The sequence below is a fragment of the Emys orbicularis genome, chromosome 5, assembly GCF_028017835.1.
Source record: "Emys orbicularis isolate rEmyOrb1 chromosome 5, rEmyOrb1.hap1, whole genome shotgun sequence".
Lineage (NCBI taxonomy): Eukaryota > Metazoa > Chordata > Testudines > Emydidae > Emys > Emys orbicularis.
The window spans coordinates 111495898-111567986 of record NC_088687.1 but is presented as its reverse complement, the minus strand read 5'-3'; positions in this window follow the sequence as shown (position 1 = coordinate 111567986).

Genomic DNA, 72089 nt, shown 5'->3' with positions numbered 1-72089 from the left:
CCTTTTTTTTTGTTATTGGCCAAAGCCCTACGTTTTTCATACATAGACAAAAGCTTTCTTCTTCATTACGGAGCTTTTTCATTTAATTAGCTCCAACTCCTGCTGCATCACTTTTCCTCTCATTGAGAGGGTGGAATTTACCATCTCTGCTGAGCCAGCAGGAGAATGAAGAGCTGGACCAGCTTCCTCTCTCATCCAAATACCTAGCATCTGATTTTCAGAAGTGCTAAGCCCCCACAGCTCCCACTGCCTCCAACTGTGCTTATGGGTGCTCAGCATCTGTGACGATCAAGCCCCGAGGGCATCCCCTCTCCACAGTGCAGCCCACGCGGTGAGGGTCTTGAAGCTGCTTCCACACTTGCCTTACATGCATAACAGCACCACTGGGGGAGCCACTGGTTTTTCTCTTACATTACTATTCTTTTCCGTGGGCATGAAGGATCACAAGAGCAAAATGAATACCCCCATGAATCCTTTTCCAAACTGGGGATTGTTTGTAAAGCAATAGTGTACGTTCTGTTCCTTATAAAAGAGTCTCTGGCCCCTCCCCACCTTTGTTGTTGTTGTATCATTGATAACATTACTTTCTATTCTGAGGTGAATTTGTTATGTGACTTTCATCTATTAGGTTTTTTACTTTTCTTGACATCCCAGTCCCTTCCTGCAGACCCTTACCTATTTAGATTCTTTTGGTCTGCAGGTTTAAAAAGAAATTCACTGGTCATGACAGGCTGCAATGCCTCTTCAGGTTTCTCTCAGAAAAAAAAAAAACCACAAAGCCGGTGTCAACTGCAGGTCTCAATAGCATATGTTGATTCCACAGTACAAAGTCACTTTAAATCCCCTAGTCCCTCATTTCCCCTCCCCAGGAGGAATCAAACCAAACAGCAAACAGCTTACATTGTCAAGATCTGGAAGCTTGTTGTAAGAATAACTAGTTCTTGACATTTGAAATTACTCTGGTTCAAACATTTTTTGATCTTTCATATTAGCCCTGTGTCTTGAGAAATAAAAATATGATAATCAGAAAGTACATAATTGGGTTCAGGGTATTCTGTGGTCACCCTCACTGGCTCTAGAGATAAAGGTACTTTGAAAGATTACGCACAGATATCTGGAATTTATTCTGCACTGACTGTGAAATGACAGATCTTTTTTCTTAATTATACCGGCTATCAGTCTAACACCTGTTGTTAACCATTCTGTCTTGAAGAATCTTTTCTGATATGTTTTATTGTTCTACGAGACACTTGGCAGCAAAATGGCACATGGATGTTAAGACTGCAGACCTAGAGTCTGATTTTAATCTCACTGATGCTTATTTTACATAATTGATTTAAGGCGTTGAGGGACTGGCCACACAAGGGACAACCACACTTTTGCAAGCATTAGGGACTGGAAGCTGCTTGTTTTCAAGGTGTTTGGCCAGAAATGCGTATTTCTGTTAGCCAACCAATGCAACTTCCAATGAGATGTTTTAGGGAGTAATGTATATTATTATGTAGCCTGGCCAACCCCCTGTGAATTCATATAGCAGTGCTGGCAACAGTCCCCAGTGTTGTCTTTTGACAGCAATTCCAGTTCCCTGCTGACCAGCCCAAGACCATCTCTCGTTAAACCTCCATGAGTACCCTTGCTGCAGCAATGAATCATACACAGAGGGCTTCACACAAGCTGGGTTTATTGAGCTGTATTATAGGAAAATATATCTCAGATGGCCCCACTGCAGCCAAAACAATCTGTCATTTTTAATTCTTTCTGTCACCTCATTAGGTATACAGCAATAGTGACAGTAAAAAACAAAAACAAAAGCACAAACAAAAACCTGCAACATTTCCACCACTCTTATTGAGACTTTAGCATAAATACAAAGTCACGAAATGATTCATTGACCAAACATACGTGCCTTGGTACTGTATATTACAAAATGAGACACTGAATGGTCTCAGAAGGCATATAAAGCAATTACAAATAATGGTGCTTCAAAGTATCATACTATAACATAAAAGGTCATCCCTATAAACATGAAAAAGCTGATTGTAATTTTTTTCTACAGACGCACACCCAAACACTTAGAGGTTCCCACCTCGCAAGATAATCTTTACAAATCTCTGAGGATATGCCATAGCCTTGTCTCCTCCTAAGTCTGACTGTGTCTTTTCATCAACAGTTATTATTTTATGTGAATAAGTGGAAAATTTTTACCAAGGCCAAGTATGTCATAAGACAATATTGTACTCAAGACAAAATATTTATCCTGTATGTATATATGATAGTGAAGGAAACCTTGGCTAATCTTCTGTGAAAATGAAAAGCCTATTTTTTCCTCCTAAAGCTTGCTTGTTTTCACATTAATGCATTAAAGTTGTATTCCACTGGAAGCTGCAGAGAGTACATTTTGAGGACTCTGATAATTTTTGCAGTAACACACTGAGTGTGTGATAATAATGTTTATGCACAGATGTAAAGAATGTGCTGACAGATTAAAAAGGAGTCAGCCGGTGTTTGCATAGTGTTCATTTTTATTTAAAAAAAAAACCCCTCATCCTACACCCGACTATGAACAAACAGCTTTTTCAGGAATGGAACTAGCTCATGGTATATTGCAATTCCCCAACCCCTCCTGCCCCCCGGACTAATTCAAAAATTCAGGTGATGGGCACATCAGAGAATTGCAAGCTTTTATTTTCATTGCAATTAGAGATTTATCTTTAAATGATTGTCCATCTAATACTGAAAAAGAATCTCAACCCAGTCAGCAGTATAAAATTGAGAATGTATGCAGGATTATAGAAGGCAATGTAAAATTATTGCAAACCCTCTGATGAACACAGCGATAGAGACCTTCTTTATACATATTCAGTGAAATTCCAACTGTACTAGGGAATTCAGTACTGTTCCCAGGGGTGTGCTAAATGGCAGTCTTGGTATTAATGTGGCATATGGCAATTGGTATCAGCTGTTTCTCAATATGATCTTATGGTATTTTAAAGCTAATTGGTGTGCTGGAACCTCATATTGCATTGCATCATGCCCTAGCATGGGAAGAGACTACAGGTAATGCCACTTGCTCTGATTTATCAAAGAAACTACCCTGACCAATACTAGTAGCAAGCTGCTGCATCCCTAAAATCCAAGGAACTATACTGATTTGGATGGAAAAGCAAAAATGAAGAGCAGTGAGGAGAAAAGCAGGAAAGGGATTTGGGAGGGCATCATTTGGAAAGTTGAAGCACAGAAAAAGATACTTTCCAGACTCCACCTTTGGAAAATGGAGAGCAACAGAATGCAACCATTATCTGACCTGCGGGATCCTACTTTCAGCAGTAGTAGATATTGTACATTTGTTGCTTCTTTTTTGGGAAGTGACCAGGAAACAAATAAATGGGAGGTATTTATGACTTTCTGTATTTTTTTTATTCATCTGTTCCCTTTCAGAATACTTGATGCTAGATTGATCTGAAAAGTATGTTTCATTTTGTCTAATTGTGGGTCTCTTTGTTACAGGCAGTCAATGTTGATGGCATTTGATTTTCCTTGTGGAAATACAGCTTTTCTTAGTTTCAAAAGTGGCTTCTGAATTTTTACCAGTTTTTTTAGCGTGTGTGTTAGATTTCCACATGCAAACCAAGTAGTTAGACATCTAATCTAATAATTTACACATTTTAAATCTGAGATTTAGGTGTATAATTTCCCAGTATAACAATTCACATAGATGTCTCACCACAAGTATGTGCAAAAGCCCTTTGTGAGTTTAAAAATGGAGCTTTTGAGCATATGATAATTTACATAGGCAAAACTGCATTCCCAAGAAATTGCATCCATAAACATAGAGGCCAGGCTAAAACCATTTTGAGAATCTGTCCCTAACTGCTGGAAGAGCTGGGGAGGGAAGGAATAGGAAGGAAGTGCAAGGAAACCAAGAACATAACTGTCCTGCCACAATAGTTTCATAAATCCAAATGAGAGACTAAAATCAGGTGTGCTTTGTCAGAAGGTGGGAGCAAAGGAAACCGAATGTTTATCTTAAAAACATGCCAAAATAGAATTAGCAGTGAATTTGACAATGAAACCTTCATGAATGCACTGTCAAGGAAAGTATAGTCATTCCTTACAGACATCTGTCCGATTTCCAGAGGTGCTCTGAATCCACAATATGTATTAAACACAATGGGAATTTTGGGTGCTGAGCACCTTTGAAAATCAGGCCAGGAAACAACCAGTCTATTTGAATTGCACCCCATACGTTGTGTAACACGATCACAAAAGCTGCTGCAGTAGCTGGTAATTGACAGAGTTAATGAATTATGTTAAGCAGGTATAGTACAGAAGAAGCTGTCCCCTACAGAGTGATTGGCCACTTGGGAAATACTGTGACAGTTGTCTTTGTGGGAAAATAATGTGGTACTCTTTCTTTGCCAACTCCTATCTATGATGAGATACTCTCCACTAGCACACACACACACACATAGACTTTCACATGGACAAATATGTACTTGCAGCTGGTGTTTGAGGGTAGAGGATAAGATAAGGAAAGGAAAAGAGGTGTAGTGGCTAAATATAGAGCAGCTAAGCTTTTTCCCATGGTCCACATGTACATTATTGATTACCAAAAACTAATATGTTGGCTAAATTCTGCTCTCACACACTGAAGTCAGTGAGGTTGCAAGCGAATAAATGAAAGCAGAATTTGGCCTGCTGACTTTTTTTGTAAGTTGCACAATTTACCTCACAGTTACTTTTAGAAATTTTTAATAATCAACTGTCTAGCCAGCCCCTCCTCAAACAGAACAATGAATTTAAATCACAAAGGGTATTTTAGAGTAATACTGTTTTCATATTATCTTAGTATATGGAACGTGAACATTAACTTTGAAATGACAGGGTTGAGGCTTTGAAATATATAGACCAAGCTTAATGGTCACCAGAAAGATGCCTATATAATATTGAGTAATGAAAAAATATTGGTTGTGTCAGTTTGGTTTTGTTTTGAAATATTCCATAATTCGATTAGACTATCTCAGTGTCTTATTAAAAACGTCTCCATGGAATAGTTGGATTTTCTTGACTATCTGGCTCAAAATGTAGAGAATCTCAGATTGTGTCCTGAATCTTTTACAAGCTGACAGTGTTTTACTTGGATATAATATCACTGGCGAAAAAGCAGATGAGACTGAAGCCTTTTTAAAGTTTTGCAGCTTATGGCTCTTGAATTTTTCTTAGTTATTTAGACAAAGTTGAGAGAGTTGTACCAAGGAAATAACTTATTGGACCTTTGAGTTTTTAGATGTAGAGTTATCACCATCAGCTTAGTATAAACTCAGAATAAACACATAGGGAGTACTAAAAAGTACTATTTCAAAAGGTATTCTGCAAACAAAGCCACCAAAAGAAGCTAATTGAGAGGACCATACTATTGTTTAAGAAAGTAACAATATTTTGAGAGAGAATCAATACTTAGTAAAGATCTCAGGATGTAAACAAGGCAAATAATAATAAGCATTGCACTACAAGCAATCTATTAGTAACCAAAAGACAGTAAGTGGAAAAGAGAATGAATGGAAACACTTGTTGATTGTACTAAAGATTTAGGCACACAGAGATCATGATCTCTTGGCCCAATCTTTCTCAGGGATGTAAGTTTCGTATAGCCATTTGTTATGATGTTATTAAGAACAGCAGTCTGGACATTAAAATATTTTCAGCATAGCTAGTTACTATTGGGATTTGAAAATCGCTTCCTTACAATTTATTAGGGACCACAGTTTAAAACGTTTTTGTACCCAGAGAATCTCAGATGATGCCATTAAGACTGCATAAAATACCACAAAATACCAAGAGATCAAGCCAAGTAGCAATTATCTAAAGCATTTTTCTGGTATCTACCCAGATTTTTCTTTGGGGAGTGCTAACTCAGTAAATAATCACAATACATAAACAAAGCATTGGCTATAACTCTGGAAAGAACCTAAAATCTTCTCTAAAGTGTTTTGCTTTGTTTGATAAAATAGTCTTTGGGGAGGAACTAATGGACAAAAGCTAAAGATCCAAAGAAAGGGAACTTGATCCATTTGAAAGAGGAGAAAAGGCTGAAGAAAGCAAGTGCAAAATTTTGCTGGTGCTCACTCAAAAAATGCTGACTTCCTCTTGTAGGTCATCTCACAGGTCCATCTTATACCACATAATAGTGTAATTAAAAAGTGCTGATGTTTTATGCTAGCAGGAATTTTGCCTCTTCAACCCACCAATGAGCCAAAGATAAATAATATTCAGAGTCTGAATGTTGTGTAAAAATTACAAGGTGCTGTACTGTCACACAAAACCAGCCACAGAATAGGGCTTCTAAGCTATTAGCAATCATGATAAGAATTCATAAATACTGAAATGGTATATTATGTTTTCAAGGCACTGTACAAACATACTTATGGTAAAGCTGGGATGTAGGTATAATAATGCTGCATTTAATATGTTTGTCAGAGGGTGGAGATGGATGGCAGGAGAGAGATCACTTGGTCATTACCTGTTAGGTTCACTCCCTCTGGGGCACCTGGCATTGATCACTGTCGGTAGACAGGATACTGGGCTGGATGGACCTTTGATCTGACCCAGTATGGCCATTCTTATGTTCTAATATGTAGCTGCAAATTGTGTGTGTCTGAGAGAGAGAAAATATATGGTATTGTATAATTATTAACAACGTTGGGTATTTTTAACCAATCCTCTTGGTTACAAATTGGTCAGTATGATGGGTATATCACAGAGGCTGGCAGCGAGGAGGTCAATGTATTTTTTTGATTAGAAGGACCACAGTTTCCTGCCCTATGTGCAGGTATTTGAAGGGCAGCAAGGCTGGGCCAGTTTTGAATATGTAATTAATTCTTTCCAGTACATAAAAGAGTACTGTGTGCATTCTCTGCACTGGCTTATTTGTTAAATGGGGGATGATACTTAACTGCCTTCTAAGGTAGAGTATAAGGGCTTTGAAGTTCACAGAAATAGAACAGCAGGTCAGTGAAGGTTAGACCTTAATTCATGGTCTTCTTGTTCCCAGATGAGTGCACTTCCCCTAGGCTACAGGGTGATTGGATGGCAAGAGTCTCACTTTCTCATTGCCTGACTTGGCAGTACAATGGAACAGGCAGGCCAATGCAAATTCAATTCTGCAAAACCTGGTTCACTTGCAAATTTTAGTAGTGGTTTCCTCTCCTTCTCTGGAACTTGGCTGAAGTGTATTTTAGACATTTTCTCTGGCCTTGGTGGGAGCAAGCTAGGCCCCATAGCTGTGCTTCAGATTTTGGCTGAGAAAAGCTGCTATGGGCAACTATGCCTGAACATATAAGTTAGAATTTTCTCAGATATACATCCTCAAGAAATGTGCTAGAATGCTGCACTAGAGAGATGCTACAGGCATTTTATACAGGAATATTATTCCTTGGAGGCCTGGAGTTGGGAAAAGAAATGTATAGTGGAGATAGTACACTGAGAGACACCAACACATCAGGATGCCTGCAGAAAGGACAAAATTATTAATGACACAACATTAATTAGTATAATATTATTGGCCAACCCCATATAATTCTGCCCTGAAAACAATGACATAGACTTTCTGAAAACATCTGTCCCTGGTCAATCTGTTGTGGACTTTGGAGGAGTTAGAAAGAAGATGATAAAAAGCACTAATAAAAATTATTACTGCTTACAACCTTTAACCTTTCTAACAAGGATGTCTAACTCATCCTAATGAGGCTCAAGACAAGGATAGAACTGATGCTTTAAATTTATTTCTCAAAACAGTAAATAACAGGCAACAATTGGAAAGTAGTTCCCAAGTAAGGGGGTGTTTGTTTTGTCCTTCCCTTCCAATAGAGTTCCCTCTCATCATGAGACCAGCTTCCTTAACTCAAGGACTGGGGCAGCCTCTTTTGATGTACGCCTGCTCTATGTCCCTGTATGTTGTCTCCATCTTCATCTGCTCCTCCATTTCAGCAATCTGGCCTCAAGATGAGACAAAGGGAGAGGAAATGGTGCTACTCCAGTTGAAGAGTTGATATAGGCTCCCTGGCTCTCATGCACCTGTTTTGTTGTGGATGAAGGACCAAAGAATCAGCATATAAAGTATTGGGGTTGGTTTCAGACAATTTTTGCTTTTCTTTCACTAGAAAATACCTTTCTAATAATGGATGGCTGCAGTCTCAAAAACCCATCTTGCCATTTTGAGCAGCTGACACTTGAGCAAAAAAGCCTCAATCCTGCATGTATTTCAACTGAAGTCAATGCAGCCCCACAATGGAACAGGAATTTTCCTGCACAAATCAGACTGCACGATCAGGGCCCTATACAAGAGCACAGAAACAAGTGTCTGGGCTTGGGGCTGTGGCCTTTTATACAGCAGGACAGGGGTATATCTGGCAGAGCTGTGTGTGTTTTGTGGCCATCTTTTAAATTTGTTTTATGTGGCTTTAATGCAAAAGAGATGAAAAATAAAGCCTGTCCCTCAGCTTGCAGTGCTTGGCTCTCCATTTCTTTCTAACACAGTGTGTTTCAATAAATCATAATTACACATATAAATTCATCAACTAAATTTGGGCATACAATTAGTGGTCTAATTATATTTTGATTGTAATTGAGTACTTAAACAGATGACCACGTGTCAGCCCCAATCTCACCCAGTTGTTTTTGTGTTCTCTTTCTAATGTATGCAATTGTTTCTTCACTCTTGAGTACCTCCTGTTGAAATATTTACATACTATACTTGCAAATGCCACTCTGTGCCCATTGAAGCACCCAGTTCTACCCATGCAGCACACTTGCATCTTTGTAAACACCTACTATTATTAGTAGTTTTATAGTAGTGCCAAAAAGCCCCATCTGAGATTGGGCCCCATTGTTCTGGGTGCTGTACAAACACATAGTAAGAGACAGTCCCTATCCCAAAAAGCTTAGGTAACCCACGTGCCTATTAGGGAGATATCTTTTTAAGAGCTCTAGAGAGAAGCGGGAGAGAGAAGTGAGTTGTCTGGGTCATTGCAACTAGGCAGATGCACAATTAGCATTCCATGCCCAGAAGTTTCTGGAATTGAAGTGTGGTAGTTTTGGGTATATGCGATAGGTTCCATGTAGGTGGACTCGGACTCCATTGAGGGCAATTAGTCAGGGAAGCTGCTGTACAAAAGGGACATGTGACTTTCCTGGGTTGGGAGACACTTAGCCACAGGATCAGAAAGCAGGTGGTTTCCCCCTAACTCTGAAGTGCTTTTCAGCAGGTTGGTCCTATTGTTAACTTTCTAACATAGGGAAGCATGGCACCGTTAGTTATAGAAAGAGGAAATTGGGAGGGAAAACTAATTTCTTTCATTTTAGTTGTACATCTTGAATGTTATTTGGTTTTAACCAGCATGGTTCACCAACTCCTTTCTTATTTAACTGTGATTATGGCAAAAGAGCCACTTATATTTTGCTTTTCCCAGTTTTGTATATTTCTTGTAACAGGGTTTTTCATGTATATACTTAGTACTGGTTAGTTGGTTAATTAGTTAGCTGACTGGCTAACAGTGATTCCACAGTCCTGCAGAGGAGGAGAGTCTGCCTGGGTTCCAACTGGACAGTTCTGCAAGCAAAAGGAGGGCAGATACTACTGCAGTGCTTTTGACTCAGCAGACTCTGCAGAGTTGATGAACCATGACTCTAACTGAGACACAGCCCAGGTCAACACTAGCGGGGGGGGGGGAATATCTTAGGGAATCGACCCTAAGATACGCAACTTCAGCTTCGCAAATAGCGTAGCTGAAGTCGGCGTATCTTCGGTCGACTTACCTGGCCGTGAGGACGGCGGCGAGTTGACCGCTGCCGCTCCCCCGTCGACTCCGCTTTCGCCTCTTGCGAGCTGGAGTTCCGGAGTCGACGGGGAGCGCGATCGGGGATCGATTTTATCGCGTCTACACCAAATGAGATAAATTGACCCCCGATAGATCGATCACTACCCACCGATCCGGCGGGTAGCGAAGACCTGCCCTCAGAACTCAACGTAAGCTTTTGGAACTTTGAGTTACTTCTCACTGTGTGTTTGTGGGGACTAATCTGTTTAGATTTAATTTGTTTCTTTGGTTTATATTTATGTAAAACTGTGAAGATAATGTATATGGATAATGCAGTAGCTTTGTTATGTAGTAGAAATTAATCTATTACATTTCTTTGTCATTATAAGATTTTATAAAGATAGTACTTAATTCTTAAGTTCATTCTTTTTGTTCTTTTTGGACTTGATTGACGGAAGATTGACCCTGTGCAATCCTTGCTGAAAATCCTCAGTGACTGAATTCTGGGTCTCCATGTGCTCTCCTATAGGAGTTGTGTTTAAGCAAGAGGCGAGGGGTGGTGAAGTAAACTCTTGCCTGCCTAATGGTTATACTTACACTTTAAGATAAGACTGATAAAGGGAGTACAATAATCCCCCCTTTACAAATGAGGGACTGAGACATAGGATACATCTACATTGCAGCTGGCAATGTGCTTCTCAGCTTGGGTAGACACACACATGCTCGTCCCGCTCAAGCTAACATGCTGAAAAGAGCAGTGTAGATAGGGGTAGCACAGGCATCAGCACTGTCTAACTGCCTGAATACAAAACTGCCTGGACCTCTGGGTATGTACTCAGGCTGGTAGCCCGAGCCAGCACCCCCGGCTACACTGCTATTTTTAGTGCACTTTTTAGTGCTATTTTGAGCAGAGCTAGCGCATTTGTCTATCTGAGCTGGGAAGTCCCAGCTGCAATGTAGACATACCCATAGACAGACTTGTCCAAGGTTACACAAGGAGTCTGTGGCAGAGACAAGAACCGACCCCAGGTCTCCTTGGTTCCAGACCAGTGTCTTAATCTTCCTCTCTACAAATTAACCTCTTATATTATTTTGAGATACATATACAAATAAGCTTTGCCTATCATTTTCTAAATGTATTGATATCACCAATATTGGGCCTCAGAATCAGTACTTTGATTACTGTTAGTATTCACATGTTTCAATAAAAATGAATTTAGCTAAGACTAAAAATACTCTTTACACAAAATATAGCAAAATTTAGATATGTATTGATTTAATGTACTTAGCTTAAACCAACAGATTTTTTCACTGAACTAATTGCCATTAATTTCAATTAAAATGTATTGATCTTGGTAAATGTTGGTTAGATTGAATGTTGCCTGACTTTGAAAAAAATATTTGCTTAAGCAAAAATTGTATGACTATTTAGATATATGCATAGTTTGGGTTGGGGAGGGACTCTACTGGCATCAGCAAAAACATTTGGGCATTAATAAAAATCACTAGATATAAAGGAAATAATTTGCTTCAGTGAAATGTGTTGGTTCCAGTAATATTGAGTATTCTGTATATTAATTTTCATTTACTATTTTGTTTGAAAATATTAAACGCTCTTCAGAAAGTTACATTTGATTTCAAAATATCAGAAAATTAAGTACACTGAAGAGGAACTCAGGTTTCAGTATAAAGGCATTTCTTAACCACAAAACTCAGATTCCTTAGTGCCCTCTGAAATGAAATTGCTCTATTTTGGATTGCAGAACTACACTGATGCGGTGTATAGTATGTGGCCTATATTAAAGTACAATGTGCATATTAGGGATGGAATTAGTCTTAGTTCATATGATCAAAATATATAAATGGAAATAAAAGATATGCAAAGAATAAGGCTGATCTATCAGTTCTTTATTAGCCTGGAGTCCTGAAGACTGGAAGCCCTTGGGACTTTAAATCCAATCCTGCAAGGTACTGAGCATCCTCATTTTCCAATGAAGACATGCAGTTGCCTGCATGATTCTGCCTTCAGTTACATTCCCTCAGCCTCTCTGGGTGTAAATGTCTTCATCTTTAAAATATGGATAACAACTCCATTGGCATTGCAGGAAAGAATGAGGATAAAATTTATCCTATAGTGATTTGCCTACAACCACACAGCAAATCAGCTGCAGGTTTCAGGTTAGCACTCGGGAGATCTTGACAGTCCTACGTTCCTTCTTCGGAAATGCACTTCCGGTACATTTGTGTAATTTAAATTGGGAAACCAAAAAGGAGCTGAAGAAAAGGAGAGTGCACATTGCCTGTATAGAAAATAGAAGGGGTTGAAGTCCATGAACATCAGGGAGGGCTACAAGATAATGTGTCATGGCTTGGTAGCAAAGAGGCATGGAGTAGGAATAATCATCACAGAAACTTTACAGGGTATGGTAGGGGACATCCAAAGGAAGAGTGACAAGCTGATGAAAATTAGAACAGTACTGAGCAGAGACCAAATACTTAATGTGATATGCAGATATGCACCCCAAACTGGCTGTATGACAGAACAGACAGGACAGCGCTCGACCAAGTGATTAAAGAAGTACCACAAGCTGTGAGTGCCTGATTATCAGAGCAGATCTCAGTGGTCATGTAGGAAAACACAGTGAGGGCTACAAGGACTGTCATGGAGGAGAAGGCTTTGGAAGCAGACATGAAGCTGGTGAGGATATCTTACAGATAGCCAACCCCACCGGAACCAGGGGGGCCAGGGAGCCATACCCCCCCACTTTTTAACAAAAGAATCATATGCATTCTCTGCAAGATATTTAAGTATTAATTCCTCCTTCTACAAAGGTTCTGGTGCCTGAAGAGCCATTGTCCTGTCTCCCCTCCCCTTTAAAACTGGCTGGGAGGAAGCGCACTGTGGCCTGGCCCAGTTGCCTGGCACCCGGGTCCTACTATGCATTGAGTCACATGCCAGCAGCTGGGCTCTCACCAGTCAGCTACCAAAACTGCAGTGGAGGCTCCTTTTGCTGTCGGGGACCCACCAGATCTGGGAAGCAGGAAGCACCTGTCACCCAAGTGCGTTGGTCTGGTCAGCAGGTAAGAAGGGAAGGGCAGGGGCTCCAGGATGGTGGGGCTGGTGGTGGTGGGGCTTGGGCCCCCCTACTCTTGCAGTCCTTCTGGTGCACATGGCCATCACCCTTGCCTGCTTGTTGCCAATATATACCTTGTAAAGAGGGAGGAACATTTAATTACATACAACAAAGGAGCCAACAGGTCCCAGGTTCTTGATAAGAAGAAGAGATCTAAAAAATGTGTGAGACTGCAGAGTGATTCCAGGAGAGTAGACTGCAGAGCAACATAGATTGCTTGTAATGGATTTCCGGGTGAAAAGGCCAGCTGGGGACAAAAGATAAAGTGGTGAAGGCTTGTGAATAGGGAATGTAGTCTGAGATTTAAGGATTAGGTTCTACAGAGGTTGGACAATGACCAAACTGACCATGATTACACCAATGAGGCCTGGGGAGAAATAACCAAATATATCACAGAAAGTGCAAAAGCTGTCTGTGGCTGAACAAAAGGAAAGCAATTTCAAGGCAAGGAGACATGGTGATGGTCCATCGATGTGCAAGAGACAGTAAAATAGAAGGAAAAGTTTACATGATGGCAGAAAGTAAGAAAGGTGAAAAAGTTATGAGGAACACAAGCTAGTAAAGGAAAAGGCCAAACGATTGTTTGCAGAAGCTAAGGGTCAGGCACTTAAGGCCTTATGTGCAGGACTCCTTACTAAGGAAGGGGGAGAAAGAATATACAGATTAACCAGGACTAGGTAAAGAAGCACTGAGGACATGAGTGTCATGAAGTGTGTTAAAGATGCAAGTGAAACAACAGTGGTGGAAGACAGAGAAATCATTAGGAGATAGCACTTGTTTTATAAGAAACAGCTCAGTGAAGAAAATCTGAGGAAACCATTGAGGAAAGTATGCAAAAGCAACAACCTCACAAGACCAATCACTGTGATAGAGACTCAGATAGCGCTAAAGATGATAAAATATGAAAAGGCAGTGGGACTGGATGGTGTTCTAATCGAGGCATTTAAAGCATTAGGCCATGAGGGAGTAATGACAAACTTCTTCCACTTAATCCTCTGAACTGGAAAAATGCCTGACAAGTGGAGGAAGAGCACACTGGTCTCTATTTTCAAGCATAAAGCAGATGTACAAGAATATAGCAATTACAGACCCATCAAGCAATTACAAGACCCATCATGAAATGATTGAAAATAATTATTGAGAAAAGACTTCAACAGGAACTAGAACACGAAGTAAGTGACAACCGATTTGGGTTTATACTAGGAAGATCAACAATGGATGCAATGTTTGCAGCCCAAATATTGCAGGAGAGGTACAGGAAGAAAAGCAAGGAATTGCATTTAGTGTTTGTGGATTTATGACAGTTTTTAGAAAATTGATATAGTGGTGCCTGTGGTCTGATGGAGATGTATTTTCTAGCCTATTGTGAACATGTATGAAGGTGGCACAACGGTAGTGAGAAGCAGCTGCGGCTACAGCATGTCATTGACTGTGAAGGTGGGTCTACATCAAGGATCAGTCTTAAGTTCATTCCTATTTGTGATTGTAATGGACATATTGATGCAGGGAGTTAGAGGAGAGGCTCCAGGAAGCATACTTTTCACCAATAAATACAAACTGGAAAGGGATCTAGAAATATGGGGAGTGCTGCATTAAAAGAAAATGGTTTATGAATCAGCTGACAAAAGACAGAATACTTGTGTGCAACAATTCAAATATTGGTTCAGTGTTGAGTTATGATGGAAAGGTGGATGCCAATGTTAGGAGTCACATGAAGAGCAGTTGGTGCAAATGGAGGGAGATGATGGAAATTCTCTGCAATAACAATATGCTAAGTAAGCTAGAGATCAAAGCGTATAAAACCATAATTAGGCTAGCTATGATGTACAGTTTAGAATGCTGCTTGATGAGGAAGAGAAAACAACTACTTCTCACTGCCAAAATGAAAATGCTCAAGTGGCTGCTGGTAAGATGCGCACTGATAGGCTACACAATGAGATGGTACGAGCCATGCTGCAGATAGGCCCCATCATGGAAAAGCTTAGGGAGTATTGACTGAGATGGTTAAATCATGTGAGGCAACAAGATGTGGCATATGTTGGTCAGAGTACACTATTTAATAGTCATGGGACAAAGATCATGAGGAAGATCCAGTAAAAGGTGGTTCAAGATGTTGAAGGATGACATGAAGGTCGGTGTCAGCTTGCAAGACACACTTGACAGGAACACCTGGAGATAAAGAACAACAGCTGCCAACCCTGATTAAAGGATAAGGTGAAAGTGAAGAAAAAAATTGGGACCATTTTTTATAATCAGACATATAGTGTGTTTTCCTTTGGTGTGCATTATATTTAGTTAAAAATATTAAACCTGGATGAATTTATCTTCACATGGTTGTTTAGAAAAAATGTGCTGTTCAGTCTCTGTCTCATATAGATCTATATATATAAGAGGGTATCCAGTATTCATCAGTTTTGTACCTGCCACCTATATCTTCAATAGGATATTATCTGTTAGATCTGCATTAACTATGACACTGTACCTGTACATACTGTAAGGACAGGCAGTAGGAGAGGGAACATTAAAAACAGCAGCACAGCAGTAAAGCAGGATGCAAAAGGTAGAGTCAGTGGCATCATGCAAGGTGTAGTAGGACACAACTGCTGCACACGATTCAGCGGGATAACAGAAATCAGGGAGCATGCTCCACGTGATGATGAGCACAACACAAGAGAACACGTACACTAAGGACATTTGGGGGTAAATTTTCAGCATGATGCATTGAGATGTAACTGCATGACCTCCATTAACTTTAATAGGATTCACAAAGCTAAATCCCTATGTGCTGCATTGGAACCGTCCCCCAAAGTATTAAGAACACACAACAATTAAAATAACTATAAATAGACAGATATTGAATTCTGAATTAAAGGAGCAACAAGTAATAACTGAAGATGCAATGTAGTGGCTGGTGTATACGTTCTTGCCAAACCCAAGAATTCAGAAATCATGAGTCAGGCCCAAAAATGTTGTGCTTACTTTTCTTTGATTTCTGGTTATCTAAGCTTTTAGGCGAGCTTTTCTCTGTTTTCCAGCTCTTCTCTGCAACCATGAGGGCTAGATACTTCCTTTTTAAAAAAAAAAAGCAGAGTTCTTCATGATTCCAAGAGGTGGGGCTTTAAGAAGAATATCAAATATCAAAGTCCTGTGATACATTTCCTGAGGATTAACAGTGCTGCATATAGATATTTATGCTCCCTTGGTGCCCTCATATTCATGTGAAGCAAGAATATAAGGTCACAGAATTGGAAATGTTATGTGTATAAACTGTAGCATCAGGCAGATTGGGATCTGTATGTCACATCTATAGTAACAGCTATTGCCATCCAAAAGAGAAAACTACACAAGTTTAAAAACACAAGAGTGAATCCAGGTATACCAACCCACAGGACACATGGGAAAGTGCATGGGACATGGCAGGAAAAGTGTCCATAGCAGAGAAGTGTCAACATTACACTTAGTATTTTATTATTAGCGATTTATAATTTTTTACTACCCAGTAGTGTGCTAGGTGCTTTATAAAAAGCACATAGAGGATGGGTCTGTTTCCCAAAAGTCTTATAATCTAACTAATAAGCAAGGGGGGAATTTTCAAGAGCATTCAGCATGAACCTAACTTGACTCCTATTCAGGGCAATGGGAGACATTTTGTTGATTTCAGTGGATTTTGGATCAGGCCCCTAATTTGGAGAAATCAGAACTGAGAGGAGGAAAGAAGGGAGAATCAATTCTTTGCTCCTTGACTTTCATTTCATATTTACATTTATTTATTTATTTACATATTGCCAGACTTGCAAAACTGGGTTGGTAATTTACAACCTAAGCACAAAATCTCTCTGCCTGCATGTTAGCATGACAACGATAGTAATGAACAAATTTAAAAGATTTTACTTACCTCTCCAAGACAATTACTCAGCCAGGGTGAGTAGAATTTTGCAAAACTGGAAAAGTACTTAGGAGATGGAAAATAATAATTAAAATAATTGTAAAAGCCTGATTTTGCTCTTACCTCAATGGGAGTTCCTCACTGGATTATGGAAGGCAGAATAGGCCTTAGAGAGCACAGACTAACTCATATGTAGCCCTGCCCTTCATAAAATTCACTTGGCCTAAGACATCCAACTAACTGTAGCCAAAAACAAAATAGAATCAACCAAACTATGTGCAACCTGAAGAGTGATTGAAAACATGTTTGCAACATGATGGGGACCAAGTCTCAAAGGTAATGGCTTGGCACTGAGAATGCCCTGTCACCACCCCTACAAAATCTAATTTCAGCCATCAACAGCCAAGGCCCTCAGCAAACCTCAGTTATCATGGCAGGACATACTGAAGGTAGTGGTATTTACATTACTGAGTCCTAGAAGCAGTGACATAAAACCAGCTCAGGTGATTGTCCAAGCAGGTAGGAGTTAAATGAAGAAGAGGATGGGAGACAGTCGATAAAGAGGGATGAAACTAATACAGGACAAAGAAGGTAGAATAAGGCAAACACAAAATATCAGTATGCGGCACAAGTAATAAAGCAAAGTTGCCCCGATGTTAATTTGTGCCAATAGATAAACAACAGAAGCTCTTCTACTGTCAGGTGAGAGCAGTTTTTTGGTGGGATTGTTGTTATTTAGCTATAAATAAGAATGATGCCATCTTCTCCTTGCCTAGGTAGAATATTAGTGCAAGACCTTGTCAACTAAACCCTTCTCAAAATCACAGTTTTCTATTGATCTCTCAGACACAAAAGCCATCACAAAATTTTTGCAGAAATCTTAGGACAGGACAAAAAAACAATAGAAGAGAATGGGAATATGATATCTTCTGATATTTTAAGTGTTCTCTTCTGGCCAGTCAGCTATGATCATGTAAAATACTCCATTGGTACATTCTCTGACCTAAAGTAAGGCGAATTAAGTTATATGAAGTTAGACAAGGTGAAGCTACGTTGGTAGCATTTTCTCTTTGTGCAAAAAGAACAGGAGTACTTGTGGCACCTTAGAGACTAACAAATTTATTAGAGCATAAGCTTTCGTGGGCTACAACCCACTTCTTCGGATGCATATAGAGTGAAACATATATTGAGGAGATATATATACACACATACAGAGAGCATGAACAGGTAGGAGTTGTCTTACCAACTCTGAGAGGCCAATTAAGTAAGAGGGGAAAAAAAAAAAAGCTTTTGAAGTGATAATCAAGATAGCGCAGTACAGACAGTTTGATAAGAAGCAAGTGTGAAAATACTTACAAGGGAGATAGATTCAATGTTTGTAATGGCTCAGCCATTCCCAATCTTTATTTAATCCTGAGTTGATTGTGTCTAGTTTGCATATCAATTCCAGCTCAGCAGTCTCTCGTTGGAGTCTGTTTTTGAAGTTTTTCTGTTTTAAGATAGCCACCCGCAGGTCTGTCATAGAATGGCCAGACAGGTTAAAGTGTTCTCCCACTGGTTTTTGAGTATTATGATTCCTGATGTCAGATTTGTGTCCATTAATTCTTTTGCGTAGAGACTGTCCGGTTTGGCCAATGTACATGGCAGAGGGGCATTGCTGGCACATGATGGCATATATCACATTGGTAGATGTGCAGGTGAACGAGCCCCTGATGGTATGGCTGATGTGATTAGGCCCTATGATGATGTCACTTGAATAGATATGTGGACAGAGTTGGCATCGGGCTTTGTTACAAGGAAAGGTTCCTGGGTCAGTGTTTTTGTTCAGTGATGTGTGGTTGCTGGTGAGTATTTGCTTTAGGTTGGGGGGTTGTCTGTAAGCGAGGACAGGTCTGTCTCCCAAGATCTGAAACCTCTCTTTGTGCAGTTATACATAGTCTAAAATACTGGGAAATCAGAGTTTCCTCACTTGGACTCCTTCCCATTTTCTGCTTCTGAAGCTCCTCATTCCAAAAGAGATTTTTCCAGCGGTAAGGAGACTGGAAAGTGGGCAAACAACGTGGGAAAGGGGGAAAGCTATTTACAGAGAAGCTGGAATCAGTCAGATAAGTGACTACTCTAATAAATGTTTGACTTTTCTCCTTCACTTTCTAGAGAGATTCAAGGCTTAAGAAATAAAATGACTACATTAAGAAGCTTAATAATTTCTGCATTTAAGCTGACTTGGTTGCTTGTGGGAACGCTTAAGGTTTATGCTAGCAATTCCCTTGCATCCTAGGGATCAAGAGTGGAAGCTGATAAGATAACTTGAGGAGCAGGAGAGGCATGTCTCACTCCAGTAGCTCTGTCTTCAGAGAATATTAGTATCTGGCATGAGGATGAGTCTAGGTCTGTTTCAGATACACAAAGTAAGCAAAGGAAGATAGCTACAGTATACTGACTTCAGTTGCTACTGAACACTCCCCTGAGAGTGAGAGCTAATTTCCATTGCTCTAGTGGGGTTTTTCACATTTTCCCTCTCATAGTAGAAGTGATACCAGGAACAAGAGGGGAAAACAACAAAGTGATATCAGAATCGTATCGAAACATATGTCCAGAAGTCTGAAAAATTGTGCTGTGGTCAGAGAAACCAGTGAGAAAAAATGTTTCCAGCTGATCTGCAAGCAGAGCCAAAAGAGAAAGAAACTGTAGAGATGTAATTCAGGGCAAACCCAGACTACTCAGGTGTTTAAAATGGTAGTTATTACAGGCTGTCTGAAAGCTTGGAAACTAAGGAGTTGCTGAACACTAATATAGTTCTCTTCTGAGAGGCTACAGAATATCACTGCTGTGGATTCTCCTGAAGAGAATTATACCTGGAATCGTGATCAGAGGATGAAGGAGTGCATTTTCTTCAGTGCGAACTAAAGCAGCAATTGAACAGATTTCATAAAGTTGTTTCCGCCTGCTGAACAGGAAACAACTGATTTATCCAGGGCACCATTCTTTCTATACATCTGGGGAAACTATCACCTAACAATCAGCAGGGAGGACATGTAACTCATGCTGCTGGACTTGTATAAGGGAACAAGAGATTAAAAGCCTACACACTGTCAAATAGTTCAGCCTAGTAATTATGCCTTCCCATTCCAAAATTTCTACTGCTCTTGGTTTTATTTTTTTTGCAGTGGTTTTCAGGAGGTCATGACAACTGATGAACCACAGTATATTGCTCCATTGAAACACCTTTTCACCCAAAGACCCATTTCACATGTATGACAGCACGTAGTAAGTACAAAGCTGTATTATGTATTGGGAACTCACTTTACAAGACAGTGCTTTTAGCTACAGACATTCAGTTCATTAATTAAATTAAAAATAAATTAAATTATGTGAGAGTTTCACCTAGAACTGGCTGAATACTGCAAAATATTTCTGCGACTATTCATTTCAATCTGTAATCAAATTTGGTTTGCCTGCATTCACACTCCTTTTACCTTCACTTTCCACAAATATTCTACCTAATTAGGTTAATGTCAGGAATGTTTGCTGAAACTAGAGCAGTCAGAAAAGTTCTAATTCATCAAAAATGGAGAGCAGAAGTGGAAATTGTGAACATTTATAGTCACAGTTTTTTTTTAATTAAGTGAATGTCCCAAAATATTAATGGAGAGCGAATTCTGAATTTGTAATCCTGAGTATTTGCAACTGTGACACATTTTTAAGAGATATGTGCATCCAATCAGGGAACAGGAATATACTATGTGTCCATTTGGAGTAACACAATTATTGAATGTTTTCAACAAATTGCTCACTAATAAACTGCTGACCAGTAACTGGGTCCACCTCTACATATCCAATTGCAGGGTCAGAGCCTAAATGAAGGCATGATATGAAAAGGTGAACTGCAGGGCCACCCAGAGGGGGGGGGGCAAGTGGGGTAATTTGCCCCGGGCCCCAGAGGGGCCCCCACAAGAGTTTTTTGGGGCCCCTGGAGCGGGGTCCTTCACTCGCTCCAGGGGCCCCGGAAAACTCTCGCGGGTCCCGGGCCCCCAGAGCTTCTTCCGCTCTGGGTCTTCGGCGGCAATTCGGCGGCGGGGGCTCCTTCCTCCCTGGGACCCGCCGCCGAAGACCCCAGGCCCCCTGAATCTTCTGGGTGGCCCTGGTGAACTGGAATATATGCAGTTAAGTGAAGCTTAAATAAACTTTAACAAAAGGGAAAGGAAAGTGAAAGAAAGAAGGAAAAACATTGTTGTGTTCCATCCCTCTCACCATCATTTCTCTGTGTAGATTGTAAGCACCTCAGGGCAGGGCCCTATCTTGAGTGCATATCCGTGAGACACTCCACATGCACTTTGGTGCTAGATAAACAATAAAAGCAAGGGAAGACAAAAGCAGAAGGGAGAGGATGAGAGAACTCAGCAAAGAGATTACATACACTAGAGTCTGAGTTTACTTGAAGGTTCAGATTTTGTCTTAAAATGGTTGGGGGAGGGCTCCGTGTGTTTAAAAAAAATTATTTGAATATTTTGACAGTGTGTGTCTGGGAGGGAATGAAACTATATGAGGGAAAGAGTGGGAGGGAAGGAAGGGGAGATGACTATTGAAGGAAGAAGGAGGGAAATAATTGGGGGGAGGGGAAGGAAGGGGAATGATGGGCAGGGAGAGTGAGGCAAGCAGCAGGACGAGCTGGCAGTTGGAGAAGAGCAACCAGCAGGAGGAGGATAGAACAGCAAACACATTGTAGTTTGAGGACAAACACAAAGAGCCTTGCGTTAAGCACCAACTAGAGAACTCCCTGACCAGGAAATTCCTACATTTATTAAGCTCCCTGTTGTAACACATTCTGGTCCTCTCTGGCAACTGTGGAGGACCAGGAACTCTATAAGCACACCACACATAAAGTGTCAAACACCAACATTCAAGCTGAGGAACATAGTTGGAGATGTTACTAAAGTCAAGAGGCTGCAAAGCCTCTGATATTGCCTGCATCTCTGTGTCTCCTCTTCCCTGAGCTTTGAGCCCACCTCTGAGGTGTACTTTCTCCTGCCCAAATGGCTGGAGTCCAGCTGATGGGAGGTTGTTCCCACTCTTCTGTGGGTCTGGTGAAGATGGAGTAGGCACAGAATGCTCTCCCCATACACTGCTTGCAGAGCTTCTGCTGCCTGTGTCAGCAAATAACTCTGAATAACAAATATGTACAGGAAAATCATGGTCTGTTCATGGACAATTTGCAAACACAAGGAGAGGCAAAATTCAATGAATAAATGACTTGTTATGAATTATTTGCCCTGCCTGCTCTGTTTGCAACTCAACAACCGTGCTTGGCTGGTGGAGATAACATCCTCTCCCTCCCAGTCCCCCATGCACAAGCCAAATCACTTGTGACCTTATTATTCTTGTGACTTTATAGCACTGGCTTGCAAAAGAAGCACACATATACAGTTATCTTGGCATAACTTCAAGAGCAGTTCAGTAAGCAGTTCACAACTGCTGACCATCTGGCTGTAAGATCTAAGAAAGATCTGTTAATGCTAGAGCTAGAATGTGTCCAAACTGCAGCAGAGACTTTAAGAGAGAAGTGTATACATATTCTCTTTTAAAAACCCAAGTGGAAATTATTACAGTTGTTTGATCAATTCATTTGCTCAAACAACAACTTATTTATTAGTATTATTATTTAATTATTAATTATTCTGAGGCATCAATCAAGATGGGACTCTCATTGTTCTAGGTGCTGTACAAACAAAGGAAGATGTGGTCTTTGCCCTGAAGAGCTTCAAATCTAAGACAAGCAATACATGAAGGGTATGAGAGAGGGGTGCATTCAAGATATGTACAATTTTAGTACGAAATGGACACACACATATGTACCGCTTCTATAACCTAATGCCCCTCAATCTATCCTTTCTTGTCAGTGTCATAGAAGAAGTATTCTTCAGGAGGAATTTGGAGGAAAAGGTAGTTGACTTGTAAATGAATATAGGGAGGGCATTACAGGTATGGGGGCAACAAGGAAGAAGGCAAAAAATGGCTGTTGGTGAAGCAGACATGGGTTACGAGTTGACATTAGCCTTCTTGCTTTACAAAATGTTGTTTTGAAAGCCATAAGAGATGGTAAACCAGCATGTGTTTGTAGTTGTCCCAGAGTAAGGATTTTGGAAAAAAAATCTGAATACTGTCACTTAACTGTGTAACTTTGTTGCATTTATTTGGTATCTGTACTGACTCCCAGCAATGTTACCCAGACCTGGGTTCTCATCTCTTTCTGAAATAGACGCTCAAAGGAAAAGCAGATATGGTATTCCACTCTTAATGCTTGAACCCCCAGAGATCAGACAGGCCTTGTCTTTCACTACAGAAGAATTAGAATTTATTTACAGACCCCTTTCTCCTTGAGCTAATGGTTTTCTAATATAAAATATTAGCTCAAAATTGCTTTGTTCTCCTATATAAGCCCCTAAAGATCAGCTAAGCATCTGAACATTAGGGAGCTTATCTGAATTGAACCCAGTCCCTAACCCTTTTGAGGTTTGTCCGTCACTGCTTACATTGCCGTTTAGAAAAATATCCTCCAGGCTATTTAATTAGTTGTTCTTGTTTTCCATTTTCCAACCAACATAGATTAATACCTATGCTGGCCACAGATCAGTGAGTTCTGGAGTCTCCTACAGATTAGCACATCTGCAGTTTAAAGCCATTTTGCATTAGAAATGTGTGTGTGCGCATGTGTGTGTATAAATTCCCATGCGGAATACTCCAGGGGTCAATTCATAGGGAAAAGAAAACATGCTATTCTCAGCAAGGAGACAATGTATTTTATATCATTACAGTGATTACTAATATGCGACAACTGGAGCATATTTAAAGGGTCACAATTAATCTATTTAGGAAAAAAATGACCCCCTTTAAATTCTTAAAATGTGATGGTAAATACCTTTATAATTCTGTGACTTTTTGAAAATAATAATCTAGAGTATTACTTATGGCACGAAACATATAGGGCTCCATAAAATTTCTTAGGGTCCTAGAAAAACTATTCTAAAAACCTACAGAGATCAGTAGAGAAAAGGGAGGGTCAAGGGGTCCTGCTGATGATTATTTGTCAGTACAACAATTCAGAAGTAGAGCAGGATGTGGGATTATTTTCCCCAACCCAAATCAGATTCTTGAAAAGGGACTTGTCTTTCTCCTCCAATCCTTTGGAGCCTCGTTAGCCTGAGCCACTAACATGGCAGGACAAAAAGGGTGCGTATAATGAAATGGGTGTTTCTGTCTCATAGTGTTGATCTTAAATGTCATTGGAACCTGTTAGTTGCTAAGCATTTCTTGAGAGCTGCTGAGGTGAAGTCAATACAAGTTGAAGGCACTCATGGTACTCAGGCAGAGTCATAGACTTTAAAGCCTGAAGGAACCATCATGCTCATCTAGTCGGACCTCCTTCACATTTCAACCCACAGAACCTCACCCACCGACTCCTGTAATAGACCCCTAACTTCTGGCTGAGTTACTGAAGTCCTCACATCATGATTTAAAGACTTCAAGTTACAGAGAATCCACTATTTACACTGGTTTAAACCTGCAAGTGACTCGTGTCCCAGGCTCCAGAGGAAGGCACTTCCCCCCGCCAACTACCATTGGCTTCACTGAGAGTCAGGTGATTAAGTACCTTTGGAGGATTTGGGATTAGGAACCTTGTAAACCTGAGTTCCTGAGTTCATGAACCAACCATCAGAGAAAACCAACTCCCAAGATTGCCCCCACCTCTCCAAAATGAGCCAGAGATCAGTGCTTTGCTGATATTCTTAGGATCTGATCCTAGAGGTGCTGAACACTTGGATCTGGCTGCTGGAGTCAGGGGAAGTTGCAGATGCTCAGCATTTCTCGGGATCAGACCCTTGGGCCCCAACCCAGCAAAGTCTTTAAGCCCAGATCCACAAAGGTACTTACCAGGGCCGCCCAGAGGAGGGGGCAAGTGGGGCAATTTGCCCCAGGCCCCGCAGTGGCCCCCACGAGAATATAGTATTCTATAGTATTGCAACTTTTTTTTATGGAAGGGGCCCCCGAAATTGCTTTGCCCCAGGCCCCCTGAATCCTCTGGGCGGCCCTGGTACTTACACCCTAAAATACAAACTTAGGTGCCTAAGTCAGTTTTAGGTACCACTGCAATCCACAAAACTCCTGTCGCCTAATCCTGTAGGCACCTAAACACACCTAACTTTTTGCTGTAAAAATCCCTAAATGCCTTTGTTTCTTCCTCTCGGCATGTGCAGCACTGCCACCTCACTTTGGGCACCCAGACACCATCTCCCACCTAAGCCCAAATGCAATCCATGAACCAAGGGAAGATAGGCAGAGGAGCCGCCTATCTCACCTGTGGAGTTCAATCTGGCAGGTAAACTGAGCATGCTTACCAGAGTGGGGCCCATTCAAAATCCGCCCAGATTAGCAGGAGGTGCTGCTGCCACCCACTTTATATCTTTTAGCCCAGGGATTAAAGCATTCACCTGGGATGTGGGTTCAATTCCCCTGCCTGCTTGATGGGGAGAAAGGATTTGAACAGTGGGTCTCCTACCTCTCAGGAGAGTGCTCTAATCACTATTTGCAGTGTAATTGTAGACATGCTGGTCTCAGGATATTAGCTATTATTAATAGCTAATAAAAGATATTATGCTACCCACCTGGTCTCTCTAATCGTTGGGCATCGTCAGTGTTTTGTGTGGAGAGAGGCTGGTGCCTAACTCATTCTTTCCAGAAACAACTTAAGCACCTAAGCTCCCTGAATCCATGAGAGGGGTTCCCAGTTGTGGATCACAAACAGACACAGGTGCCTCCCTCCAGCCCAGATTTAAGCACCTAACTCTGTGAAAGGGGCAGGCCTTAAAACACAACCCTCTTATCAGAATTTCCCAGTGGCCAATTTAGGCTGCTACTTGCCTAGCATACTGAGTTTTTATGGATCACATCCTGAGGCATCTCTTTCTCACCAGGTTTGTATAAGGAGCCTAGATGCCTAATTCAGGCTTTATGGGTTGCACTGTTGTTCCTGTGAATTTCTAGGTGCATAAGTCCATTTGTGGATCTGGGCCTTCAGGACAGGCATAACTCTTATGTAGGTGAGTAGTCCCTGTGACTACTCATGTGCTTAAAGTAACACATCTGCTTAAGTGTTTTGCTGCACTGGGGCCTCAGTTGGGAATCTCTCTAAAGGTATGAAACCCCAAACCATAAAAAGACATTAGAAAAAAAAATGGTCAACATGTTTATTAAAATGGACAACACTGTTATTTTTTCTTATCAAGTGGAAAAATACTTTAAAGGGAAGGGCTCTAATCCTAATGAAGACAAAATCCAAATTATTAACATAAAACCAATAATCAAAATGGAGGATAAAGCATAAGCTAATCAAAGTGCTTAAAAAGGGATTTGAGATTCTAATTTAGCCTCCCATTAAAAAAAAAATCTTGGCTAAAGTGTTCAAAATCACATCAAATCCAGTGAGAGTGAAGCATGAGAGGCATAGAGAGGCATAGTGGCTTGAATATCAAACAGCCAGGCAAAAAAAGAGATGGTAGCTGTTGAGTTAGAGCAATATCTTTATCTATATCAATAAACCGATAACTACAGTAAGGCAGGTACAGCCAGCTGCCAACATCCATCGCTGATACAATACAGAACATGCCAGCCCTTCCAGTTAGCTGGGCTGATGGAGCAAATGTACTCACTAGGGAACATTACAAATAATGAGCACATACAAGATGCTGCGGGCCAAATCTTGGGAATTGGAACAAAAAGGCTTTGCTCCACATGAAAAGGTAATGGGACTGATAAACAGACATTTATAGCCCTAATAGGCCAAGGTGACTGTGCAGCTGGGCTGAAACCACAACTACGAGGCTCAGAGGTGGGGAGAATAGCGGCCAAAGCCTGTTGATACCTGCCCCACCTGCATGCAGTGTTTTGCTCCATTGGCTTCATGAAGTGCACAGATCCACATCCTACCCTCCCCACCCCCATGCATAGGGATGCCGCGGCTTTGCCCCCTTCCTACTGTGAAGCTAATGCATGGGGGAAGATCCTCAGCTGACTTCAGTGGAGCGATGACAGTTTTACAGCAGCTGAGGATCTGCCCCACATCCTTGAACCCACTTTGAGGCGGTAAGTGTGCATACAGTGCTACCCAGGATTTGGTCCTGCATTAGCAAAATGTAATGGGGTAGCATTATCTGGAAGTAGCACATAATGAAATTCCTACTTGAATGCCAAGTGCTTTTCTGTAGTATATTACCAATGTATTTTGTGACCCTGCTTATTACTTATTTCTAAAACCTTCATTACAGAAGCAGTTAAAAAAATAACTTTCTCCTTTTAAAATGTTGATTTTTTTTTTTATTTTTTTTTTGCAGAAAATGTGCTGTGAAATGTTGAGGTAAGCACTAGGTAAAGGGCTACTACAACATGCCAGCAGGAGCAATTTACTGCTTATGCATATATTCCTAAACATCATTTTTTCCCCCTTTTTTCTTTGTGAATGGGCATCACTTGGCTACAGAAGTTAGAATGACTCTTTTTTTCACAGCTACAGCCCCTTCTTGATCTGCAGGAGCATGGTTGAGGGCATGCACAGTAAAGGTACATATAGCAGATCTGTGGATTAGTAAATACAATTGCCCCAAATGCATGCTGTTTAGAGACATCAGTTCAAGCTGAAAATTCTACATTTTCTGCATGTTAAAATTGTGTTAAGCTGTTTAATTGTTTTGTGATTACCAGAGCACTTACCTTGTAAGGATATTAATTATCCAGACATAAAAAGACTTTAAGTTTCTCTGTGAAGAGAGAGCCATTCTGAATATTTTTTCTTTTCTTTTTAGTTATTCAAGTTTCTTTTAGTTATTCCGGTTAAATAGATCTTGCCTGGGAAAAAAAACAGGTCTAAATGCAAATTAACATTACTGTTTAAATATCACAGACCATTTTCTCTGAGCCCAGTTACAATAACTAGTAATTATAAAAATTGCTTGCCTTGGGCTTCTGGCTAAGCCAATGCTAAACTTGTCCTTTTATTAGATCTGTCAGACTGAGTTAATTATCTTTATGATAATAGATGTGCCTTACCTCAAACAAAACAAATACCCTTATAATTAGCTTCTTAGTTAGAATTTTAATTTATTTATAAAGACTGTTTGTTTTGTTTCTTTTTTCATTTTCAGAGAAGTTCAATTTTTAACAGGTTACTAGTCAACTTAGAACTTGTTAGGGAAAACAGATTAATTAAGTTGACCAATAGGTTCTGTGGTTAACGGTGTATCTCTCCTAGCTAGTGTGAAATGGATTCAGCTGCACGTGTGTGAGCAGGGGAAGCAGGCATTTGATTTTACTCCAGAAAATTCTCTTTGAGCTGTCTTTTTAAAACATTATATTAACAGAATCTAGTAGAGAAGTGGATTAGCAAGCACTAAGCCTAGCCGGATGGTTTCTTTGGAATCCTGGTTTTGAAGTCTGAGCTGAACTTTCCTGAACCATTGAAGATATATTAAAGTGGAGCCACATTTTCCATCTGTATCTGCCTCCACAAAGTCCCTTGCAATCTCTCTCTCCATCTTCTTCTTCTTCTTCTCTTTATAGTCTATTGACCCAATCCTGCAATCCACCCCCACTCCCCCACCATCCCACTGAACTCCCAATAAGAGTTGAAGCTTGCAGGATTGGGTCCCCCATTTAATTTCAGGTCATCACACAACTCTTTTCTCCTTCAAGGAAAAGTGTGCCTTATGCCTTGGGATCATCAAACAGCTACTAAAGTGAGTAGCATTAGCTATTCCAAAATTTCGTTAGGGAGCAAGTATTGTCTAGTAGTTAAAGCATATGATTGGGAAGCAGGATTCTATTCTAGCTCTGCCACAGAGTTAGAGCCTAATCCTAAAAATGGAACAGCCCTGGGAAGACCCCTGTGCCCACATGTAGTCCTGCTTAAATCATAAAACATGATGTTGGGCAGTTCACTTACCCTCTTTCTACCTAAGTTACCCCATCTGCTCAATGCTTACCTGCCCCAAAAGGGGATGTTGTAGGTTCTATTCATGTTTCTATCCCAATTTGTAGAAATCCATACATAAATATTACTAAGATTATCATATAATGTCTAGCTCCTTCTCATTGCAGTAACAAAGCAGGATTTATAGTCAACAAATGTTGATGGAAACGTGCAGCAAGAATGTGGTAGCAATTATTGTAAGTGAGGACATTAGCAATATTTACAATTTTTTCAATTAATAATGTAATTTCCAAAGTAAATAGCTTTTCAACCAAATGAAAAGAAAAGCAGGTGTTTGGTAATGAAAAAGAATACCTATGCCATCTACATCGTCAGAAAGAAAAAGGGACTTAAGTGAGAACAATTGAGCTATAACTCTATACTGTAAAGACACATAATATCAACAAAATTACTGAGTGCCACAGGAGTCAGGAATTAATATATAAAGTGAAGTAGGTAAGACTGAATAAAAAATAATAGTATCTTATTTCAAAAGCAGTCCATTGTAGTCAGACTTTCATATGAAATTAAAAATGTCTTCATTTATTTTTCATGAATTAAAGATTTTGGTGATTTTTTTTTCTATGGATGTTAATAAAGATGAATATGACATTCTGTTATAGTTTCATAACCAGGTGCAATCTATTCAACAGGAGTCTGATCTGAGTAAAAACTGAGGACTGGATGATCCCCTAAACTTATGTGGGCAGAGAGGAAAAAAAGAGTATGGAAATGCTGTAGGTCTGAGGGGAGAAGGAAAGGATAAATATGGTGACCTCACTTAATACATTGTTGGGGGTGGGAGAAGAGGAAATTAGAATATCAGTGTTGGAAGGGACCTCAGGAGGTCATCTAGTCCAACCCCCTGCTCAAAGCAGGAACAATCCCCAACCAAATCCCTAAATGGCCCTCTCAAGGATTTGAACACTCAACCCTGGGTTTAGCAGGCCAATGCTCAAACCACTGAGCTATCCCTCCTCCCCTGAATTGTTCTTCTGTGTTCCATATAGAGGTCCTTGAAGTGCTATGAGCAGTAATACTAAAACCTTACTGTTACGATTGTAAGATCATTGTTTTCCTTAGGTTTCTAGTTTAGATTGTAAAATCCTTGTGTATTGAGATCAAGAGATCTTGGCTTTTTATTGATTATTCTTTTATTTATTTATTTGTAATACTCTAATGCCAAGAAGCCAAGTCTAGCTGTGAACTGTACTATGCTTGATGCTATATGCACATACAGTAAAAGACAGTCCCTGTCCCAAGGGGCTTATATTCTAAATAGTGACAAGATAGAGCATACCTAGCACACTGGCATTATAGAAATCATAATACATATTATTAATAATCATAACTATCTGATTTAAGGTTTCTTAACAGCCCTTGTGGAAATCAGCAAAATAAAAAGTTGTATAAGGAACTCTATCTTGATCTATCCAAGTAATTGTGAGAATTTTCCCACGCATGATTCCAGGTTTCATACAGTGCGATGGCTGAAGTTCTATTCCTTTCTTATGGAACCTTATAGAGTTGTACACAAAAAGCCCTGAAACATGGCTATGTCAACAGCCATTTGATTGGTTATATAACATGTGATGGAAACTAAAATGGTTCTGTGTAAAACCGTCTTTCCTAAGAGTGAGTTTTCTTCCCTGGCAGCTGGGAGAAGCCCCTACATAAAACCAGTGTAGGATGGGGGCACTGTGGATATGTAGCTGGGAGTCTATGGTACTGGAAGGCAGCCATGCTGAGCAGCAAGCTCCTGTCCTAACTTGGGGCTTTCCCAAGTGGAAGTCTATATGTGAGTTAGCAGGAATGATTCTCTTCCACAACACCAACTTTCCATCAGAGAAGGAGGCAGCCAGACTACAAACACAGCCAATGGCAGTATGGCTCCTAATGGAGACAGCAGCATCGAGAGGACAGAATCTCCAGGAATGGGCAAGACTGTGTAGGACTATGCTCTGCTTTCCCACTGATCCTTTCGTTCCATGGTGCATGTAACCTGTGCACTTTCCCCTCTCTGCAAGGGAAAAATTCCTCCACTTGGAAGAGAGACTGTGGTGGCAGCTCCTCACTGTTTCTGGAGTAGCATGTTTCCCTTCACACAGGTTTTTCTGGGAGTGGGGGACTTCACTGCCTGATTAAGGACTGCAGAGATAGATCTTATATGTGTCATTGCTTGCACCTCTCTTCTATGCATATAGATCATCATCATGGCCAATCCCAAAGGGACGTGGTTTCCTTGCAGATGGAACATCACCTGAATCAGTCTCTGGCTAGGTGCTGCAGGTGGTCTGGCTGGATATTCAGTTTATGTTCATCACTGGCAATCTTACTGCAGCACCACACAATGTTTTGGTGCCCACGTGATCGCCAGCCGCATAGTGGCATTTTTAGATACACATGCTTTGTACACATACTTTGGAATTCATTGGTCTATGTGTGTAGAAATAAAACCTATGTAAAAGAGCATTAAGGTTGCAAAGTCAAGCACTAAAAGTTAGGAATGGCCTGAATTAAGGCTGCCCGTGCACCCCCTGTGCATATTCATTTTGACACAGTCTTTAATTATATGATTGATTTTTTTTCCACAGGAACCCTGCGTCATTCAGCACACATGAAGGATGCACAGTGCTGCTTCCTCTGCACATAATTTATGAATATGAAGCAGTTATTATACAAGGCTAAACACTATTTCTGAAATATGTAGGTGAAAGGTAGACTGGGGTATATAAATTCTTTGCATCTGTACTTGCTGTACATTATTGTGAGAGTTGTTCTCCTTGTGAAATTAATAGTGACAATTAGGCTGTCAGGGATGAGCGAGCCTGTCATGTGAGCTTTGACAGAATGCTTGGGCTGATTAGCTTCATGCAGCTATCATGGTTTAATATTTACATTTGAGTAACTAACATTTTACAAATGCTCTTAGCATTTTTCATGCTCAGATAACTGCATCCGTATATATAATTTATGCCTTACAAATAACAGCATCACGTGCCGTACATCACTTAAATATGTTAGTTTACATAGGTTGTAGCCATAATTATCAAATGAAGATTAAAATGCCATTTCCCATTACCATATCCCTTCCTATATCCAGACAGAATAAGAGTGAGCTGTACTTTGCCTAAATACAAATTAGGTCTGTTGAAGGCAAAGGCATGCTTCTTGTTCTCCTTGGTACGTTCTAGGGCCCAAATATGGGTTATGCAGTAATTAAAATAAGATCTTTTTCATGTGGAAGAGATGAGGCAGAAAGGGGACTTGTGTTTAGGACACCTGTCCTCCAGTCAGGTGGTGGGGGTTCTGCTCCCCCTAGTGAAAGGAAGGCTAGGAGCCATAAACGCCCTAGTCAGGCACCAACTCTTCCTGCTGCTCCCTCATCATACTTCCCTTCCTGGAGAGTCCTTGTTTCAGGACAGACGCTGTGCTCCCCCAAGTCTGGGAGAGGGAGAGTGGAGGAAGAGGAATGAGAAAGGGAGCTGTGTTTGCCTTTAACCCCTGGTGATATGTATTGAATGACATATGGTAATGCATGTTGTTGATGTGAGTTAACCAACTGGCTCATGAATGACACTGAAGTGCCTCCCACCCCTGCAAATGCTGTTATCTCTTTAATACCAGCAGGACCCCAGAGTATGTTTTCCTACTCATAAAAGAGATCTTAAATTTTTAAAATTCTAATACAGTGTATCAAAAGGCAGATTTCCTTCAAAATGTCACATATCCCTCTCAGCAGGGCTTTTACTTTTCAGTGATCTTGGTTATATACACCATCTGCTTTCACTGGTGTCCTGACCAAATCTCCTCCTTGATGCTGAATGTCTTAGACATTACAAGGTCAGAATACCTGAGAAGATATCCTCATTATTATTGTGCCAAAAGAAAAACACCTCCCTTAGCTTTTACTCAGGTAAAACTCCAATTAACATCAAATAAGGACTTCAGAATTTGGCCCATAATAATAGTGCTGCTAATTATAATAATATTTTTTAGAATGAAAAATAATTGCTATAGTAAAATGCACTTATAAATAAAACGATAAATGAATGTACACGGTCCTTTAAAACATGAATTAGGATGTGTTTGTCCTAAATATGCCTCCCAGAGGAGGAAGGATTGGCTGGTGGCTAAGACACAGCCCAGTGCTATAAACCGAGTTCTAGTTCCAGCTCCACCAGGGTTCCTGTATAGCCTTGAGTAAGACACCTGAGATTTCCAAAGGAGCCTTCGGAAAAGTTAGGAGCCCAGCTCCCCTTGGTTTTGATGAGGAGCTATGCACCTAATTTTCAGAGCCTCTGTGGAAACCCTAGCCTTAATCTTTCTCTGTCTCAGTTTCCTCTTCTGTGACATGAGAAGTATGTGTCCTCCCATCTCAGTGGGGTGTTATGATACTAAAATTAAAGGACTGGATCATTGGGTCTTGCTGAGCTATACTCAGTACAAAATCAGAAGAGCAAGGGAGAGATAATCTCTTAGCCACGATTCTGCTCCCCTAATCCTGGGGCTGGCCAGGGGCTAGTTCTGCCTCCAGCATAAATTAAACCAGCCAACAGACTACTCTAAATTACACTTGCAACGATGGTCCTTTCCGCCCCGCATCGTGCTCCTACTGTGGGGAAGGCCAGAAGAAGGAGGCATAGTGCCATTCATCCTGCCCGTATTCCACAGAATCCCCCTGTGTGAGGGGGTATTAGACAATTCTTATGGAAATTATTGACTATGAAAGGAAGGTAGGAAGAATTGCTTGGAGAAGTGAGTTTTCAAGAGGGATTTGAAGGAACAGAAGGAGGGTAGATGACTACAATGTGACAGAGGTAATAAGAGTGGGAAGAGACAAAGGGTGTACTAAGCCGATGAGACGGAGAAGGAGGAAATGAAGGGGAAATGAGAATGGGGACATAGATTGGAGCAAGATTATGTAGAACTTTAAGGATGAGAATGAATGTGAATCTCATAATGAATATGAATCTCATTATTGTTATTATTATTATTATTTATTATTTATTTATTTTATTTGCAGTGCAGTAGCAACCAGATCATGGATGCTATGTGTGTAGGGGCTGCATGGGAGAAGACATGACAATTAGAAATGGAGAAGCAAAGGGAATAGTGGGGCTGGCATGATTGAAAGAACAGACAAGGACTTTATCATACCAACATCCCTTCCTGAATGTTCCACCACCAATTTAAACTTATTATGGCCTCAAATGAATTCACTTTTCATTAAAAAAAAAGCGTCTTTACTCCCCAGATCCTCTCTCACTAAAGCGGTGTTTCAGTTAAGGAGTAAAAATGAAGAGCTCGGTTTTTGTCATGTTAAGCTTTAGTTGGTGGTGGGAACGCCACAAGATGTGTAAGAACAAGACGCAGTGCTAGAGACTCAAAGGGAGGGGACAAGTAGAATGGTAGGTTTGTGCATTGAGATGGCAGTTGAAAATGCTGAGAAAGAGTATTACAACTGCCATGACCAACATTCCTCCCCTTGCAAAGGATCAGTGACCATGGTAGGGCTGCGATGAACCCCACCTGTACTTGTGGCTAGGGGACAGGATTATTTTTTCCCTCATTCCTGCATGTTCCTCCCACCCAGTACCCTTTGTCTTGAGTTCCAGGATTTGACCCTGGATGAAGGAAAGCAGAAGAGAACTAGAAGAAGAGGACTGTTTGAAAGAATCCCTCTCATGATAAACTCCTCCATACCTTGTTAACATTTACAATCCAATCTATATCACCGATTAACAAAGGCGAGGGTGTATAAAGGCATTAAAATACAAGATATACCTTCCCAACATCCAATAATACCCAAGGAGCAGAATTACCTGTAATTTGCAAATTAGTTCAGCCCATCTTTACAGCCCAAAACGTCAGGGAAAAATGGGAAGTCACTGGATTATAGTTATTACCAAAACAGAGGGAAAAATTGCACAGTAAGCCAGTATATTTATATCTACAAAAACCGGGAGAGCAAACAAAAAGTAAAACCAAAAACAAAACAAAAAACACACTAAAAACCCCTATATTGGTTAAGACCAAAAAGAGTGTAGATTGCTTCACAAATAAAGCTTTATATTAAGGGATACATTTGCATACAAGATAAATTAGATGTAACTCATGCTAACCATGGGCCAAATCCTGAACAGCAAACTCTGACTGAGTGATGACTGAGAAAAAACTTAGTAACAACTTCCAGCTTTGGCCTAATAATAGGATTTGAATGTACAGGTTAAAAATTTAATCCCATGGGGTTGATATTCTTCTTGATGCACACACATACCTCTCACTAATGATAACGGGAGATGTGAACACATTACAGGTAGAATATAGTACTAGCACTTAACTGAGTTTAATTTAGATTAATGAGATATTAAATAGACACCTCTGGCTTATTAAGCATTTATATGAAGATTTGCCTACTGTACAGTACTTTTCTTGCATTCACATTTTTAAAAAGTGACCACTCCTGAATGTCTACACTGTAGTTTTATAGCCCCACAGCCTGAGCACTGTGAGCCCTAGTCAGCTGACACAGGCCAGCTGCAGGTGTTTTAAAGCAGTGTAAACATACCCTAAGTCACCTAGGTGCTTTTGAAAATTTTACTCAAAGTGTTTTTTAATAGGATTAGCTGACCATGAGGATTGTGTCATGTCCTGGGAAGAATGACAAGCAGTAATCGTACTGCCATGTCTTAATAAAAAAATCTGGAATTAAATACATAAATTGTTTTCATTTATTGTCAACTGTATTGACCCCGATGTGTGAAATGGTGCATCACAAAATCAGCAAGACATCATCCCTGCCCCAAGGACATTACAATCTAGGAACCAATCCCAATAGACAGTCATAAGTGATTAGTGATGGAAGGCCAGGGAAATAAATGTTTTTACTGAGGAGAGAAAATATGGAGAATGCTTAGCACTGGGGAAAGAGGGAAGAAAAGAAAGTGAAAGGTTTCGTATTTTGCTGTTTTTACAAAAACAAGATAAGGGTCAGAAAATGCATTGTTTTTACTATGATTGTGATTATGCCCGTTGGTCTCAATCAGATCCCACGGAAGTCACTAGAAAGACTCCCATTGACTTCAGTGGGATCTGAGTCAGGACTAAAATGAGGCAAAGGAGTGACTCTAAATTAGAGAATATAGACAACATGTCTTTCCGTCTGGGTACTTATATAGCTCCAATCTCTATATTATCTGAGCACCTCACAACCATAATTGGTCTATCCTCACTGTGCAGTCGTGCAGTTGGGCGGTATTATTATCAATTTACAAACAGGAAACTTAGGTTCAGAGAGATTAAGGACTGATTCAGCAAAGCACTTAAGTATGTGCTAAACTTCAAAGTCAATGGGATTTAAGATAAAAGATTAGCACATGTGTGATGATGTGTATAAATCCCATGCTGAAAAGGAAGGTGCCAGAGATGTCCTGGGGGGGCCTCATGTATGGTATGGAAGAGGTCTTTAAAAGGGGTAGTCAGCTGGAGGAGTGGGAGAGCAAGCCAACTCAAGCCGAGCCAGGACTGCCCTAAGCAAGAGACTTCTGGAGCCTACAAAGGAGCTCCCAGCTGGGAGGTCTTCACCCTGGCCCTATGGAAAGTGCAGCAAACTCCCAGGGAAAGCCAGAGGGACTTAAAAGGGCCTGCAAAGAATAGGTCTTCTTGCAAGTTGCAAGCTCTGCTGGAGACACACAGTGTAAAGTCAAATTCTCCCACCATCAGGGAGAGAAAATGCAGGGGACTTTTCTACATCATGGTTAAGAGCTTTGCTGAAGCTGGGCCATAATTCTCTATTATGTTCAATAGGTTGGTTTTAAAATGTTCTAGGATGGATATAATTCTCTATTTAATTCTGTACATTTTTATAGTATTTCCGTGGTACCATATAAATATGTGTGCGTGTAAATGTATGTATATATCTCCCTAATGATCACATCCTTAATAAATCTATAAGAGTGAACAGTTTTGAATGAAATAAGCACCAAATCAATTCTAAGCTTGAAATTCAAACCAAACCAAACTTGAACATTTTTTGAGGTTCATGAAACATTTGATAAACTTTTTTAAAAACACATTTTCTCAGTGATTTGCAGTTGCCTGTTTTCATTCTGGACAGGAAGTGTAAATAGAAAAAATAGCATAAGAAAGACTACTATCATGGTATCTCTAGCCAAAACCAGGAAGTCTCATAGGAGAGTCTCTTCTGGTAAGCTTTCCAGTCCTAGGCACACCATGGTTGAAACTTACTATGCTTGTGAAAGTTTGCTGGCAAGGTTCTAGCATGATTTCTTAGACCAGTGCAGCATTTTCTTTTAACCATGCTATAAAACCATAATATATGGTACCTATATCTGTATTAGTCTATAGACGTAGTTTATAGCAGTTGTTTCTTGTTTGTTTGTTTTTTAAAAACCCATCTTCACACTAGTCAGAGAAATATATAGGGCCTTCATAGCCACAACTGTGTTTAAACACCAAACTAGCAAATTCTAGTCAGTAACTCCTCACTTAAAGTCATTCCAGTTAATGTTGTTTCATTGTTACGTTGCTGATCAATTAGAGAACATGCTCGTTTAAAGTTGCGCAATGCTCCCTTATAACGTTGTTTGGCAGCCGCCTGCTTTGTCCACTGCTTGCAGGAAGAGCAGCCCGTTGGAGCTAGCTGGTGGGAGCTTGAAACCAGGGTGGACTGTCAGCCCACCTATCAGCTCCCCATTCCCCTAAGTTCCCTGTGCGGCAGCCGCCCAGAAGGCTATAAATTGCCGGGCAGTTCAACTGTCCCTCCCCCCACTGCCACGTGCTGCTCCTGCCCTCTGCCTTGGAGCTGCTCCCCGGAGCCTCCTGATTGCTGTGCGGGGATGGGGGTGGGGGAAAAAGGGGGCTAATGTCAGGGTGTCCCCCTCCCCCCTACTCCTGCACCCCGCTTACCCCATCTCCATAGAGCAGGGGTGGGGACACGACAGGGCTCAGGACCGAGGGAGCTTGCCGGCAGTCTCAACTTGCTGATCTACTTAAAAAGGCAGTGTACTTAGAGTGAGGTCAGCGTACTTAAAGGGCCAATGCGCATCTCTCTCTCTCACACCTGATGTGTGGGTGTGTGTCTCTGTCTCTGTCTGCCATGCTGTCTCCCCTCCCTCCATTCGTGCTGCCTTGTAGAGTGTTAGGCTACATTAATAACCATGGGTTAACCCTTGAGAACTCAGCCGATTGCTAGTTCATCATTTAGCAGTAAGGCATTCCCTGGGAAATATCCCACCCTCTGACTTCACCACCTCAACCAAGCTTCACAATCATCATCGCTGTGTACCAGTATTAAATAGTTTGTTTAAAACTTATACTGTGTGTGTCTCTCTCTCTATATATAATATATATAATATAGTCTTTTGTCTGGTGAAAAAAAATTCCCTGGAACCTAACCTCCCCCCCATTTACATTAATTCTTATGGGGAAATTGGATTTGCGTAACATCATTTCGCTTAAAATCACATTTTTCAGGAACATAACTACTATGTTAAGTGAGGAGTTACTGTATGGATAGGACCAAGAATTTCAGAAAAGTATCCATACTTCTGGCTGTCTAACTGAATTGAACTTTTGAGGTTCACCTATCATTATTTTCTTCACAAGTGAAATATTTAAAACATGGTAATATTTTGGAGGAAGTTGTATTTACGAGTAATGCAGTCTCTCTAGATGGAAGGGGATTTTTCTACATACTAGACTAGGAGTAAACATTTCAGTCTCATGAGAAATGACATCATTCTCTGACATATGAAATATAGTGCCAAATTCTGCTCTCAGGCACTGGAGTTGTTTCACAGAAGTCAATAGTTACACCTATGTAAATGAGACCAGTATTTGATCCTTAATGTATTATATCATGTGACTTTCTCTGTTTACGTATATCCAGCTATGTTTAGACATACCCCACTGTTTACTATTAAAAGCTGCTTTTATCTGATGAGTATTGGTGATCTCCTCCTACTTCTAAAGTAGCACTGTTTACAGTAAACAGAAGATGATGGAAGCCCTCTGAATCATTTGCAATCTTCAGTATCAAAATACTGCAGTCACCATTTTTCCTAAGGCTCACTCTCCCGCACAATACACTAATGGTGTGTGCTTTAATCTTACCATTTTCAGCTTGTGACAGAGTTCAGCTAACCACAGTATCCTCGATTCAACACCACCCACCGTTTCTATCCATTTTGTACTGTCAGAAGCACATCAAGCGGCCTCTGAGTGTAATCACATCAAAATCGATTTTCATGGATGAGAGAAAAATAATGGAAATTTCTCTAATGTAGAAAATGTATGTGTTCCTTTTGGTTAACCAAAATAGACTATATATCAGGCCTGTCAAAATTAAGTTTTCTTGATTCAATGCTCTTACCCAGACTTGTATACAAATTACAAGGACTCACTGCAGAAGTGCTTAAAGTAATTTTCAGAAGGGCTGCCTCAATGTGCCTCTCACAAAATGAACAATCTTCCCAAGTTATAGACTCCAGATTCACCCCCCCATGTTGGATTCACAAGTAAATTATTAGTGGTTATAAACTTATGCCTTGATCCTGCATTTGGTTCAGGATGGCTGGACTTTTTTTGCTGCATGGAGTCCTATTGACATGTGTGAGGCTCTGCGTAGGCCACGGGCGGGCTCACATGGGTCCAATTGCATGAAAGGGAGCATAGTTTAAATAAAAGATCCTCTTTATGCCAGTGTATCTTCCTGTAAAATTTAGAATCTAAATGTAATATGTTATGAGTAATGCTCAGCAAATAATTCAGAAAGAATCATGTATTCAGACACAAGAATGTCCACCAATAAGATCAAGATTTCTCAGATTTATTTATTGTTTGAAATTATTTGATGATATTCTTTGTGAATTTTGTTTAGTTGTTGGTTTGCCCTTTGAAATTTGTAATTTGAACTCCATTATCTTAGTTGTAATAGTTCATATTAGTCACATGGTATCGTGTCTGTTCATTGATTGGATTTGCTTAACTCTTATAATCAGTTCTCAGGTGTAAAAGTGAAGGCAAGTGACTTTACTTCCAGTTACTTAGGTTGTAATCAATGACAGCTAGAGAGCGAGGGCCAAGAGCAGAAGCATAGCCAGTGCTGGGAAAACTGAACCTCCTACACTGCTTATTCCACTGATGACATTTCCTTGGAGCCATCTTGGAACCAGAGGCAAAGAGAGAGAGAGAATTGCGGCAGCAATAGCCAACTGCAGGCTATTTTGATGGAGGAAAAACATTCATGAAGGAAACAGACTTCGAAAAGATTCAGTTTCATTCATCGAAATTTTTTTTGCTGTTTTCTAGTATTTTTTTAGAATTAGGAAAGTCAGTTATTGATTCTGCATTGTACATCCAAGTACTCATTTAAGGACTACTGCCAACTTGTAATGATGGCCTCATGCAGTCTCTTTGTGACTGTAAGCATTTTGAAAACCATAATGCAGTGTTTCCAACTCTTACAATTTAAAAACAAGTTTCATGCTATTTGTTGTTTTTTTCTTAAAGTCCCTGTTCCTGGAGTCATGTGATTATGTGAAAATTACAGCTTTCATTTGGGAAAAAAGTAAGTTTTTAACACTCATAGTTACAGAGAAAAGCTTGGAAAAGTGACAGAAAAAATCACAAGGCAAAGAAAAAAACAGCATTTATTATTTTTATACTGAAAATAGGCTAATTTGAGTGGATGAAATTAGAGACGGATATTCCTGAACTTCCTTGCTAGCCTTAGTATTACACAGAAGGCAATACTGCTTGAAAAACAGCTCTAATTTAGGAGATTAAAACATCCTCATATCCTTTTAGAGAGCTTGATCATTTCTACATCTGTCAGTGTTACACAGGGAATGCTACAAATAGTATTTTACATGGTACAGAAAGTTCACTCAGAAGGGGATTGTGGCAGCACAATGTGGCTGCAGTGATCTCTTTGTTGGAGGTCCTCTGGCTGGAAGCAGACATAGCTGGTGTACAAAGGATGCCCTGATTCTGCATATTCCCTGGCAGCCTCTATTAGTGGAGCTCTGGCCACAAATTAAATCTTCTTTTCCCCAGCAAAATCCTCAAGGGAGGATATAGGTGCAAGCTACGTCTCACCTCCCTTGGTTGAATCCTTCTGGGGCACATCAGACCTCACAGGCCCCAAATATAGAATCGTAGAATTGTAGGACTGGAAGGGACTTCGAGAGGTCATCTAGTCCAGTCCCCTGCACTCATAGCAGGACTAAGGACTAACATGCACGTATCCCCATCACACACAGATGTTAAAACATATAGATGCATGACAACAACCAGACCAGTTTTTTAAAAATAAGATTCTGCCCTCTCCTACCAAAAACCAGGACTCTATTCCCTTCCTTTCTACATATTCTACACATTAATGTCCACTATGATTCACTTTTCTTTCCCCTTCCCCCATCTAAATCATTCTTCCACCTCTCTACTCCTCCATTCTGCTGCTCTTATTCTGTCCCGCAACTCTTCTTGTATACAAGTCTCATTATTTCTCTCTCCTCACTGAGAAGAGGGGAAATGGGTGCTGGGGACAGATATTTGCCCTGTGGAGAAAAGTAAACAGAATCTTAGATTCATAGGTTCTAAGTGAATCATTGTGATAATCTAATCTGACCTCCTACATAGTACAGGCCATAGGACTTTACTCAGTTATTCCTGTATCAAGTCCAATAACTTGTGTTTGAGATACATCATCTATTTCAGAAAGACATCCAATCTTGTTTTAAAAACTTAATTTCATCACAACCCTTCGTAAGTTATTTACCCTCACTGTTAAAAAATGCACTTTATTTCTAGTTTAAATATTTCTACCTTCAATTTCCAGGCATAGGCTCTTGTTATGCCTTTGTCTTCCAGATTAAAGAAACCCTCTAGTGTCATAGATTGCAAGGACAGAAGCGACAATTTTGATAATCTAGTCTGAACTCAGGCCACAGAGTTTCCCCAAAATAATTTCTAGAACATATCTTTTAGGAAAATATCCAATCTTGATTTAAAAATTGTTAGAGATGGAGAATCCACAACAACCCTTGGTAAGTTGTTCCAATGGTTAATTATCCTCTGTCAAAAATGTACACTTTATTTCCAGTCTGAATTTGTCTAGCTTCAACTTCAAGACATTGAATCATGTTATACTTTTATCTGCTAGATTGAAGAACCCATTATTAAATATTTGTTCCCTATATAGATACTTATAAGACTGTAATCACATCACCCCTTAACCTTCTCTTTGTTAAAATAAATAGATTGAGCTCTTTGAGTCTATCACTATGTGACATACCCAGACTGACTGTTTCACTCCTGCCCTGTAACCTTGGGTGCCCTACAATGCCTTGCTGAAGGAGTTCCCACCTGGGCTGCTCACAGAGAGCCTTGAGGCATGCAAACCACACCCTGAGTGTCTGTGTGCAATTGCAGCCTGTGAGCCACACTTGGGTTACATTCTGCCTTGGATATATTGCAGGGTGAGCCCAGCACACACATCCCCCAGTCCTAGATCTTCCCCCAGAAATGTCTGTGCTGTACTGCCCAGTTCTCTCCCGGACAATACAAGCTTATATAAAGTCGTCATTTTATTAATAGAAATGATATGAACATACCTTGTTACCCCAAATGGAGTTTCCTGAACACGTCAGTTCAAACACACTGGATTCGATAAAACAAAAAAACAAGTTTATTAACTAGAGAGAGAGAGATTTTAAGCGAATACAAGTAATGAGGCATAAAAGTCAAAAATGGTTACAAGAAAAATAAAGATAAAATGCAGCTAGTGCCAGCTTAACAAACCATGTTAAATTCAAATTAAAGTTTTTCTCACCAGATGCTTTCAGCACTCTTATTGGCCAAACTTCTTAGGCCTTTTCCTGTGTAATGACTGCTTCTTCTGTTCCTTCTGGTGCAGTGAATCGATGGGCAGAGAGAGAAGAAGAGGGGGTGCCTTTTTATAGTGTCAGTCCTCCCCTTGGAAAACATTCCCAGATCAGGTTCCCAGAGAGTCTATAGGAAAGTATTTTTCCTGCTGATTTTTGTCTCCTGTTTGAGGTTTCTTTGTCTACCTGTCCTGCTTGATGACTCTGTTTACTGCTTAAATGCAAATTAAGCAGAGCACACATTCCTTTGTTTGAGACAGACCTGTTTGCCAACCTCATTTTGGAACATGTGCTAAGATCACCATATGGTGGAATCTTATAACTTCACACACAATGTTGCCACACATATTTTATCAGGATAATACTGAACAGCAAATTATGAGTTTTCAGATGATACCTTACAAGGCATACTTTTTACAAAGATTATTACAACAGTAGGTAGCGTGTAGACGTGGGTACATTCTGTCACACACTATAAGGCATGTTTTCTAATCCTGTCATCATTCTTGTGGCTCTTCTCTGAACGCTCTCCAATTTATCAATATCCTTCTTGAATTGTGGGCACCAGAACTGGATACAGTATTCCAGCAGTGGTTTCACCAGGGCCAAATACAGAGGTAAAATAACCTCTCTATTCCTACTCCTCACATTGGGCACTTGTTTTCAGCTGATTATCCACCATGACCCCCAAATCTTTTTTCAGAGTCATTACTTCCCAGTATAGAGTCCCCAGTCATGGAAGTATGGCTTACATTCTTTGTTCCTGAATGTATTTAGCCATATTATAACCTATATCATTTGCTTGAAACTTTTTACCAAGAGAGACAGATCACTCTGAATCAGTGACCTCTCTTTCGTTATTTACCACTCCCCAACTTTTGTGTCATTTGCAAACTTTATCAGTTATGATTTTGTGTTTCCTTCCAGATCATTGATAAAAAAATCAAATCGCTTAGGTCCAAGAACTGACCTTTGTGGGACCGCACTGGAAAAACACCACTTGATAATGATTCCCCATTTACAAGTACATTTTGAGCTTTATCAGTTAGCCAGTTTGTAATCCATTTAATATGTTAATATGCCATGTTAATTTTACATTTATTTAGTTTTTTAATCAAAATGTTGTGCAGTACCAAGCCAAACACTTTACAGAAATTTAAATATATTATGTCTACACTATTACCTTATCAACCAAACTTGTAATTTCAGAAAAAAAAAAAGATATCAAGATATCAGACTTGAATAGGTGAGCAATAAATTGAGCTCCTTAGTTCTCTCACTGTATGATACGTTTTTCAGACTATGAAACATTTCTGTTGCTCTTTTATGAATCCTCTCCAATTTCTCAACATTATTTTTTAAGTATGGGCACATAAAGGCCACCAGCCATAGAAACTCCTCAGTCATGCACTCAAACCCAGATCCTCAAAGGGCCTCCAATGGGAGTTAGGTGCCTAAATACCTTTGAAGATCTGGGCCTAATTCCTCTTGCTGCTTCCATTTCATATTCTTCTGCCTAGTGAGTCCTTAATTCACCAGGGAAAAGAAAGGCGAGCTCTAGAGGAGCAGGGATGCCAAAGGAAAGGAGGGGAAGGGAAGCTGTTCCTTTATCTTTAGCAACGGAGAGGAAGCTGTGCTCCCCCACACTTTCCCTTAACTTAATATCTGACTGGAAGCTACTCTTATCCAAACCCAAGCTTACAAGAGAGAGGGTGCAGAGAAATTGTGTGTGGCTTTGGCTGCACGGTTGGAGGAGAGAGGAGTTCTTCCATGCAATCCAGTGCTGTGCTGACAGAGCAAGATTTGGCCCAAGATGTGTAAAAATACACTGTTGTTAGTTTTGGAAAGGAGAGATTTTCTGTCCCCGCAAGTCTTAAACATGGTTATGAGGGTCCATAAGCAAAGATCAGAGACCACAGAAAGAATCTATTATTGTCACTGAAAAGCCATGGTAGCTTGTGAGATTTTTCTTTTATTATTTGTTTTGCTATTGGGAATCACATTATTACAAGATCCTGGCTGGCACAGATGGCTGTTGTGCTTTGAGGTCTGCTTTAGTCATGTTTTAGCTGCTTTCTCTCTCCAGATTTTATAGGGTTTGGGCTGATTTTAGCTTCCTTTATTTGCTTGATAATTGTTTTGCTTTTTGTTTTAGTTTTTACTTAATTAGTAGGAATGTTTATAGTGTGCTTCATTCACTCTTTTTGAACTTGTGGTAACCAGAATCAGTGATGCAGTTTTACCTTCTGTTGTTTATTTCAAACTGGCTCAGGGCAGCTGTTTTGATTAAAGTAGCAGCTTTCCTGGAAGGTCAGTGTTAATTTGCTGGGGCTGCTTGACTGGTATTTTTCAACTGTTGATTACTTTCCCCCTTGCACTGCATCTTTCTCAGGATCACTCGTGTTGTTAGAGTGAAGTAGAACTGCTCATACAATGGATCTATTAGCCGGAACCCATTCTCTGGTTTACTACCCAATTTCTATTGCTGCTTCCCCAACTCCCATCTCTCTTGTCTAATTAATTCATCTGTACTGCTGCTATTTTCTGCTTGCCTGGTGGATTATCTGCATTTAATGCCTTCTTGGTCCTAGTGCCTTTCACTTCTATTGCTTGAGTAATAATAACAATAATAAAAGATTGTTTGGACCACTATATCTAAAACATAGGCCCTAGTTCAATCATAAGACACGAGCTTCACCTAGGACTCACTGGGTGAATTTCTATGGCCTGTTATGCAGGAGGTCAGAGTACATTATCATAATGGTCTTTTCTGGCCTTAAAAATCTATGAATCAATTACAATAGCTCAAGGCTTTGGCATACTAGTTTGATTTTTAGTAACCTTCTGAAGACTTGTCACCTGACTGCATCTGTGTGGCAAACTATTTGGGGGCAGGGGTTTGCCAGAAAGCTCTTGGTGCTCATTGGCTTAGGTCACACTTTCTCTTCTCTCCCACCCTATTCATCCCCCACTCTTTTCGCAAGAGGTAAATAGCAGAAATGTGTTTTTAGATTTCAGGGATATTTTTTCTTTCATTGAATTGAAACACTAGTACCTTGTAACAGTCTGTTCGAAAACGTGTGGGGCTTAATGTTTCCCCTGCAGGATGTGAGAAATTAAGTACGATGGTCTCAGTATTATAGTATTGGGTTTCAGTGTTGTGCCCGAAGGGAAAATATCTTGAGCTGAACACCACTAACTTACAGTACTTCGTTCCTATTCTTCTGCCATGTGATTTGAGTAACTGACATTATAGTCAATGGCAGTTGCTTAAATCCTATGGCAGGGGAATAGGCCCCTGGAGTTTTAACTTTTATCTGCTCTCCACGTTAGCCTGATTACAAAGAGATGACCCCAGCCTCAAACCCCAAATCCAAAGACCCCCCAATTTTGGGGACGTTTGGATCTAGCTGTGAACTTCACAACTCAGGCCCATCTCTAATTACAACAGACAAATTATTGGGATAATTTCTTCTGCTTTATCTTTGCAATTCACTGGAGCAGTTAATTTCCCAAAAAGCAGGCGCATCCTTTCTCATTAGAAATTCCTTTTTGGTCTTTTTAATACATGTTACTTATTATAAAAAAAAGTTTGGCTGATAAGGGATTATATGACTGGTACCTAAGATAACATGAGATGCTTAACAGAAACTTGGCTTTAGCCACTAGATTATTTGCCATTTCTTGAAAGCAGCCTCAGCTGATTTCTTTTCTTTTTCCATTACTGCTGCCAAAATTCAGGGGTAGCAGAATAAGAATAGCCACATTTGTTCATATGCTTCTATAAGACAATGTCTGTGTTTTTGTTGGCAATTTGTTGTTATTTTGAATACTTACTTACTCCATAGCATTATGGAACACAAATTTCACAATTTCCATAGTGCAAACTGTGAAGTACTTTCCCATCTAACTACTGTGGAAATGGTGTATTTTTAATTCACATAGTCAAATATTTTCTGACTTGCTTGTCTTCGCTTTACAGACATATCTTACTGTCCGGTACTGCTACATCCTTATTATTATTATTTGTATTACATGCACGCCCCGTGACCTTGAATAGGGAGCCTGATATTGACATCTGTGGGTGAATGGGGAGAAGATGTCCCAGACTGGCTTGAGAACTCCAAATGGACAGGGACTCAATAGGACACAGAGCTCTCTGCCAGCCCATTGATGAGCAAAAGGACAAGACAGCTGCATCAAATGCGCATGGGGTGAGGGGTCACCCTGAACAAACACTTAGTGTTCCACCACTGGATTGTAGAGCTGGCCCACAAACCAGAGTGTGAAAGAGGGGGAAAGCAGCTCTTACCTTCTGGTAGGAGTGCATTCTAGATTATAAGGACTCTACTCAGTGTCGTATGCGCCTTAGTGAAGATTCTATGCAGAAGTAGTGCTAAGGTGGTTTTGAGGCAGGCAATGCCATAGAAGTGGCTGTGTGACTTGAGTAATGCTGAGGCAACAATTGCTGAAGCTACAGGGAGTAGCAGCATAAAGTAGGGATTGTGGTGAGGGCTCCCTATCCAGCAATTAATATAGCTATAATTAATACCCCTGGGTTAGATGATACAGGCCCTAGAGCAGACCAGGTAGCACTTCCCTTAGGGGCTAGCAATGGACCTGCTTGAACTCTGGATGCTGCCACCCCTAGACAACAAACAGTGAGTAGTGGTGCAGTGAAGGAGAGGGAGGAGGAAAGTAGCTATTGCAGGAATGCATTGTGTTGTTGGACACTCACACCAGGACAGGAGGACTGAGCTTAAGACTATTGCCAAAACACCTTCGTGGGGCTGGAAGCCTTACTTCATGTATTTATACATAGCTATTGTTGACTAATTATTACTGGCTTTCCCAAGTTTATTCTATGACCCCTTTCTTCCCTCACGCCCCGTTGTATAGTTTTCTTTATGTTGCACAATGGTCTCTGTGCTTGCCTATCAAGGATGCCCAGGAGGTATTTAGTTTTCCCAGGTTTCTGGATGGGCACATGAGCTACTGTTGTTTGTTTTCAGAGGGAACCCCTAGATGTTTGAACCTGGCCCTTGCTGCTGCTGAAAATGCATGGGAGAAGGGTTATATCACTAGATCCCAGTTGAGATCAGGGTCCTGTTTTGCTAATACAGAGACATGAGAGACAGTCTCGTCCCCAAAGAGCCCACAGGCTAAATATATGAGGTAAACAAAGGAGAGAGGAAGATGAAGTGACTTGTCCATGGTCACACAGCAGGTCAGTGGCAAAGCCGGGAATAAAACTATCCATTGGACTCCCTCTCTCTGCTGTTCCACTTACTCACAAAAGATAAAGAGAGAGAACTGATAACCTAACAAAATGCACTTGAAAAAGAAACTTTAGAGAATGATGCTGCCTTGCCTCATGTTGACTGAGCATCATATTTTTTAGTTTGATGTTACTGCATAAGGAAACCGAGGCTGTTCGAGAGATTAGACTTGGGCCCTATATTTTTGAGACTGTTAGTCCAGATTCTTTCTAGGTTTCTGCTATTAAATCATTATTCATACTTCTGAAGTCTTGGTCTCCTGACTTAGTTACAAAACTGCATGATTCTCAATTGCATAATATTTTGGAGATGCATGCTTCATTGAAGTGTCATTGATTTTCAACTAAAGTGAAAATGCCCTCCTTTAATGCTTTCTTAACAGAATTATAGAGAAGGCTGGGGAGGGATTGGAGAAAGTCATTATTAATTGTACAACACAAAATTGGGATTATATGTATAATGCAAAGATTCTTTGCAGCTTCTAAATCAAAATGTTGTTCTAAAATTATGTGTCTAATTTTATAAATGGAAAGACCCTATTTTGTTCAAGACTTTTAAATCCCTTTGCTTTGTTCAACAAACCCCTCCCCGTTCCCCCCCCCCTCCCCCGTACTTGCTGTGAGGGGATTGCTGATTGCTTTGTCAGCAAGACTGATGATATTCAATCTTTGATTTCTGATTCATTTGCTTCTTCCTTCCCTTTGATGAATAGAATAAACGTCTAGCTTTCCTCTCCTTTCAAAAAAATTTCTCTCGCCTCTCATATTCTTAGTAGCGAGACTGTTTTATGTGTGAAACATTCAGCCTGTCTGTTGGACTCTTTTCCTCTTCAGTGAGCTCTGAGCTATATAAATACTTTAAAATCTTATATTACAAACATAAAAATCTCTCTGTTTCCTTCTATTGTTGTTTCTGATGTAGGATGTCAGCTTTGTCATTGTGTCTCATATTGCCTGCTTCCCCCTGTGTCATAACCCCAAGCACCACTCTGGCAATGTTATATCAGGTCGCCAAATTTCTTCTGTGTTCCAGGAGTGGCTAGACAAGAAGGCCAGATTCTGTTCTCAATTACACTGGTGTAAATCAGTTACTTCACTGAAGTTGATGGAATTAGTCTGGGTTTACACCATGGAAACATAACATCATAAGGATGGCCATACTGGGTCAGACCAATGGTCCATCCAGCCCAGTATCCTGTCTTCTGACAGTGGCCAATCCCAGGTGCTTCAGAGGGAATGAACAGATCACGTACTCATCAAGTGATCCATCCCCTGTTGCCCATTACCAATTTCTGGCAAATAGAGGCTAGGGACACTTCAGAGCACTGTTTTGCATCCCTGCCCCCTGTCTATTAACCATTGATGGATCTATCCTCCATACATTTATCTAGTTCTTTTTTGAACCCCATTATAGTCTTGGCCTTCACAACATCCTCTGGCAAAGAGTTCCACAGACTGATCGTGAGCTGTGTGAAGAAATACTTCCTTTTGTTTGTTTTAAACCTGCTGCTTATTAATTTCATTTGGTGACCTCTAGTTCTTGTGTTATGAGAAAGGAATAAATAACATTTCCTTATTTACTTTCTCCACACCAGTCATGATTTTATAGACCTCCATCATATACCCGCTTAGTCATCTCATTTCCAAGCTGAAAAATCCTAGTCTTATTAATCTCTCCTTATATGGAAGCTGTTCCATACCCCTAATCATTTGTATTGCCCTTTTCTGTACCTTTTCCAATTCCAATATGTCTTTTTTGAGATGGGGCGACCACATCTGCATGCAGTATTCAAGATGTGGGCGTAAATGGATTTATATGGAGGCAATATGATATTTTCTTATTATCTATCCCTTTCTTAATGATTCCCAACATTCTGTTCGCTTTTTTGACTGCCGCTGCACATTGAGTGGATGTTTTCAGAGAACTATCCACAATGACGCCAAGATCTCATTCTTGAGTGGTAACAGCTAATTTAGACCCCATCATTTTATATGTATAATTGGGATTATGTTTTCCAATGTGCATTACTTTGCATTTATCAACATTGAATTTCATCTGCCATTTTGTTGCCCAGTCACCGAGTTTTGAGAGCTCTTTTTGTAGCTCTTTGCAGTCTGACTGGGATTTAACTGTCTTGAGTAGTTTTGTATCATCTGCAAATTTTGCCACTTCACTGTTTACCCCTTTTTCCAGATCATTTATGAATATACTGAATAGGACTTGTCCCAGTACAGACCCCTGGGCGACACCACTATTTACCTCTCTTCCTTCTGAAAACTGACCATTTATTTCCTTTGTTTCCTATCTTTTAACCAGTTACTGATCCATGAAAGGACCTTCCCTCTTATTTCATGACAGCTTACTTTGTTTAAGAGCCTTTGGTGAAGGACCTTGTTAAAGGCTTTCTAAAAATCTAAGAACACTATGTAACTGATCACCTTTGTACAAATGCTTGTTTACCCCCTCGGAGAATTCTAGTAGATTGGTGAGGCACGATTTCCCTTTACAAAAACTATGTTGACTCTTCCCCAACGATCATGTTCATCTATGTGTCTGATAATTCTCTTCTTTACTATAGTTTCAACCAATTTGCCCGGTACTGAAGTTAGGCTTACCAGCCTGTAATTGCCAGGATTGCCTCTGGAGCCCTTTTAAAAAAATTGGCCTCACATTAGCTATCCTCTAGTCATCTGGTACAGAAGCTGATTTAAATGATAGGTTAAATGGCAGTTAGCAGTTCTGCAATTTCACATTTGAGTTCCTTCAGAATTCTTAGGCGAATACCATCTGGTCCTCATGACTTATTACTGTTGAATTTCACAATTTGTTCTACAACCTCCTCTAATGACACCTCAATCTGGGACAGTTCCTCAGATTTGTCACCTAAAAAGAATGGCTCAGGTTTGGGAATCTCCCCACATCCTCAGCTGTGAAGACAGATGCAAAATATTCATTTAGTTTCTCCACAATAGCCTTATCTTCCTTGAGTGCTTCTTTAGCCTTTCAATTGTCCAGTGGCCCCACCAGTTATTTAGCAGGCTTCCTGCTTCTGAGGTACTTAAAAATATTTCTGCTGTTATTTTTTAAGTCTTTGGCTAGCTGCTCTTCAAATTCTTTTTTGGCCTTCCTAATTATATTTTTATACTTCACTTGCCAGAATTTATGCTCCTTTCTATTTTCCTCAATAGGATTTAAAGTCCAGTTTTTAAAGGATGCCTTTTTGCCTCTCACTGCTTCTTTTACTTTGTTGTTTAGCCATTGTGACACTTTTTTGGTCCTCTTACTATGTTTTTTAATTTAGAATATATACATTTAAGTTGAGCTTCTTTTATGATGTCTTTTTAAAAGTTTCCATGCGGCGTGCAGGGATTTCACTTTTGGCAACGTACCTTTTAATTTCTGTTTAACTAACTTCCTCATTTTTGTGTAGTTCCCATTTCTGAAATTAAATGCTATCATGGTGGGCTACTTTGGGGTTCCCTCCCCTCCCCCCACACACAGGGCTGTTAAATTTTATTATGTTATGGTCACTATAACCAAGCAGTTCAGCTATATTCATCTCTTGGACCAGATCCTGTGCTCTACTTAGGACTAAATCAAGAATTGCCTCTCCTCTTGTGGGTTCCAGGACTAGCTGCTCCAAGAAACAGTCATTTAAGGTGTCAAGAAACTTTATCTCTGCATCCCGTCCTGATGTGACATGTACCCAGTCAATATGGAGATAGTTGAAATCCCTCATTATTATTTAGTTTTTTATTTGTATTGCCTCTCTAATCTCCCTGAGCATTTCACAGTCGCTATCACCATCCTGGTCAGGTGGTCAGTAGAATATCCCTACTGCTATATTCTTATTATTCGAGCATGGAATTACTATCCATAGAGATTCCATGGTACAGTTTGGTTCATAAGATTTTTACCTCATTTGACTCTATGCTTTCTTTCACATATAATGCCACTCCCCCACCAGTACGACCTATTCTGTTCTTCTGATATATTTTGTATCCTGGTGTTACTGTGTCCCATTGATTATTCTCATTCCATCAAGTTTCTGTGATGCCTATTATATCAATACCCTCATTTAATACGAGGCACTCACATTCACCCATCTTAGTATTTAGTCTTCTAGCATTTGTATATAAGCACTTTAAAAATTGTCACTTTTTAACTGTTTGCCATTATGTGATGTACTTGAATGGAACACTTTTTCATTTGACTGTTTCTCATCAGCTCCTACCCATATTTTATCATCTTCCGTCCTCGTCTCCTTACTAGGATATAGAGAATCTCCAGTAATAGATCCTCCTCTAAGGGATGTCTCCAGCTGAACCACATGCTCCTCTACACCTGTGGGCTTTCTCCCAGCCCTTAGTTTAAAAACTGCTCTAAGACTTTTTAAATTTCACATGCCAGCAATTGGTTCCATTTTGGTTTAGATGGAGCCCATCCTTCCTATATAGGCTCCCCTTTGGCCAAAAGGTTCCCCAGTTCCTAATAAATCTAATCCCCCCCCCCTCCCTACAGCATTATCTCTTCCACACATCAAGACTGCAGTTCTGCCTGTCTAACTGGCCCTGTGCATGGAACTGGAAGCATTTCATAGAATGCTTCCATGGACGTACTGGACTTTAATCTCTTACTTAGCAGCCTAAATTTGGCCTCCAGGACCTCTCTCCAATCCTTCCCTGTGTCACTGGTACCTACATGTATCACAATCACTGGCTCCTCCCCAGCAATACACATAATGAGAGATCTGCAACCTTTGCACCCAGCAGGCAAATCACCATGTGGTTTTCTCAATCTCACAAACCCAGCTATCCATGTTTCTAATGATCAAATCCCCCATTACTATTACCCGTCTCTTCCTAATAACTGGAGTTCCCTCCCCTGGGGAGGTATCCTCAGTGTGAGAGGATACTATGACATCATCTTGAAGGAGGGTCCCAACTATGGGATCATTTCTCTCTGTTCTACTTTGATGTTCTCCTGAGACTTTCATCTTATTGCTATTGTTATATTTCCAGCACTGCCTAGAAGTACCATCATGTTGGATGCTGTACGAATACTTGGTAAGAGACATTCCCTTTCCCAAAGAAATTACAGTATGAATAGAAAAGACTGACAGAGGATCAGAGCAATGAAGTATTATCATCCCCCTTTTAGGGGCAGGGAACGAAGCCGCAGTGAGAGAACATAACTTGGCAAAGGTATGCACAAAATCTGGCAGAAATGGGAATTGAACCCAGATCATCTGAGGCCCCAAACTGACGTTTTAGCAAGTGTTAGGTGGTCAAGGTAAGTCTTACGATTTGCTTTAACTAGCTAATGAATGTTCAAATTACAACATGCCTTGTCTACACTAGAATTTAACGTGTTAATTAACATGGTTTAGCTAATGTCATAGATATACCTTTTTCCTTGTGAAGACATGGCCCACGGGCTTAATTGCTTTGCACAGTTGAAGCTTGAGTGCCTCTTGTACTTAACTTCCATAAAATTCAAAAGGCATTGAGTGTGGTCAGCAGAGACATTCAGAATCTTGCAAGACTGGGCTCTTACAATCGGATCTTCCACCCACTGAAATCAATTGAAAAGTCAAAAACCCTGCATTTTATTGGGTATCATCGTACAGTGAGAAAAACATAGGGCTTAGTGGAAGCTTTAGACTCTATTCCTGCATGAGCATCCACTAGTGCAAACATCTGTACCCATTTGAAGTCCCATTGATTCCAGTGGGACTAAGTAAATGCAAAGGAGTCTGTACTAGGAAAGCTTGATGTGAAATTAAGATCTTAGTTATATTATAATTACAGTAATACAAATAAATAATAATAATAAATATGGCATCAGTTTTATAAAGAACTTCTCTACATAGGAGCCAGTGATCGTGGTACATGTAGGTACCAGTGACACAGGGAAGGATAGGAGAGAGGTCCTGGAGGCCAAATTTAGGCTGCTAGGTAAGAGATTAAAGTCCAGTACTTCCATGGAACTTCTCTTCTTTGAGAGAATCAAAATATGGATTATGTACTTTATAATCAGTTGCTCTTTTCATGAGAAATTTCAAGCTCAGTTTGTTATGCTAGTGATTTATTTCTTGCTTTTTGAGCTACTTTTTACAGTTATTCATAGCTAATCACTTCACGTTTAATTTGGCTCAGAGCTCAAGGTTTGGTTTGGTTTTAAATCTAAAAATATATTAAAAACTATAGTACTAGATCTGGGAGAGATTGCAAATATATACAAATCAGCTGGGGGGTGGAAAGTCAACAGGAAGTGAAGAACAGCCACAGTCATCCTGACTCTGGGGACAAAACAATGAGTTTTGGAAAATATAAACAGAAGCCAAAAGCCGTTTTAGTTATCTATTGCCTGTGGGAATACAGAAACCAGTACTATTTTCTTCAAACCATTTCTCCAGTTTGTCCAGATCATTTTGAATTTTAATCCTATCCTCCAAAGCACTTGTAACCTGTCCCAGCTTGATATCCTCTGCAAACTTTATAGGTGTACTCTCTAGGCCATTATCTAAATCATTGATGAAGATACTGAACAGAACTGCACCGAGAACCGATCCCTGTGGGACCCCACTCAATATGCCCTTCCAGCTTGACTGTGAATCTCTGATAACTACTGTCTGGGAATAGTTTTCCAACAAGTTAAGCACCCACCTTATAGTAGGTCCACCTCGGTTGTATTTCCCTAGTTTGTTTATGATGTCATGTGAGACAATATCAAAAGCCTTACTAAAGTCAAGATATACCACTTCTACCACTTCTCCCCATCCATAAGGCTTGTTACCCTATCAAAGTAGTTCCATTACAACTCTTACAGTCCAACAGAGGAACAGAACTTGCATTTTCCCCATTAAATCTTAATGGCTCAGAAAGTTTCATTACAGTTTATCAGATCATTGATCTATGAACTAAAATGCATTTAAATATTCCTTGACTTGATATACGATGGTATATGATCTTTTGAGTCAACTGCCCCTTCTTTGAACCAACATAGTAAAGGAACCATTATGTCATTTCTTCAGTCACTAATCTAGCAGATCATTACGAAGTCTTTTAGGGATTGGGTCTTAAGGGCTTGATTTTTCAAGTGCTTTAATGGGACTTACAGTGCTCTGTGAATGGAATTTCCATTATTGCTAATGGTAGTTCCAAGTGTGCAGTGCATGCAGGATCAGTCCCTAGGGTCTGATGGAAGTATAATATATGAGCATACACTAGAAGGCTGCCTGACTCTTCTCTTAAGCCAAGGTCAAGCAACCAGTTAGAAGAGGCAAGGGGAAATGGGGGAGGCATTAGAAACACTAAAAGAGTTAAATATAAATTAAGAGTTAAATAAAGAGTTAAAATAAAGTGTCCTTTTATCTAAACAGAATCCCATTTTTAGTATCTCCTATATTATATATTCACCAGTTGACATTATATATTTTTAAAATGCTGGGCCAAAACCTCAGATGGTGTAAATCAATATAGCTCCATTGCCTTCAATTAACAGGAACTGAGGGTGTGGTCTGCTGAGTTTATAAAATACAAGGCCCAATCCTACAGTTTTATTCATGGGTTAATCTTAATCACATGAATAGTCCCATGGAAATCAAAGGGATTATTCTCCATAGGTAAGAGTTGCAGGATTGGGTCCTTAATATCTACAATATTCAGTTTCAGGCAGATGCAATCATCAGTAATACCAAGGCTTATTTCTTGAGCATTGATATTTAAGATATTTAGGCCTCAATGAACTGCCAAATCTTGATGTCGAAATAGATTAGTCCTTATTTTTCCTTAAACAAATCTTATCTGTTCTGGAAATAAGCATCATATTACTTAGCAATTATTGAATCCTGTTTCATTAAACGGAAAGAGTGGTGTCCCTTGTCTGTCTATGAAAATTTTAGCCCATTTCAGAATATTTTATAAAAAGGACTATCTCTAGCTTTTTAACTTTCTGTATGTAAGTGCCTCATTCATCCAACAAATGGAAATTTAAGTGATAAGTATTATCACTTAATATTAGAAAGACTAGGTGGGTGACATAGGGTGGCCAGATGTTCCGATTTTATAGGGACAGTCCCGATATTTGGGTCTTTGTCTTGTATAGGCACCTATTATCCCCAACCTCCTGTCCCAATTTTTCACACTTGCTGTCTGGTGACTCTAGGGTGACACAATATATTTTATTGGACCAACTTCTTCAGGTTCGGGCGTTGTGTAAGCTTAAAAGCTTGTCTCTCTCACCAACAGAAGTTGGTCCAATAAAAGAAATTACCTCACCACCTTGTCTCTCTAATATCCTTGGACCAGCATTGCTACAACAACACTGCATACAAGTATTATTATTAGATTGTGAAGTATTAGTTTTTGAAAGAAAAAACATATATCTTTGGAACATCAGAATTTCCCTTCCAGATCAGATCAAGTTGGTCTATCTAGGTCAATACCCTGTCTCAGACAGAAACCAGTAGCAGAGGCTTCAGAGTAAAGGTGTAGGAAACCCTGGACAACTGCTGAATAATGTGCCAATAACAGAAGATTCTTCCTAAAGCCCACCAGTCAGTGTTTGGTTCATACGTTAAGCATGAGGATTTCTATCCCCTCTAATTTAAAAAAATCCTATCTAATGTAACTATATTTTGCAAAACATTTTTCCAAAGTTGTGATACTTCTGAGTAAGGTTAAATACAATATTAGATTATGTTGTGAGAGATTCTTGTGAGATATCTGCTCAAGTGTAAGTGTTAACAACATTAAACAAGTTACATACAATGGTAAACCAGTAGAAATTAAAGAAAAATGTGCCACAGTGAATTACCCCCTACAAGACCCTAAAGTATTGTTATAAGCTAAATCTTTCTCCCTCAAAGATTTAGTTGAAGTATAATATTCAACCTACACTTAACGGTAACAAATAGTAAAAAGAGGGCTAGATGATCACAGGAAGGGACTGACTGGTGTCCACATTTTAAGTCCTGCTTACACAGTTGTGTTCTGCTTCATTTTTCAATTCATTAAAGGAGAAGAGGAGAGATTCCCATCAAACAAGAGAGACATCATTTTCTTCCCAGTAATAAAGCATGTTATGCTGGAAAGCTGCAGGGAGTGAGCTCCTGCCAAAAAAGAAGTGAAGGGAGATCAGAATATCTTCTGAAATATTAATAATGTCTTTCTGCCAAAACTTGTAAAAATGTGCTAAGACTTTGAGATTTATGAATCTCTCAACTTGGCATTTAATTCATCTCATCAGCTCCTTCGTTTGAGTGTTCACCTACCCCATACTTACCCCAGATGGGATCTCTGTAGGGTTACATGGAAACCATACTTTCTTCAGCCAAGTTATAATTGCACAAACCCATCAAAGCCAGACCTCTGACTGGGGCATGAAGTCTATTGCAAGAGGTTCCAGACACTTCTGTCTAGATTATGCTATCTGAGTACCTCACAAATATTTATGAGTTTGCTCTCTGGGGCAAGAACTGCATTCTTTTCGCATGTAATAGAGCACCAAGCACAGTGCTTATGCCTAAAAAATAACAGTAATAAAGTAGGTGAATAGAAACTGTGAATTTCTTAAACTCAAGGGATTGCCTTCTAACTCTTCCATCAGGCAGTCACTATCCCATCCACCCCAAGGAAGAGACCATAAACCCTCAGAATCCTGATGTTCCATTGAAGGCAAGAGGCTTCCACATAGAATCTCCTTTGCCTCAGCAGCCCCATGGCAACTGTTAGTACATAGCCTTGTTTTTCAGCCTGACATAGAATTTGGGGGTTTGACTCTTGATACTTTTATATCCTTACTAATATGGGTGAAGAACAATGAACAAAGACACTGTGTGTTGCATTTCCCATAACCAGATGGGATGTTAGTACAACGAGAAAAGATAAGGTATAAGAGGGAACTAAATGTTTTTCAGGGTCTGGTGGGAGTATAATATATGAGCATACACTAGAAGGCTGCCTGACTCTTCTCTTAAGCCAAGGTCAAGCAACCAGTTAGGAGAGGCAAGGAGAAATGGGGGAGGCATTAGAAACACTAAAAGCCAAAGAAAAGCCTGACCTTGGCCAGAACACAACCTCACTCCTTATCCCTCCCATGGGATACAAAAGAGCTGGGACGAAGACCCCAGACTCACGACCCTCTAAAATGGAACATGACCATAAGTTGTAAGGGGTGTGACAAGTGGCATGCACTGATGGTTTATTTGGGCCTGCTAAGAAGGGGGAGGTGGCAATGGGGAACGGGGACACAGCAGGGCTCTGTGGCTTCAGAGCTGGGAAGGGGGACACGGGTAAACGCTCTGTGGTGTCAGTGCTGGGAACAGAATACTGGGAAACAGACTCTGCCAGTGTGTAGAGCTATGGATATGCTTGCTTGGAACTAACCCCAATAAACATTACATTGCCTGCACTTTGGACTTCTGGTCTTCTGCTTTCTGTCTGCGTAACAAGAACCAGGGGAGGGGGCAAGGGGAAAGCCCCTAACAGCAACTAAATAACATGGCACCAGAAGAAGCCATGATGCCATGAACTATTTTTGCCAACTTCCATGAATCTCATGATAGCTGGTGTTTTTCTTAAAGCCCTGGCTCCTGGAGTCAAGAAATTGCATGAGAATTTCAGCTTTCCTTTTTTAAGGTAAGTTTTAGCCTTGATAGTTGTGAAGAAAAGTTTGAATATATGAAGCAAGGGCACCATAAAGGCTCAGAAAGCAGATGGGAAATAAAAAGAACCCCAAGCTCGTTATTTAAAAATACCTCATGATCTTTCAGCCAATCACATGATTTTGGGGGGCCTGGATTATGATTTTTGAGCACCTGGGGTTGGTAATGTTGAACTTCATCTAATGCAGCTGCGCCTGGAACTTCTCTGCCACACACACACACACTGGAAGGTAGAGAAGGAAGCACGTTAGGTTACTGTGGACTCTGCATTATTATGGATTACCTCCAGACTTCATGTTAATGAGACAGATAAAACCAGGCACAAATGGTGTGTGGGACAGCTATTGGGTAGGGATGTGTGGCATGGTTGCAGAGACCAAAAGACATCCTCCATTTTGGAAGATGAGGCTCTGGGTTGTGAGGGGGGAGCTCGGACAGGCCTCACTTGTTGATAGAATACTAGAGAAAACCTCATGCGCATGTGTAAGAGCAAGACAGGGGTGTTTTTCAATGGTTGCCCAGGTTACTTCTGTATAAAACTTATATAAGGGGTGCACATGATCATTATGCATACATGTGTTGATGTCATACTGGAGTAATAAAATACTTCAGTTCATGTTACATTTCTATAAATTGATACAGCACAATCATAAAAATGTAAAAGGTGGTTCCACTATGAAAAGTGAGTCTGTAAAACCTGCAGCGTGAAGTTTCATGATATTGTCAGTTGTGACTTCCAGATCAGGTTAGCTCAGGTTATCACACTTGCTGAATGTAAGTTGGGGGTATAAGAAATTCCACTTTGTATCAATCATTGATTAACTGACAAATAATTTAATTTAAAATGGTCTAGGCCCTAAAAAAGACTCCATTGAATTCAATGATCTTTGGTTCAGGTTCATAAAGACAGACCATGATTTAAGATATAAACAGAAGAAGGCCAAGTTAATGTTGAATATCTGACCTTAGCTCTACTTTTCTGATATTTGAATGTTTGGTTTCTCAAGCTTAGTGTTACATTTAAAAGAAAATTGTTTTAAATGAAATTATAGGGAAAGAGGTAGCAACCACTACATAAAGCTTCACTAACATGTCTCATTCTAAAAAGTATGAATTATATTTTATATTGGTGTCTATCTGCATGGTTCCACTGAGGGCGGTGAAGCTCTGTCAGTACACCAACTGAGGATCTGGCCCAGTGTATGTAAATCCATTATAGAGTTCTTTACATATATCTTGCCAAATTATACCATTGGCCAAATACATGCATCTGCCACTAATTTCAGTGGGAGTTGTTCATATGAAACTGAAGGCAGAATTCACATATGTAATTATGTAACTCTGTGACATACCCACTATAACTATATTACTAAGCCTGCATAGTGCTTTGCAATACATTTCTATTGTATAAAAGACTCTACATAAAATAAGGGTTATTATTCATTATTATTTATTAGTAACATATTGGATTGGTTATTTATATCACTTTGAGAGGTCTGCATTTTGCCACTTTATTTTTGTTTGTATAATAATCCATTTGCTCTCTTGATTCTGCCTAGGGTTTGATTAGACCCTGTTGTAACTTGAGAGATTTTCCAAATAGCTTTTCAGATTTGAGCATATATTTTACACATCATATTTTTAGATTTTAAATGTATTTTTTAATTCACTTTAAAAAGATGAATAAGCCACTGGTGAGGAAATTTCTCGACAGCTGTCAAACAGTTCCACAACAAGTGAAAAAAATTGGTTTTGGTCCATTTAGCTGTCAGTAAATTTTGATGCTGTCATTGGGATAATATTGATATACTTATGATATTGATATAGAATAGAAGTACATGTTCTTTGGGCCTTGTGGCTTTCTTAAACACCTTTCCCAAGATTAGTTAAGTGTTCTCAGTTATGATGTATAATACAATCAGATGCTGTGATGTATTTTACCAGCCCCCTAGCACACAGAGACATGTATGTGCTGTATAGATCTGCATCCTTTTGCCTTCTAGAGCTGTTAGCACCAGTGTGCTGAGATTGCACTGCCAGCAGATTTTCCTCCTCTAGTCTTCAAAACACAGGGGGGGAAATGAGCCCATTCAGAGCTGCATATGATGAGGATTCTACTATCACAAGATCTATTATACTCTTGGTAGGAGGCTGGCTTTTGTTGGCTGTTGTGGAGTTAGTTGCTAATTATTTATTTTGGTCTTGTAATTTATGTCAGGGGTACATAGAGCTTGGATAGGCAACTCTTTTTTTATTAATCTCATCAAAGTAAATACATATAATTAAATAAATAAAGGTCCAATCCAACTCCCATTGAAATCACTGGGACTCTTTCCATTGGCTTCAGTAGGAGTTGAATGTGGCCCTGTTAGTTTTGCTCATGTCCAGTCTTCACAAAACCCCAAACGATACCAAAGATCCAGGGGAAAAATTTGCAAATGCACACAAATACAGGGCCCAAACCTGTCCTGTTGAAGTCAATGCCAAATCCCCCACTGATTTTAACAGGAGCATATGTGAAATGCAGGTATATATTTTATGCTTTGTTGAGGGTTCCAAGACCAGGAAGGCCCACTGTGATCCTCCTCAGAGACTTTAAGGAGGGACCATTGTGAGCATGTAGCCTAACCTGTACATCACAGGCCACAGAGCCTCACGTACCCATGCCGGCAACAGACTCGTGCATTACACAGCCCATAGGACTTCTCTCAAAATAATTCCTGTTTGAATTAGAGCATATCTTTTAGAAAAATATGACAGAGTTCCCAACTTATTAAGCATCTATTAGTATTTAGGCCCCTCTGTTCTCAAATATTTCAAACACTGAGGGCCCAATCTTCAATCCTCCTCCAGCATTTTTGAGCTGCTCTGGTAAAGTGACAGTCCTAAAACCATCCTAACTGGCTGCTTGAGGTTTTCCTCTTTGTTATGTGGCATAGAGCTGCGGTAGTATGTCCTACCTGCTTCCACCAGCCCCTGGACCATGCCTGCAGCTGGGATGGCCCTATGCCTTCATTGATCCCCTGTTGCTGAACAACCCCTTGGGAGGCGAGGGTAGCTAGTATAAAACAGACAATTGTAAGGGTTGCTGGAGGGGCCAATCAGAGCAGATTACTCTCAGAATCCATGTGCCACACAGGTAGCTAAACTCCACTTTCATCCATCCCCATCTGCAGTCTTGTGCTGTGTACAGCTCCGACAGATCAGACAACTTGCCCTTTATTTTTCTTAATTCAAACAACCATACAAAATAGGAATAGAAAAAATCTACTAGATTATCTAATCTATCCCTTATCAGGGCCAGAATGTTGCACGCAGTGCACTCTTCTATCCAGTCTGAATTGACTCAAAAATGAGACTTTTGTTAGTTCCCTTGAGAAATCATTTGACAGTTTAATTGATTGCATCATTAGCACATTCTTCCTGATGTTCAGGTTACACTTTTCTTTGCTCGGTTTCATTCTATTACGCTTAGTTACACCCTCTTGCATTTCACTGAACAATTTATTTCCTTCTTTGATGGATACTTGTAGATGATTCTCATACTCTCGATGCTTTCTCATAATTTGGCCAGATATAGTTTTCTCAACTTTTTTCCTCAAATCCCCTAGTCCCTTAATAATTGTTGTTGCTCTTTTTCAAATTGCTTCTAGTCTGTTGATAGAAGTGTCACACTGAAAGTAAATATACAGTACAGAATCATTATTGATAAAAATAGTCACTGCACTTTTGTAGCCCATTTTATCCATGTACACTGAAGTGTTTTACAAATGTTAAATAATCAACCCCTTCAACATCTCATGACAAAGGTGTGTAATGAAGCTTTGGCTTCACTTAGGGTTATAGGACCGGCACTCAATTTCTCAAGATGGGTGTCAAAAGTTGAGGAAACCAAAATTTAGAAGCTGGGTTGAAAATTTCAACCTAAATTACTTCCCCCAAAGGCTACACAATGATTCAGTGACAGTTGTGAGAAAGGAACTCAGGAGTCCAGACTCCTACTCACCTGCTTTATTCCCTGATTCAGCAAAGTACATGCTTAACTTTACACACGTTTAAACCCCACTGACTTCAATGGGACGTAAGCACAAATTTAACCTTAAGCTTAAGTACTTTGCTGAATCAGAGCCTTAGTTCCAAGACCATGCTGCTGACAGTCCATAAATAAAGTAATATCACATAGAGCCTGCTCCTTGAAATGACTGAAACCTAGTTATACTTCCCTTTGCTGTGCTAGGGAGGTTATGGAGTGCTCTGCTGGCTGGATGTGGAACTGAAAATTAACACCATGCCCAGTAATGAGCCAGCAGAATCATTACAAATATTTCCTTCTCTCCTCACAAATGCAGAGCAGGAATGCAAAAGCAGGAATTCAAATGACAGTGGTCAAGAGCTCAAGACTGATAATATCCAGTCCTGCACCAGTGCTGGGTTTAAGGACTCATCTCATGAACAACCAGAACAAGAAATGTCTGCTGTATACCAATGCGGGCCTGGAATTTCAGCCTTTCTAGAGATATAGAGTCAGATTGTGGCCAAACTTGTGCAGGGAACTGCAGAGACATAATGGTCACCCTTAATCTCTTGTGCAGGATATCCATACTGTATGGGAGGAGAACACTCTAGATGGCCCTCCCCCTCTGCATACGTGCAGGAGTAGCTGGGATGGTGTGGGGAGTAGATGGAGCCTTCAATTCACCAGTCAGTGTAGATGCTGGGAGATATATATTGGACCATGTTTGGACCCAATGCATATTGGACTCAAGGTCCACCTCCCTTAGAGCAAAGAGAAAACTCGGTCCTGTTGGTCTGCTCCTGGGCCATCAAAACAATGCACTGCCTTTTGCTTGGGGCTGGTGACAAAGCCATGATTTAAACCATATGTAGCTTTGATTTTCAGCCTTAGCATGTCAGGAGATACTGGACCGTAAAACTGTGAAACCCTTATTTATAGCAAAAATAGACTGTAGAGGTTTGTAACAAATGACAGCCTTATGCAAGGTAATTAAAGCAACCTGATTGCAGAGGTAGAAATATATGAAAAATAATATCAGTAACAATACTAAAAATCTTAAATACTTTGTAAATTAGACTATAGCTCAAAGAAAATACATGGTGGTGAGGTGTACTATAAAGGTTTTATTGACATTGTCTTGGGAAGCCCATGGAGAGATGGATCAATGAGCAGAATACATGTGAGGATTGTCAAAGTTGCATAACGCAACTTATTTATGCAATTTATCACGTGATCAAGTTTCTCATATTTATCATATGGATATATGGATTATATACATACAGTCTAAAAAAATTACCCCAAAATATAGTCACTGGAGCTGGTCAGAAAATAAAAAAAAAATTGTGGCAAATTTCAAAGTTGTTTGAACTTTTTACAGGGTTTGCAGTGAACTTATTTTTCATTAGTATTTTTTTGAATTTATCTAAATGATTACTTTTTTCATTGAATTAGAAAAACAATTATAACCATTTTGACAACACTCATGAAAAACCTCTTTTATTTTACTGAAAAATATGTTTTTGGCTAAACATATTTTGATAACCAAATGATAAAAAAATTAACTAAAATATTGCAAAAATATCACAAAAAAACTTTTTTTTCATCATGTCAATAGCTTTTCACATACATACCCCCCAAAAAGGTTTTTAAAATGAGAGGCAATTTAAAAAAGAACAAGACATTTTCATTCTAAAATGTTCAACATGGTATAATAGTCACTGTTGTAAAGTTCTTTGTATTCTGGTCAAACCCGGACTATAATGCTATAATTAGTGTGAAGTTCATCTTCACATAAACCTGCTCTCTTGAAGTCTGTCATCTCTTCTGGGGCCTGATCCTGTACCTTTGATGTCAATGCAAGTTTGACCAATGGACGCAGGATCAGGCTTCTGGCACTTAAGAGCAGAGATCTTTATTTTTATTCAGGTAAATATCCTAGGTACCATAGGCTCCTAACTGCCCTGACATGGTCAAGGAGACCCTGGTTTGCCAGCCTTCTCAGCTCTCTGAGTAGCAGCTCCCTCCCATTCCCAGAAAGACCAATTGCTCATGACCCTGCTATTATTATTACTTGTAACTTTTATTGCAGTAGTGTCAGGGGATCCCAATCATGGACTAGGACTAGGCACTGTACAAACACAACAAAGAGGCAGTCCCTCCCTGGAAGAAGTTATAATATAAGTAAAAATGAACCTTTATTTTCTTAGTTTCTTTACAACGCTAGTTATTTTCTACACTTTTAAAATAAATTCAGCATCAACCTAGCTCAGTACAGAACCTGTTCTGTCTTCATTTCAGAAAAGATGTGGACAAATTGGAGAAAGTCCAGAGAAGAACAACAAAAATGATTAAAGGTCTAGAAAACTTGACCAATGAGGGAAGATTGAAAAAATTGGGTTTGTTTAGTCTGGAGAAGACTGAGAGGGGACATGATAACAGTTTTCAAGTACATAAAAGGTTGTTACAAGGAGGAGGGAGAATTTTTTTTCTCCTTAGCCTCTGGGGATAGGACAAGAAGCAATGGGCTTAAATTTCAGCAAGGGTGGTTTAGGTTGGACATTAGGAAAAAACTTCCTAACTGTCAGGGTGGTTAAGTACTGGAATAAATTGCCTAAGGAGGTTGTAGAATCTCCATCATTGGGGATTTTTAAGAGCAGGATGGACAAGAACCTGTCAGGGTCCGTCTAGATAATACTTGGTCCTGCCACAAATGCAGGGGACTGGACTAGCTGACCTTTCGGGGTCCCTACCAGTTCTATGATTCTGTGATTCTAAGGTTACAATAGGAGCAGCACCTGTGAAGATTGTCATAGGGCTACAGTTAATCAGCATATCCCCAGAATGCTCAAGCCATAGTCCCTTCTTGACCAACAAGGCAAGATTTAGTTGGGGATTGGTCCTGCTTTGAGCAGGGGGTTGGACTAGATGGCCTCCTGAGGTCCCTTCCAACCTTGATATTCTATGATTCTATGATCTAATGCCCACTTTTGGGGCTGTCCTTGCCAGCTAAGTGTTCTCTGCCAGAGGTGAGGTTTAGCCACATTTCACTATCACATTCTCCCTCAAATGGGTTTTGCACCACTAGACGCTCTCCAGAGGGAACACGATGTAATATTGGTGCCAGTATATTGTAACTATTGGTGCCAGTATGTTGTCAGGTGCTCAGCTGTTATGGTGATGGACACCTGGAAATACCCAAGATAGACAGACATACACTCTCTGCCTGTGTAGACATGGGTTTTTTTGATCATCACCTAAGCATTTGCATTTTCCTGATGGGCACTGTGCAGAACACTGGACTTGCATTCTTTTATGGACAATCAGTTTATCTTCATGACTAGACATGCTGTTATTTAAAATCAGGAGCTTTACAAGTGACCATCTCAATATGTTGTGATCCGTGGAGTCGCCCTTGTGATTTATCAAAGGCGTGTTTAGTTTAGTATTTAGTAGTAGTACAAGCATACTCTTCTCATACCTATTTGCCAGACTACATTTAAAGGTGCTTCTTGGGTTGCAATATACCCTCATAAAGGATATGTATGTATTCATCCAAAACTATGTGTCTCTTTGGTCAGCCTTTTGCTACAGGAGCATCACTGCTGACAATCAAATATATCTGTCAAATTTGGGTTTTCCATGGCTTCGATAATTTCCTGTTAGGCAAACTGTGCCAGAGGTTTTTCTCCCCGGTTGTTCTCCATGATACTTCTGACATTAGTGCAAGGGATTACAACATAGACTCTGAAGTGCCATATACCCTTTCCATGGAAACTGTATTATCTTCTCATACTGAATGCTTAAGCAGGCTCAAATATTCAATATCTTCAGCAATCTTACAATTTGTGTCTTCGGTTCAGACATTTTATGTTAACATTCTAGTTCACCATAATGTAAGTGCCTGACTTAACAGGGAGAGTAATAATTTAGATTACTTGACTTTTGATTATAGTGGCTACAGCTTCTTTCCCCACATTCCTTTGCTGCTTCTCTTCTAATGATTAAATACTTAATGAAAAGATGTTGACCTTACAAATGGTAGAGATCTGTGTTGTACAACTGCCAGTGACCTGATTAACCTTACACAGTTTGTTCATATATTTACATGTCTGAGTGACAGTAGTGGATATCATCTTGTTTTTGTCGGTTGCTAGGATAAACACACCACCACCTATTCCTCCTTCTTGCTTTGCTTCACTTTACTTCTTTGTGAGTTATGTCTGGGAGGGATTTCCTGTGTTATGCAGAATCTGATTGCTCAAGATCAGTGGCTGTAACATTTGCCTGTCAATAACAGATGGTTGAATAATCCCATATTCCATACTCAGAATGCTGGGCATTACAACACAGACATTTGGCCTAAGATTGAGGACTTCCCCAGGGAACTTACACTTGATAGACAGGCCACATAATCCATGCTTGGATATTTTTCTTAGTGAATTGATCTCCATTTCAAATTGTCAGGTGCAAAGACATAAATGTAGGCGATCACCATCTGTTCCTCACCCACACTATATTTTAATAAAATGCAATATATATCACAGTGTAAATTAAGTAGCGTATAAGCCTGCAATGTGCATTTTGAAATTTGCTTACAAAATACTGTAGCTGCCTTCCACAATTCCCTGATGTTTATTTACTTATTCAGTAAGCCTTGAGAAAGATTTTGATGTATTGCATACCAGGATTTTTAATATTACTCAAAATGTTTCAAAAGATTATTAGTGAAAGTTAACCCACATCAGTCATGACCTTGACATGAAAAATTGCCACCCACCTTTAAAAGAGAAAGGGACAGACAACTCCAATACTACTAGCTGGTGCCAAAGTGTTCACAGCAGCACACATGCACCCCCACCTAGATGGAATTGGTATAAAAGCAAGCCAATCCCTGATTCTAATGGTAGAAGTAATTAAATATCTTGTATCAGTTCAAGTCCTGGTACTCTTGAATGTGAATGCTATAGAGTGAAGAACTCAAACTGCATTTAATGCTTACTTGTTACTTTAAGTTAAAATTGCCATTGATTTCCAAGAGGCTTCAGCTCATCAACTTTGGTTACAACAGAGCAGCTTTCTCAGAGACAATAATTTATATACATCTCCCTCCCAACTGTATTTCCCAACACTTAGGGTGTAACTGTTGCCCAAACAAAAGCCATGTTACTGGACTAAGCAGGATAGCCTCCTTTGATATTCTCTAGCATGCACCTTGTGTAAGTATTTATTAGGGCTCAACAAAGAACAGTAGGGCTCATTGTCTCACAAGATATGAACACTGGAAATCTTTCTGTTTGGTAAATACTAAATAGTGTAGGTTATCACTCCTTGCCCAAAACACATTAATAGGCCTTAATAAAGATGACACGCATCCTACAATTTCTCAGAGAAGAGTAGACTTATTTGACTCAAAGTCCAAGCTGTATGCAGAGAAGTAAATCAGTGTCAGAAACCATGATGAGGATAGTCAGGCCTAGTTGTCATAGCCAGAACCAGGAGTCCAGAGTTGGGTTGGAGCAAAGTCAGAGTGAGAGCCAGGCTGGAGCAAGTTTAGGAACAGGGCTAGAATGAGAGCAAAGCTGGAGCAGACTTGGGGTACGTCTATATTCGATGTATCAGGGATCGATGTATCAGGGATTGATTTATCGCGTCTTGTCTAGACATGATAAATCGATCCCCGAATCGATGCTGTACTCCACCTTGGCAGGAGTAGTAAGCGGAGTTGACGGGGGAGCCGTGGCAGTTGACTCGCCTCCGGGAGGACGGCCAGGTAAGACAAACTAAGATACTTCGTCTTCAGCTACGCATATCTTAGTTTGAACCTCCCCTCCCCCCAAGGGTAGCCCAGGCCAAGGCTTTAGGATTAGGAGTTGCCACTATCAGACAGGGGAGAGTTTCAAGCCCTGGAGTGGCCTTGAGCAGACTGAATTTCTGGTCATCCTGTGAGGATTATGTACCTGCCCTGAGAGTCACCAGCCCAGTTCCGGGCTTGTGGATTGGCTGGAGCCTAGTACAGGGATGACTCATCACCTTACAATCAGCATTCCAGACTTTCTGTATCTGTGGTGAGTTTGAGTTATTGTGATACTCTTTTGCATAGAATTAAACAGGATTCAAATGAGGAAATTCTTCACTTCCTGTGGTTATGGAAAACTTTACCTCTGTAATAATTTAGCTGCTCTCCCACACCCTACTAGACAGGATGCTTTATAAAACCTTGTTAGTGCAAATCCAGCTTATTTCAAAGCCTTGATCTGCAAAGCTTCTTTATATTCAGATTTCTGATGGTTTTTCTACAATACAAGCATGTCATCTAATTTTATTCAAAGTTCTGAAAGGGCTCCTCAAATCTCTTACAGCATTTCATCAAGTTGTGTAAGCAGTAATGCTTTCTGAAAATACTGTATCTACCTTAGGAACATAGGGATTGTTATATAAGAAAAAAAAATCACTGGTCCATGTAGTTTGGCATCTGTCTCTGATAGGATACTCATATAAACCACCTGTAATGTACTTAAATAGTGCAATCGTATATGCTATAGGGAATAGGAGGAAGGTAGTTTACCGTGCTGATGATATAATATGGTAAATCTAAACTCTTACCAGCAATTTACTTGGAATTCTGTTAGCTGAGCTGGTAAAGGGCCCATGAACGATCAACATTCTTAAATAACTCATACTGGGCAGGAGTCTAATGTATAGCATACGTAGAAATACTAATTTAAGAGACACCATTTAGACTAAATAAACAGTGATCAGAATTTTGACGGCAAACTAGAAAAGACTTGCACCCAAAAATAGATCCACATGTTTGGACAGTTCCTCCCTATTGCCCGTTCCCACAAACATATTTGTCTGTACTTCCTGATTTAAGCCAGGGCAAGAAGCAAAACCAAGGTGTTTCTGAAATCATCTGCTATATGATGTATCTAACTCTATGGGCAGAACAGTGATTTCTCTCTGTGTCTTCCAACATTGAATACTGACCACTCAGTAAATAATACATAATAATGGTCATTTCATAATACATTTCACGAGATAGCCCCATGAGATTTTCAGTCCAGAGTAGTTCAGATAGCTTTGAATAGGCAAAATATTTAGAGGTTTATTTGAACTGAGCCTCAGAACCATTTACCTTACACCCAGGAACACACCGAAAGGGCTGAAAGGCTACAGTTTGTTTTAATATTGCCGAAATGGAGGGAAATAAATTGGTAATATCATCCTCTTAGAAACTTATAGCAAATTTTGATTTGTATATCCTGTGCTCCATGCACAGATCTCCCATTAATGTCAGAAGAATATCAGAGTAAAGACCTGCTGTGCAGATCTGAAAGGAGAATTTTGCTGTTGGAGTGGCTCTTGTAAAGTCTGAGAGATAAGGAATTATTTTTGATGGGATTTGGTCATTGTTCCTGGAGCTATATAATTAGGGTTATATGTGCTGGGCATAATCCTCCCCTCCAATGTGCATGCAGAACTCTCATCGATTTCAGTGAGAGTCACAAAGGGGTGTATGAAGAACAGAACTGGTCCTCTGCTCTTTATTAGGACATGCTGGATGAAACCCAGTGCACACTGAAATCATTGGGAGTTTTGTCCTTGTCTTCAAAACAAAGGCACACTCAAGGCCACTCAGGACTGTAATTCTAATGACTCAGATGGAGAGGTTTTCGCTGAGTATTGTCTTTCGAGTAAGGACATGTGTGTGGAGGGGCAGGGTACCACAGACACAGCACAAGGAAAGAGAGACACAGGGACAAAAAAAAAAAAAAAACACAGGAGAGAGAGAAAGCCAAGCAGACACAGCCTGGAAGCACAGTGATGTGGCCCTGAGATAAAGCTAAAGCTACAAGAAAAAGATTCTTGGGTACAGAATGTCAGCTGGAAAGGCAGGTTAGGAACAGTGATTTCTATTATGTTCAAAGAAACAGGACTGTGTGTATTCCTTTTAAATAAACAAGATTGCATCAAAGAAAATACCAGACCCCATTCTTGATTTCCACTTCTCACTGAGACACCAGCAGGGCTCTGAACTTTGAGTAGCCACTCGGGTTAAAAAAACCCAATATTTTAAAGAACAAATAAAAAGTAACAAACTAACCCAAGAACACGGATAGCTTAGCTATCCAATTCTACCTGGCACAAAAAAAGGGAAAAATGCTTCTGCTGTTCTTTACTATTTCAAAGTGGCGTATAGATTGACAATTGAATATAAGACCCAATGGCCTCCATTTTGTTGTCTAAAATATTGGGGAAATGGTTTACACTGGATGCAGCAATGTGCTGGAAAGAGCTTTCATTAAAAAATCCACCACCAGCTGAAGAGGGGTTGAGGTGATTTCCTTGAATCTGATGGAATTCGCCCCCTCTCTGGATACTACTAAACTCTTTGGGAGAAATCCTGGAATAGTGGGCATAGTGACATAGATCATTTTTTTCTCTGCTGTGTATGATTCTATGACATACTGCCTTTACATTTGTTACTCCATAATGGGCTTACATTTTGATCTTCCCTCAGTATGTCTTAAGTATTTTTCACTTTTCTAATGCCAAAAGTTCTTCAGTTGAGAGGCTCCAACAGGAAAGGGATGCAGGGAGTATGAGCTTTGATGAGATCCTTTAATCCACCCCTAATCCCACTCAATTAAAGCTCTGCTGATGACAGAAAAATCATTAAGTGCTGAAGAATAGGAAAATGAGGGAAAACAACTCTACATTAGAAACTAGATACAAGGCTTTTAACTGGGGTGGTCTGTTCCCTCTCCTCACACCATGTCTCATTCTCTTTCTGCCATTCTGAGTTAGCCAATATTTTATTTCTTTTAGATGGCCTGGTAAAAGCTTAACTAATAGAGCTACCGAAATTAACAAGAATAGGGATGTACCAAGCAAATAACACAATTCCCTAATCCCAGCGCTGCTGAGAGGAAAAGGGGAAGTTGGGACTTACTTGAGGCTTTCATTGGATAATTATTCTTCTCTTACTCTCTGCTTATAAACTGTTACATAGTAGTGCTACTAAACTGTGAATTGGATTCCACCCCATAGGTTGCTTTCTGTCTGAGTAATTATTAGGGCTGTCAAGCGATTAAAAAAATTAATCGCGATTACTTGCGTGATTAAAAAAATTAATCACAATTAATCGCACTGTTAAACAATAATAGAATACCATCTATTTAAATATTTTTGGATGCTTTCTACATTTTCAAATATATTGATTTCAATTACAACACAGAATACAAAGTGTACACTGCTCAATTTGTATTTTTTTATTACAAGTATTTGCACAGTAAAAAAACAAAAGAAATAGTATTTTTCAATTCATCGAATGCAAGTACTGTAGTGCAATCTCTTTATCATGA